Source organism: Cupressus sempervirens, chromosome 6, assembly GCF_028749045.1.
Source record: "Cupressus sempervirens isolate cs-2001-9-10 chromosome 6, ASM2874904v1, whole genome shotgun sequence".
Lineage (NCBI taxonomy): Eukaryota > Viridiplantae > Streptophyta > Pinopsida > Cupressales > Cupressaceae > Cupressus > Cupressus sempervirens.
The window spans coordinates 607,804,536-607,876,624 of NC_143123.1; the positions used below are offsets into that span (position 1 = coordinate 607,804,536).

At 34.5% G+C, this 72,089-nt stretch overlaps 1 protein-coding gene across 1 annotated transcript; it reads left to right on the forward strand.

Moving 5' to 3' along the window:
* The first annotated feature begins 19,263 nt into the window (after nucleotides 1–19,263).
* LOC149553708 (threonine--tRNA ligase, chloroplastic/mitochondrial 2-like) lies at nucleotides 19,264–48,417 on the forward strand. Its single transcript, XM_089790370.1, has 6 exons — nucleotides 19,264–19,352; nucleotides 19,454–19,523; nucleotides 45,425–45,714; nucleotides 45,902–46,037; nucleotides 46,120–46,332; nucleotides 48,343–48,417. Exons 1-6 carry the CDS (start codon nucleotides 19,264–19,266, stop codon nucleotides 48,415–48,417), a joined length of 873 nt encoding a protein of 290 aa, XP_089646496.1.
* Nucleotides 48,418–72,089: the final 23,672 nt, after the last annotated feature.

Genomic DNA, 72,089 nt, shown 5'->3' on the forward strand with positions numbered 1-72,089 from the left:
ATTGAATTGATATTCAATTATTTGATGGTATTTCCAAAGATTTTCACCTCAGTGACATCTAAGTATATGTGCATGGAGATCACAAGTAAAGCTTCCAAATTCGTCAATTTATCCTATTTCAAAATACTCTTTACTTCATGAATATTGACCCTTTGCTAGATGTTTTTTTGTTGTATACTTCTCATTAATTCTCCACATACATGTTCTACTATACATTTATAGTTTAGAGTGAAACTTTCCCTTGTGTGTACCATATAAACTCTTCAGGTTTCAAATTTTTATAGGATGCTTTCCTTTCAATAGTCAAGTTTCTCCTACACAGGCTCAAATTGCATGCTCATGTCTACTATTTTCTCTCATGGGCATGATAATTTGTATTATCTTAAAACTCATGGTGAGCATTTTTTCAAACACTTAGTGGTTACTCTCTATACTAGTTCTTTAGTGCATTCATCATGTTAAAGATGTATCCTCTCAAGCCCAAGCATAAAACAAGGCATGAACTCCATATTGTTATGCTTCACCCATCTCACCATTTAGATCTTCAATTGACATTTGGTCAAACACTTCCACACAATCTTGATACCATTGGTTATGGTGAATCACCAAGGAGGATGATGATTTTAGGTTCAAGTTCTTAATAATATGGTGCTTCAAGAAAACTCCATTTCAAAAATCTTTGCAAAATATATACCATAACAAGTTCAAATGGTAGAAAGTGATTTAGAACCACTTTCTACTCTTTAAAGGCTATTATAAAAGTAACAAGATGACTTGAACTTTGTAACATGTGTCCTTTGGTTTGTTGTTATGACAATTAATCTAAACTTTTCCTTCATAAAACAACACTACACAAAGTACTTTTTAATATTGACTAGAGGAGAATCAAAGAAAACCAAGAAAAGGCCATTAGGACGATTAGATTTTCAAGTTCAATTTTGGTGTTCAAAAGACCAAGTAATAGTGTTTAATAGGATAGATTCCTCACCAACTAGATCATATTTTATGGTCAAACATTGTAACCTTAACTAGTTAACTTTATTACTTTAGTAGTGAAGATTTGTGGCTATCATCCCCACCATAGTTTTTCCTCCACCTTGGAGGGTTTTTGGGTAAGAAATATTGTGTTATGCATTATTACTTTCATGCATGTGGTTGACTTGATTTACATATTAAAAGCAAGTTTATATTTATATTTTTGGATACATAAGTTACTGATAGATGTGGATGAATTTGTGAAAAGTGTAAAAGTGTTATAGATTCGGATTTAGTCCCCCTCTCAGTATCTAGTTTAATCCTCTATAAATAAACATAGTTCTTCATTTCTACTTTAAGATATGATCAATTTCTTCATTAGAAATGTAACAAGATCTTTTACCTTTATCTTTTTAGTCCTTGTTTCTTTTGTTTTCTCTATCATTTGCTCTCCCTTTGTACCTATTTTCCCTCTTATTATTCTTGTCTTCTGTATTGGGACATCTTGCAACAATATTACCATTTTTGTTTCATGAAAAAAAAATTATAGGGAGTTGGGAGAAATAGTGAAGGTGATGGCGTGGGAGTAGTGTAGGAGTAAGAGGCAAGAAAATTGGTTTCAAAATTTGGGGGGGCGGCGGGGGGGGGGGGGTTTGGAATGGATCAAATTCAATTGGATCAAAAGTGCGATTTGAGTTAGAAGGGGACAAAACTGCAAAGGTGAAAGATCCCAATAATGGTGGAACTATGGAGGACCCTGGGGGGGATCCCAGGCAGAATTTTCCACAAAAGAAATGGGCCAGTTTGTTTGGTATCAAACTAGCTGGTGAATCTTTTTTACCACTAGTCAAGAATATTTTAGATAAATATAAAGGTATATTTACACTTGAAATCCAAGATCAAATCATTGAAAAAAATATCTCTAGGATGGATTCAATCTTGGTAGGAAAGTTTTTAGGGGCTAGATCCAACATTGAGGTGGTTAGGTCCTTTGTTAGGAGGAAGTGGCCTCTTAAAGGCCAAGTGGATAATGTAGTGATGTATAAAGGATGCCTTTCATTTAGTTTCACCTATGATGAAGATACACATGAGATCCTATGCAACGGTCCTAGGGTTGTGGGTAAACATACTCTGATCTTACAGAAATAGGCTCCAAATTTATATTCTATGGATGAATCTAGAATCAAAGCACCTTTCTAGATTCATTTGACATGGTTACCACTAGAGTTTTGGGTGGAAGATGTGTTTCAAGGTATTGCTGGTACCTTTCGTTAACTCCTCTCTATGGATCTATTCACTATTTCAATGAGAAGGATGACCTATGCTAGAATTTATGTGGGTGTCTCTCAAGGTTCAGATATGCTAGAATCTATCTCACTTAAATCTAAAATTTGCATATGGAAGCAACATATTGAGTATGAAACCGTACCCTTTTCTTGTTTCCACTGCAAAAAATTTGGACATTGCGCTAAAAAATGTCCTTCTTTGAACAAAGGTACCCCAAAAGTTCAAAAAAATATGGGCTAGAAAGAAGATTAGAATGATGGTGAGATTTGTAGTAGTGAGGTTTGGCACTCCCTGGGGGTCAGTGGTTTGGATAAGGTAACTTTGATGGCTATTGAGGATGCTTCTCAAACAAAGAGAAATACTAAAGCAAATGATTAGGATATCCCATTAGATCTCAATAGTGATGTTTAGATTGGTGGTGAGATCTATAGTGTGGAGATTAGGAACTCCCTAGTGGTTACTGGTTTGGCTAAGGAACCACTGATGGCTATTGATGATGCTTCTCAACCAAAGAGGAATACTAAATGAAATGATTAGGATATCTCATTGGATCTCAGTAGTGTGGACTCTAGTATGGATGAGGAAGGAAGTGAGATAAGTTCCATTCATAGGGAGGGAGATGATGGTGGAGAGATTAAGCAAGATTACACTCATGAAGTTTTTGAGGCAGTTGAGGATTTTTCTTCTCTCCCCATAAGTAAGGTTGACCATGGTTTGACTAAACCTTTGGTAGTTTCTATAGTTGTAGAAAGGGGGGAAGCTGAGGAAATTTGTAATGTACTTTAGGGGGCAGATGTGAACTCGGGTGTAGAATGGGTTATGCTAGGGTTATTAGAACCTCTAAATCTAGAAAGAAAAATGAGGGAGTATACTCCAAACAGAATAAAGAGAATGTTGTGATTAAAACCAGGAGCAATAAGAAAGATGATATCCCTAGCACACCTTTGGGAAAAGACAATAAAAAAAAGGAAATGATGAATAAGAAGGCTAGTGAATACTATCAACATGCTACACCTTTGGGTAAAGGTTTTAAGGTTGGAGATGTTGGTGTATCTCCCTCTTCAGTTGGTAGACCATCTAACATGTAGAGAAGAATGGTTGAGACTAACAAAAGTATTGCAGATGCTAGTTAGAGGACTATATTAGAAACAAAAAGTTTCCATAAGAAATGAAGTTCATCTCATGGAATCTAAGAGGATTAAATAATCCTCATAAACAAGATATTATTAAAAACATGATTAGGGATAATAAGCTAGATATTGTTCTAATTCAAGAAACTAAAATGTTGAAGGATAAAGTTAAAGGCCTATTGGTTTTTAGGGGAGAAAAAATTATTGTGAATGATCTAGATGGGGCCTTAGGTGGTATCATGATTTATTGGAATGATAAATATATTGTTGGGGAACTTATTTCTCAAAATAGAAATATGATGAACATAAGATTTATCGATTCTAAGGATGCTTGACTTGGGTGCTTACTAATGTCTATGCTCCTGATTCTAAATGGGGTAGGAAATTTCTTTGAGAAAATATTAGTAATCAAAGAAAAAATTTTGTGGAAAAGAATTGGATTATTGTGGGGGATTTAAATACCCCATTGAAAAAATCTAAAAAGATGGGAGGAAGTCAAACTAACTTGGACAATAGATTGGATTTAATGGACTTTATTGATCATCATCTTCTACATGATATGGATCTACATGGGATTGATTATACTTGGACCAACAACAGAACTAGTAACAATCTCATTCAGGTCAGATTGGACAGAGCTCTAACTAGTAGTGACTAGATGTTAAAATATAAAGGTTCTCTTACTACTCAAGTTTGCATTAGTTTAGATCACTATCCCATTTTTCTTGGTGTGGATCTTTTAACCTTTCACAAGAATTATCCATTTAGATTTGAAAAAATGTGGACTCTCCATCTAGGTTTGGAAAATCTTATCAAGGAATGGTGGAACATTCATGTGGAGGGCACTACTATGTTCAAAGTTGTTGCTAAGCTGAATTTTTTTTTTTAAAATATCAAAATTTGGAATAAGGTTACTTCCGGGAATATTTTTGAGAATAAAAAGAAGATCCTAGAGGAACTTAAAGATATTCAAGATAATATTCAAGCTAATGGTTACAAGAATGTTTATAGGGAGGAAGAAAGTGAGAAATTGACTGAGATTCATGACATTATTACTAAGGAGGAGATATTCTGAAGGTAGAGATCTAGAAAATATTTTTGAAGGAAGGAGACCAAAATACTAAGTACTTTGACATGACCACTTTGAAGCGTAGGATGGTTACTAGAATTTTTAGACTCAATACTATTGGTGGGCCTACAGAAGATCAGGAGATTATCAAAAGGGAAGCCATGAATTTTTTCAGCAATCTACTTCAAGGTGATCCCAACTTGGACAAGGATAAGCAAAATGTGTTTCTGGACTATATTCCAAACTGTATCTCAGAGGAGCAGAATAAATTCCTAACTTCTATTCCATATTATGAATAAATATCAAATACTATTTTCTCCTTTCATGGAGATAAGCCTCCAAGGCTAGATAGGTTTTCTTTCCTATTTTTCATAAGCACTAGAGTATCATTAGTGATGATGTTTGTAATGGGGTTAAGGAGTTCTTTGGCTCTAGGAAAATGCTCAAAGAGTTGAATGGCACTTTCCTTGCACTTATTCACAAGAAGTCAGGTGTTGATAATTTGGATTAGTTTCAACCAATCAGTCTTTGCAATTTTTTCTATAAATTATTTTCTAAAATGCTTACTCTCAAAATTTTGTCCCTTCTCCCTAGTTTGATAGGTAGTATAATAGTTTTGTTCTGAGAAGGTAGATTTTCGATTCAATTATTTTGGTGCATGAAAATATTCACTCTCTCTATGCTTTCAAGAAAGAGGGGTTTCTTCTTAAGTTATATCTATACAAAGTTTATGATAGAGTGGATTGGGCTTTTCTTCTAAGAGATCTCAAAGATTTTGGGTTTAATAAGATATTTAGGGATCTAGTCTTTATTTTGGTCTCTTTGGCTACTTTCTCAATTCTTGTGAATGGTTCACCTACCCCTTTTTTTGGGCTTCACCTGGTTTAAGGTAGGGGGATCCTCTTTCACCTATCCTCTTTATTTTGATGGTTGAATGTTTGGGTAGATTTATGGAGAAATTGGTGAGTGTGGGGGATTTTGTTGGTCTTAAACCCTCTTCCAAAGAGTTTATTTGTTCACATCAACAATTTTTGTATGATATAGGAGAAGCCTCAGTTAGAAATGCTAGAAATTTAAAGAGGGCATTGGAAGATTATTGGCAAGCTTCGGGTCAAATTATTAATTGGAGTACAAGTGTGATTTATTCTTTCAATGTGAATGAGAAGAGATAGAATAAAATTAAAAGGATTATTGGATGCTGGGTTCTTATCTAGGGTTACCTCTTTGTTTGGACCCACCTAAGACCTTTTGGAGTTCGTTGATTGATAAAATTCACTCAAAGTTAGCAGGTTGGAAAGGCTCCCTCCTTAGTGAAGGTGGTAAGATTATTATTCTCAAATCCATTCTATAGAATGTTTCACTATATGCTCTAAGTATTTTTAAGATCGCTAGAAAGTTTACATTGGCTGTTGAAAAAATTCAAAAGCTTTTTTTTATGGACTTGTATGGAAAAAAAGAAAATACTTCCTCTGATTCCTTGGGAGAAAGTTTGCATGCCTTATAATAATAGTGGCCTTGGTCTAAGAAGAGTTACTACTATGAGTGATGCTTTTCTTGCCAAATTTTTATGGAGGAAGCACAAAGAAGGAGAATGGTGTAAAATCCGAAATGATAAGTATAATAGGGAGAACTAATATCTTAATCACTTTCTTAATAATGAGTCAGTGCAAGGAGGTTCTAGGATTTGGAAAAATGCATAAAAACATAAACATATTATTATGAAAGGGGTTAGATGGAAGGTCGGAAATGGGAGGAATGTTCTTTTTTGGGATGATATATGGATTCTTGATCATCCTCTTAGTACTGATCAAAGGTGGAATGCTTATATGGAGCAATGTAAGCATCTCTTTGGGACTTTTGTTAAGGATTACTAGGAGGGGAATAAGTGGTTGGACCTCTAAAGGGTGGACGAAAATTTGAATGAACTCAATAAGATTCTAAATGTAGTCTTCTTAAGCTATGAGGAGGATGCACCAATCTATAAATTCAATCCTAATGGTCTCTTCTTTGTGTCTTCGATGTATGCTAATGATTTTTAACAACATCCAAAGCCTTGTTGGGCTAAAGCATGGTTTAAAGGTATGACTCCCAAAGTTAACATATTTTTTTGGATACTCTCGCAAGAAATTATTTTGACTTTGGATAAATTATTGAAGAAAGGGTTCAATATTGTAAGTAGATGTTACCTCTATAAAAATGATGTTGAGTCAGTAAACCATATGACCTTGCATGGATCCTATACTAAAATTGTGTGGGATAGGGTCTATGGTCTGCTGAATATTGCTTGGGTTTTCCCTAACACCATTCAACACTTTTTCAATGGATAGAATCCACCTTCTAATAATGCCTTAATTTTGTGATTGTGGGATTATATTCTCTTATTCCTTTGCTGGGGTATTTCAAAGGAACAAAATGATAGGGTGTTTAGGGGAATTGAATCAAATCCTAATCAAGTTTTCTATAAGATTAAGAATTTGGCGATTGAGAATGTCAGATCTAGTGGAAAAGGTCAACAATATCATAATGAATGGGAAGATTTGGTGATTCAAAATTGGAATCTTAAGGATATCATCTTGACACAAATTGGTCCTAACCTTAGGGATCTAGCTAGATGGGATTGTCCCCCGATGGATTGGTATGCCATCCCTATTGGTATTCAAACTAATCATGTGGTTGAGGCTAATGTGGCCCTTTATGGTCTCATCTATGCAAAGAGTTTGGATTTGAATAATATATGGCTTGAGGGGGATTCCCTTAATATTATCAATTGCCTTAATGGATTCTTCTTGGACAATTAATAATGTTATTTGTCAAGCTAGAGATCTTATCAACTCCTTTGAAAATTGTATTGTTACACATAATTTTAGAGAAACCAATCAAGTTGCTGAATGGGCTGCTAATGTGGCTTGTAAGAGTGAGGAAAAGATAATATGGAACAATAATGATACAATACCCATAGAGTGGTGCTTACTATTTGAACATGACAAAGTTTGAAGTAAGAAAAAGTGGTCCATTAATGATTACCATGTCAAAAAAAATTAATTATGTTTTTGATGGATTTGGGATGAGGTGGGATTTTATGAGAAGGACATAGTTAGATTTCATTTAATTCCACACAAATTGTGGGTCTTATTTGCCACCATGTGTTTTTCCTATGATGTTGATTTATGCATTCAGTTGTAAAGGGTCTTTTGTAAAAGAAAATATTTTCATCTCCAAGATAGGAAGATAGGAGGGAAACACAAAAGAATTGAACCAACTAGCTGTAAAGAATGGAGGAATAAGAATGATAATTGGGAAATTCTTGAGCAAGGAAACTTTACATGTTATATGGAGAAGTTAAAAGCAAATAACCCTACAATAACTCAATAGATCATTAAGACTTCAAGAGATGGGATAGTTTTAGTGGCGAATCAAAGAATGGAGGTGACTAAAGAAATCATAGTGGAAGGTATGAGTCTAGAGATGGAGGGCATCAATTTTTATTAGGATAGAAAGCTGTTTGATAGGGTGGTCAATGAGTTTACAGATTCTGCCAAAGAATACAATAGACTAGTTAAAATAGGTAATTCCTACTTTAACCTAGCTTCCATTTTGCACCCATGGTGATTTGTGGTGGTTTTTTATTATTGAATATCTCAATCTATATGGTTGGTTCAAAAAAATTATGGCCATCATTTCATGTTAGTCAATCATTTTAGGCGTGTGATTAGGATAAATCTACCTTTTTTATCTTAGACAATCTTTGGGTAATTCCATTATGGCTTTCCAAAATAACCTAGATGGTGATAATTTCTACCATGAGGGGTTAATGGTTCTCATTATGAACCTTCTAAATTCCAAAAAGGTGGATAGGCCCAAGCAAAGTAAGAAAGTGATTGATTATGATATGGAGGGAAGTGATTTAGAGGCGGACTTGGATAAGGACACTGAGGATGAAGGAGATGATCTCGATGTTAAGTAGAGTATGAAAGGGGATTTTGGTAGTAATTCCAAGAAAAAAAAGAAAGGAAAGTGGGGTGAGTCAAATTAGGTCAATGACTATGAGGAGGAATTGAGAAAGGGTTCTTAGAAGAAAGGAATTATATGGAAGAGCTCAGGTGATAAGGGTTTGAATGTGGATACGGTCTCGATTCCCTTTGATGATGAATCATTAATTCAAAGGATGGAAAGAAAAAGAAAATGGGTGTCGACTTAGCATGAGGGTGAGGACAATGTCCTAAAAGAGGTAGATTTAGGCATCAATAGACTAGGGGAGCAGGAACACTATAATAGGGAGGAGGTTGATAAGGGATTCCTAAAGGGAATCATTGGTAATCCATTGTTAATTTTGAAGGAGATTGGTGTCCTTATACAAAAAATGGAAGTGATCTCAAAGGATTTTGAGTAGCTCAATAAGATGACAAGGGGGGAGTGCATGCTGGGCTAGCATAGTAATAGGCTTTCAAAAGTCATTGGTAATGTAGAGGAGGTTAAAAACTTAATGAAAAGGGTGCCTCCCATTGAAACCAAAAATAGGAATTTGGAATAGTTTAATAAAGATATCCAAAAAAGGATGGAGAGACTGGAAGCCAAAGTGAGCAATATGGAGAAATCAATCAAGAATTTAGGTGATAAAAATTGTAACATGCTAAAAACTATGGCTGATAATTTCAATAGGATTTGACTCCTCTATTGTAAATGAGGATCAGGGGCCAGACAAGTGCACCAAGGCCAACTCCAAGAAGAATGCAGGTGGGGGAGAAAAAAAGCTGGAGGAAATGTAAGCCACTACAGAAAATATGAACTTTTTGGTAGATCAATCAATAGACCTATTGAAAACTCTGTAGCTATTTGGGTGCTGTCCTTTTTCTTTCCTTTTTCTATCTTTTTATGCATAGTTTTATTTGGCCTCATGTTTCTATATTACATTTTCTATTTATTGAGGCCTTTTATTTTCTAAACTCTTTAGCTAGTTACTCTTTGATACTTTGTTAAAGGTTTCTTGTCCTTTAAAACCTATTTTTATGTAATAAAAAAAAATTATAGGAAGTTTACCTTTATATTTCCCTTTTCCTCTTGGAGGTCTTCTAGCCATCAATCCTTTAAGTTCATCATCAAAAACACCACTATCACTTTTCACATATTTTCCTTTACCTTTCTTATTAAGAACCAATTATGATTTTAGAAAAGATTCAATAGAGATAGGAGTGAAATTATCAAAGTTTGACATCTCAAAAGAAGTAAGCCTACCCATTACACCTTCTAGTGTTAGGTCATCACATAAAGTACATCTCATTTCTTGTATTGCAAAAACCCTAATAGAATAGTTAGGAAGTAAAGTTCTAAATAGCTCACTATTTATTGTGTCATCATCAATCTTTCCAATAGATCCTCTAATAGAATTTACAACCTCTTTGATTCTTCCAAAATACTAGACTATATTCTCCCTTCTTTCATTCTCATTGCATCAAACTTACCTCTCAAGCTCTTTGATTTTTCTCTCAAGAAATTTTTGTCTCCTCAACAGATGGTTTGCTATGTATCCTACATTTCTTTAACATTTGCATAGGTTTTAATATCATCAATATTGACATAGATTAGGGCCAATGAAATCTCCTACATAGCTTGGTTATGTTCTTGCTTCTCTTTTAGATGTTGAGTTGTTATAGGAAGAATTGTTATTTCTATATATACATTGTCCACAAAATGTATTGCACCATCTCCAATTCCTGCTAGGTGTAACCTCATCAAACTTTCACTAGTAGAATATTAGTAAATAAATGACTACATGACTAAAACATTTAGTCCCATGACTAAAAATCTTAGTCACATGAAAAAAATTGATCAAATTCTAGCCATGTTTTACATTTTTTATAAGTATAACTAACTAAATAAATGACAAATTTGATCATTGGGTAAAATCACAAAGTTAGACAAAGATAAGTGACCAAATAATTGATCAAATAAATGACTAAACAATTGGTCACTAATAATTAGTTACCCAAACAAATGATTAAATTAATTATTGATGTAATTTTTATCATATTAAAACATTATTTAACATTTTAATTACTTTTATCACTCACTCATCATTATTAGTTAAATACATCATTATCAGCTAAATTTCTTGAATTTACTCTAAATTGATATTGAACTATAAATGAACTTAAAATCACCCCAATCTCCACTCAAACTCCTCAAAATATATCTATGACACTTTTCAAGCCTTATTAAAGAACACTGGATCCACATTATGACTACCTAGACCTATTCCCATCCACACTCACTCATCTTTGATCAAATAATTAAAATACTAATTGGATGTTCATTATAGGACTCACTATTTGTAATACTCATCAATAATTCTTTCCCTTCAACATTTTAGCCATTTATATTCATAATACCCAATTGTTTTGTTCTCATTCACCCAACTCCTAATACTCACGAACTCTAACTATACCAATTTACAAACATCTCTGATGAATCTCATTTTTTTATGATCATCTAATACATTATTATAAGTAGCTCTCAAATTAGATTTTTCCTTGGTCTCACATCCTATTCTTAAAGTTTAATAACTTTCTCACATCCCATCCAATACTCTAGTTTTGATCACAACTAGATCATGTTATAATTTTTTATTTTCTAATTTTTCATCCCCTCATCAATCCCAACTAATTAAACCTTCAGTTAGATATATATTTCTCTTTTAGACTTTCTCAATCTCCTCACTGCAAGGGAGCCACACACACCTTTCCTTTCATGTGCAACCCACTCAACATTAACTCCAAGGGAGTTATATGGATAAAACCAAGCATTTAAATAACAATAAGGAAATCTATGGAAATTTATTTTGTACTAATACCTATAAGATCAATGATGATATAATTAGTGCTAATAGTAGAATTTACATGTAATTTGAGTCCAAATATGTTAATGTTAGGAAACAAGGCTCATGTAAGGGTTATGAGGTTAATTAGTCGATATAGTTTATGTTTCATTTTGTAAAGGTCTTTTGATGACAATTTGATTATAATGGGTAATGTCTAATATAAAATAGAACCAATAATTAGAGGGTATTTCTTTTATCTCTTATAACTAGTTGGCCCATTTATACCAAAACCAAATTAATCAAGAGAAAAATTATATATTTTTCAAGGGATAACCTTCTTTCTACATATCTTGGCATTCCCTTTTTTCATGAGTCCCAGCAAAGTCACAAACTAGAAATTGATTATTGATAGAATCTAGCATAGTAACCCTTGATTGGGAATTATATTGGTTTTCACTCTTTTCAATAAAACTACTTATTGATTTTGTCATGTCTACCATCTTGAATTACTACTTCTCCATTTTCAAAGATTCAGCTGGCATTATTTCTCAAATTGAGAAAATTGTTTGGGATTTCTTATGGTCTAGTACCATGAAAGGAGAACACAAAATACATCTTATCTCCATACAAGAGATGGGAGTTACTAAAAATAAAGACATGATCATCATTGAAGGCCTTTCTACAATAAATATGGTGTTTAGGGGGAAGTTAGTTTTGTAGGTATGTGAACACCCTCACAAAAAATGGTACTAGATTATCCAGTAGAAATACCATGATTGATAGGACCCCATGAGAATCATTACTACCCTAGATTGTCCAAAGGCTTAAAAATTTGCAACCTCATTTTTGTATCAAGAGGGATAACTTAAAAATAAATCATATGGAAAATCAACAATGAGGAAAAAAATATGTTTTTGAATATCTCTTGGAATGGTTGCTCTCCAATCTCTTGATCTTCTCTTCTAGAAGTGAAGTACATCAAGAACTTTCAATATCACTACTAAATATTTTTAGAAGATTACATTGATCATGTAAATATTTTCATAGGAAAGGTAGCTTGGAGAGATTTGTGTCTTCTTCCACTATCTAAAGACTATAAAACTTCTTTCCAATACATAGTCAAAGATGAGATTGGTTTCTTATCAAATCAGAAAGATTATGTTATTTGGACTCTAGAAAAATATGGAACATACTTAATCAAGATGGGTTGCAAGGCTACCTTGAAATGGAAAGAGAATGGACCCCAATGCAGCACATTCAATTTTTTTTGGAGTGCCCCTTGTTGGAATTCAAGACTATGCTAGGTTACTGAGAGGGGAAGGGTGAATTAGTAACCATAAAACTTTATCCTATTTAGATCTTAATTGCAATAATCTAGTAATCATTTAATTCATTAAGTTAGATCCAACTGTATGCATGAGAAACTGGAAAGATAAACATTCATGGAACATGAACACAATAATTTGGTGGCCTAGAAACCTTTCAAATAGAAAGTAAAACTAGGTTGGGGATGATACCCATAAAACTTCAATACTGCAACATAAAGTTGGCTTGTTAAGGCTTAAAATGATCACTTCTGATAATCTTCCCTATTAGGAGAAATTAGGACTACTAGGTCCACCTTGTTAGAGGATTTGCAAACATACAATGATGTATGTACTTGATAAAGAGATTTGACAAAAGACTATTAAGTCTTCCTTGTTAGAGGATATTGCATTGGTTCACTTGTTAGAATGAAACAATGGATCTCTAACTTACAACTAATTTTATGATAGAGATTCTTTTGAAGTACTGATCACTTTTATGTGATAGATATAACTCTACTACTCCTTGCTGATATGGTCTTACAATACACTAGATATTGATTCACATTTGCATGCTTCCTATATTCTTCACTCTCACTTGTCATTCATGCATGCACACATATATCTATATGGATATGATACAATACATTACACACACACACACACACACACACACACACACACACACACACACACACACACACACACACACACACACACAAACACACAAACACACACACACACACACACACACACACACACACACACACACACACACACACACACACACACACACACACACACACACACACACACACACACACACACACACAGATATATCAATCCAATTTACAAAATCACAAAGTTGGCCAATATGAAGATGCTCAAGTTCTGAAGACTGATTTGGTGAAGTTCTGATACATGGAATCCATTTTCATTACTCAACATCATTATGCATTTAGTATAAGTAGAAGCTCAATCTATACTAATCATCTCAGAGTAGTCTTGAACTTGGTCTACACTAGCAACTCGGTAGATACTATGTAACCTAGTAGAAACTAAATTCCACATTTACCATGGTTGAACTTGATAAACACTAATCATCTCATCACTCAGTTAACACTAACTTCTCTTTACAAGAACTAATGATTTGGTAGAAACTATGAAGCTTGGTAACCACTGATCTGTTCAGTAAGAACTGTAGGACTTCACACTACTTAAGTTCACATGGTAACCATTGGAATGCTTAGTAGGAACTGTGAAGCTTGGTAACCACTAAATTACATGGAAAACATTGTAGACTATTTAATGAGCTTCATAACCAAAAATAATTTTAATAAGTGTTGTCACTAATAAAAAACTTGAATTAATGTCAACAATCTCCCCCTTTGGCATTAGTGACAAAAACACTTATCAACCAAAACTTATATACAGTGTGATACAGGCTTGGTACTGGTATAATATTTTGAGATTTAAAAAAAATTGTCTTTGTAAGTATATACAATATGCTTTCCTTTGCTTTTCATAATTCTCCCCCCATACAATATACATGATAAGTGTTTCTCCCCATATATACATACATATTGACTCACACACACACACACACACACACACACACACACACACACACACATATTCACATTCTATTTCTCAAATATATTCTGTTTCTCCTCCTTTTTGACAATAATGCCAAAGATTTATTCAAAATTTATTTACATAGAGACACCAATATAAGAAAGAAACTCATGATGAACCTTAAGTATGAGTGCTAAATTCGTATCCCAATTTTCTTGCAAAACTTTGCACATATGTAGAGCAATTTGGACTTCTGTAGAGATTTCTATCATGTGATCTACAATTGAGAATTTGTTGTCATGGATCAATGTTTTTGAGTAAACAATGTGCTTCTACATTATGTCCATGACGGGAAGGATCATATTCTAAATATTTATTAGTGAAGATCGGATCCTTTCTTTTTCTCTCAATAATTCTGCCTACATATCTAATAGGAATCTAATTTTAGTCTGATGTGCAGAGCTTGAACTAGGGTCAAGTTGCAACTATTGTGCACTAGCCATCAAATCTTCATCAATCTTATTCAATTTTCTGTTTATTTCCTTTGTGAACTCAGTAACATTACATAATTTTCTAAAATGTGATGTTACATTTGTGCAAGGGTTTTCAAGATTAGTCAAAATTGATGAAAGCTCCACTTGTTGAATAGCAATTTGTTGAGCAATGTGCTCAAGCACTTTTTTATCAAATTTCTTCTCTTCTTTCTCTATCAATTTTTCTTGACCACTAGAGTCGTCATTAAACTTCTACACTACTTCTTCCAATTGAAAAAAAATGTGTTGAGAAGTATCAACTTCAACACCTATTACCTTAGTCAAAATATTCTTAGCACTTTCTATGATTTTATATTCTCTGTCTCTTTCCTCTCTCAATTTCTTTTGTTTCACTTTCTTATCGAGGATTTGACTAGCTATTTGCATTTGATTTGCAGTGGCATTATCAAAATCCCACTTTGGAATCTCAATCTCCTAATCTATATTAATATCCTCCTCTATCTCCCTTCCACTCAAAAGCCTTGTACTTGGTTGAGACTTAGGTTCAACTACCTTTGTACATACTACCTTAGAATTTGAAATGGAAACAATAGCAAATATAGTAGGACTAGCAGTAAAAATTGATATAGTACCAACAAATGGAATATTGACTAGAATGCTTACTAAATCCAAAATTGATATACTTACAAAAGTATCCAAAGCTGTAGAAAACAAAACTATAGAATCCTAAATTGTAGAACTCAAAACTATATTTATTGCTGAAGAATAGAAAATTATAGAACATGTTGTACTCACTGCTGAAGAAAGTGACTCAAGAAGCTTGGTAGATGAAGTGGTAGACACTTCCATTGGTGTTGTGCTGAGCTATGAAGGAGCAAAGAGTTATTGGACATTTAATGTATCTACTGTGGTCACAATCAAACTTGCTAAAGCTGACTCCAAACTTGATGTAGCTGCCAATTTACTTGGAGAATTAGGAAGTAAGGAAATCACTACTACTACTATCTTCATAGGATCAGTCTCCTCATCATCTTCTTTGACTTCCTCAGTAGCTTCTTCCTCTTTATCTTCTTCAATGTCTTCATTGTCAAATTGTATTGTCTCAAAGTTTGTTTCTTCTTCCTTGTCATCACTGTCATCATCCTTGACTTCTACTGGAAAGTTTGTGAGAATTTGGCTTAGGCCAGAATTCACCCAAGAACTAAAGAACTCAACAAAAACACATAGTAGACCAAAATAGATAGAGTATGATCAGAATGATGCTATTCATTCAATAACTAGTTGAGAGTACACTAGGAGTGCCTGAATATAAAGGCCTTAGGAGAGCTTCTAGAATGCATAGAAGTCAGCATCATGATATGTCATACAACCAAACACATGTCCACCAGATATGGGTTATCCTCAATTAAGAATGAGATTAAGTGTGATGATGTTAGGATAAGCCTACAATGGTGTAGCACACAAATTAGTGGTGTAGACAACATGTGCTAAATGAGGAGTGCGGATAATTGAGTTGTCATCATGACAACTCAGTGAATGATGCATACTCCTATGTTGTAGACACCATGTGCATAATTAGAGTTGTGTAACTCAATGAGACTAAATAGACTCCTAAGTGTCTCACCTAAAATAATAATTAAATAATGAAAAATAATTAAATAATGCATTAACCTAAGTAAACTTAAGTAAGTGTAATAAATAAATACTTATTTACACCAACACCCCCCCCTTAAGTGAAACTTAGGGGAATGCCCTTAAGCTTACAAAATCTAGGATGAAATGCAATATGGGTCCCGGCTACTAGGCCATGTTAGGTACCCATGTACATAATGATATGCAATTTCTCATAAAGCAGAGAAAGAGGGAAAACCACATGGGAAAAACCATCCCCCAAAAAGAGAGATAAATAAGGATGCATGGATGGATGGAGTAATCAAGAGCCCCCCATTATGACATACATCCGGTATATACATAAGAGAATGATGAGAAGAGGAAGAGAGATAGGATGGGCTCCCCCTCCCAAAGAAGAATGCTGAACAATGACTGCTCTGATGAAGAAGCTAATCCAAGACTATAGAATGTTGTTCCTCCCCTTAGGAAGAAATAAGACCAAGGGTACAAATGAGATGCTTCTGCTGTGCATGGAAAGAATCCCATGGATAAGTGATGTCTCTAAAACTTTCTCAACTAGTTGAAGAACCTATCACAAAGAACTGTTTCTCTCTATAACTTCCCCTCTGGATGGATATCCATTGAATCTATTGAACATTCACCCTTAGAAAAGTTGATGTGAGGTAGACCTTTCACCATGTGGTATGTGCAAAGTTGCTGAAGATAGTAGTAGTCAAGATAACCATACTGCTCATGCCATAATTGCATATTGGAATTTGATTGAGATAACAAGGCCTTTGAAGGAGACTTGGGTACACAATGAGAGAAAGAGTACAACCTTTTGTTATCATCCACTTTCCCCACTGCAACAAAGGAATCATCTCTAAGACTATGCACTTTTACTGAGTCAGGAAGGAACTCAACTCTATGTCCATCTCCAAGGTGAGTGATTTGGTAGATTGATAGGAGATTTGAACTTAGGTTTGGAACATAGAGAACCTCTTTAAACTCTCCATTTTCCATTTCCACATTACCTTTTCCTTCAACTTCCATTTTGCTATCATTTCCCATGAAGATGTGTGGTACCTTTGAGTGATTCAATAAAGAAAAATCCTTTCTTGAAGAACCCATAGGATATGAGGCACCTGGGTCAAATATCCATTCCTTTGAAGAGTTTGCATTTACCATGGATGCTTTCCCTTTTCCCTTTGAATCTAAAGATGATCCTTTATCCTTGTAAGCATTAGGCAATGGAACATTATGTTTCTTCATGGTGTTGGTTAACTCATCAATCTTTTTGAGATAACACTCATGCTCTTCATGACCCAATTTCTTGCAATAAGCACACTTCTTCTTCTCCTTATTATTGTCCCCTTTCTTGTTTGAATTTGAGGACTTTCCTTGTTGATTGGATTGTGGTGTTTTCTTTTCTGCATCCTCAGATTTGTCCTTCTTCCACTTCTTTTTACCCTTTCCTTTATTTGAAGATTGTGTAGCTAAATTTTGAGAACCCTCATTGTTGGCCACCAATGCTTTGGACTGAGGTGATGTGAGAATCCCCATTGATTTCAACTTCTTTTCTTCATCATCCAATAGTTTAGCATATTCATCAAAATGACTTTCTTGTAGACAGAGCCTAAGGTAGTTTTTGAGGTGTTAAAAGAATATACAAATGTGGAATACTCTGATGGCATCTTGTTATGAATGAGATAGATTAGTTTGTCATCTGTTACAGAACTCCCACAATCAGTAAGCTTTGTTCTTAATTCATTCACCTTAATGATGAATTCCTTTATTGAGTCATATGACTTAGGATCTAAGGAAACAAGCTCATCTTCAAACACATTACCATAAAGGCTTTCGAGGGTATCCCAAGCTTCCTTAGATGTAGTACATTTCTTGATTTGATAAATGATCTTATCATCTACCCCCAAACATATATCACCTAAGGCTTTTCTATCCATTGCTATCCAATTTGAAATATCACTTCCAAAAACATTATCACCTACTACTTTAAGAAGAGTACCATCTACATATTGTGAAACTCCATTATGCATTAAGTGATACAACATTTTGATTGACCATGAAGCATAGTTATGAGGAGTTAATTTAGGAAAATTAAAGTTTCCCATAATGCAAAAAATGAAGGAAAAGTGTAGAAAAGAGAGAACACAAAACCAAGAACACCCCCCTTTTCACTAAATCAAGAAACCCCCCCAAAATAGATGCTTTGGGCATTTTATCAGTGGTGTGATTAAAATGGGCCACTTGCCAATTTTGGCTTTCGTAGACTTCTAATTTTGCTTGTTACAACTTCTTAATGGAGTTCAAAACTAAAACTTTACAAAGTGCTACAATTCTGAAGCATTATAAAGCAAAGAAAGGGCCTAGTTCTAAAAGTGAAAATTCTATCCACACAACACTATAATCTAATGCCATATCTAGAAATTAGACAAAAAAAAGAACTTAAAAAAAAAAATGGAACCTATTTTTGACTCAAGATGTGCCCATACGAAGCATTTGAAGTTGCAAAATGCAGGATTATCTAGGTATAGTCCCCAAAAAATGAAAATTATGAACAATTCATGCATCAAAACAAGAAAATAGCTACACCACTAAAAAATATAGAAAACTCAACCTAATTTCAAAAAAAATTTCACCTAATTTGGAGTCCAAATGTGCGAGTTATGGCACCCTGAAGTCAGACTGCAAAAACCAAAATGAATTAGGAGAGGGGTTGCATTAGGGAAATTTGAGGTTAAATTATGGCCATCGTAGTAGTTATAATTTTCCCTATTTTGACTTCTAGATGGGCGTCAATTTTAAGATCAGGAACTGATGATGTCAGCATCTTCCAGCCCTCGTATGGAATTAGAAAGATGTCAGGATGATGTCACATGTGTAGACCATACAAAAATATCCATGTGGCCGATGACATGTGCTAACTTGGTCTGGGTGATTAATGGTCTGAAAAATCTACCTTGTGGCCTATGTGACAGTAGACATGGCTGCAGTAGTGATTCAGCAAGTGTCACATGTCTTTATGGATAGTGGAGGAGCTACGTCGAAAGCTTTGGAAACTGCCAGATCTCTGTGAAGCGCTGCTGGAGGTGTATTTAGCGATGCCAAATTTTGATCTAGGGAGCCATCAGGATTATGTTCACATTGCTAGAATATACTCCACATGATTCTAGATGTTGGGGAATTGGTCCCACATTGGGTGGTGTCAAGCAAAAAGTTCTTTTTAAATGTAAACTTCTGCAGGTGATTTAACAAAAGAGGAAGCCCATCAGATTATGGGTTGGTCACCGATGGATTAGAATTCTGTGGACTAGGTGGAATTTAGCCCATGGCCACTAGATTTTGCAAAGAAACAACCAAATTTTAATTGCACAAGCCAAAAATTATAGTGTCGTTAGATGTTGTACGACACTATAATATATGTTGCACGTAGTGATAAGGAATAATGTCCCTACGCAAAAATAAAATAATCTATAAGATGGGGTGTGATGACCTAGTACTGCCAAAATTTTTCTCTGATCAGGCAATAATAATTTTGAAATATTTTTGAAAAATACCAGATAATGATAGAGATGAAAAATAACTTCAGATCTAAAAATTCAATGACATAGATCCGAAAATGACCATACCCAGATTGCAGATCGGGGCCTCTGAGTTTCGATTTGCAAAAACAATTTTTCCTCATGATCAACTTTCACCAAATTTAGGAAAATTTATAGTCGATCTTCACTAAATTGATGTTCTAGATTCAATGGTGAGGTCAGATCTGGCTCTAAATGATCCCAATTTCTACGAATCCTCTGGATTTGTGTTGAGCTGCTGAAGCATAAACTGTCTCAAAATGGCTATATGTAGAGAATATCCCTCAGCTCTGATACCATGTTCGAATTTTTCTTAGGCTAGAATTCACCCAAGAACTAAAGAACTCAACACAAGCACACAGTAGACCAAAATAGACAGAGTATGATTAGAATAATTATATTCATTCAATAACTAGCTGAGAGTACACTAGGAGTGCCTAAATATAAAGGACTTAGGAGAGCTTCTAGAATGCATAGAAGTCAGCATCATGATATGTCATACAACTAGGCACATGTCCACCAAATATGGGTTATCCTTCATTAAGCACAAGATTAAGTGCAATGATGTGAGGATAAGCCTGCAATGGTGTAGCATGCAAATCAGTGATGTAGACAACATGTGCTAAATTGTCATCATGATAACTCAATGAATGATGGATACTCCTATGTTGTAGACACCATGTGCACAATTAGAGTTGCATAACTCAATGAGAGTACACAGACTCCTAAGTGTCTCACCTAAATTAATAATAAAATAGTGCAAAATAATTAAATAATTCATTAACATAAGTAAACTTAAGTAAGCATAATAAGTAAATACTTATTTACACCAACAAAGTCACTTGGTTTATGTAGGTGATAAATATTCTTCCACATGTCTGTAGCATTTCGACTACATGCTCTATATCTTTTCAAAAAATTAATCAAGTATGAAATCTAAGAGTCATCTTGTCTTCATTTTTCTTCATAGACTCTTTTACCTCACCATTGGTGATGCTTGGTAACAATTGCCTCAAGCATTGTTCATAGATATATCTTTATGTCTTCATGGATGAGTCCCATCTTGGCTTCAATCTCTCTAATAGATCATTAGAAATCTGAGAGGCTATCTGATCAGGGGAATACTTCATTTACCCATCTTGGCTAGCACCAATTCTTCAATCTATTTCTTCTTAGCCTCTATCCTAGTCTCATACTTTAATGATTTGAAGTTTGTTATGCCTAAACCTTCTTCTATTTGTTTTAGTCTTTCCTAGAAGGTTAGAGGAGGCTTACTAAACACAACTTCACAACCTTTCTTCATGGGTCTTCTAGTAAACACTTTAATGGATGGCTTGGGTGGCTTGGTGATGATCACCTTTCCTTTCTTCTTCACTAGATCTTCTTCCTTTTTTAACTCATATTCATCCTTTGCTTCTTTAGCATCATCTTCTCCTTTACCCTCGGTCAACAAAAGAGGTGTGCTAGTTTTGAGTTTTTCTATTCTCCTCTTGCTTTTGTTAACTACCTTTGGAAGCTTGATTTTAAGCTCTATTCTTACCTTGGCCTCATCAAATGTTCCAAAGTGTGGTGCCTTTGGATTAACAGGTTCGTTTATCAAGCCTCAATTATGTCTTTTGCTTCATCAATGTTTACCTCACAGGGAAGAGGTTTTACCCATAAAACTCTTGGAATTACTACCTGAATGTAGACTTTGTCATTGTCTATGATGAAACAAACATCATCTTTGTAGTCTTTAACCAATATATTTGAAATCCCAAATTATTTTTCATTTTCTCCTTGAAGGCATACAGTTGTTATCCATTATGCTAACAAAATTCTAACCCATTTCTGCAATATACTCGTTGATCTGATACAAAACTAGCACGTTCTTTCTCCATACGACTGTACCTTTGGAAGGGAAAAACTTTTGAATATAGAAAAATAAACATGTCAACAATGAACTAAATTTACAAGGATTGTTATTGGATGTCCTTATACTTTCTATGTTTTGTTGAACTATTTCAACAAGTCTGCAAGATCATATGACAGATTGTTCTTCACGACTTTGAATGCCAAGTCTACTACTTCACAAAACACACTATTTAGATGACTAGAACTATAGATCTTGTGTGCTATCACATCTATGCCAAATTTCAGTTCTACATCTATTACACTACTAATTTTCATACCTCTACCATCCCACTTGGCTAGGGTGTTCTTCTGTAACTTTGGTAGGCCTAGGGTTTTAGTGGATTTGTCTTTGGTGAGCATGGGGAGACCAGTGATGTGATGATTCATCTTCTTAGTGATCAAAACTACTTTCTGAAGACATAACTTACCATTGTGAACTTGGCTTAGGATGTATCTGATCCATTTGATTTGGAAACTTCATGGTAGGTAGGGAATGTGGGTTAAACCTTTATCTTCCAAGTGCTTATTTTTGGGTTTAAGAACACCATTCACACACAATTCACCTAGGGCATCATCCATCTCTAGGGTCCTAATTTCTTTAATTGCACACTTAAAATGAGTTCAGATACCATTAATGAGTAGTACCTTAGGAGGGATCTATGATTATGCTCCATTTGGATCAAGGGTTTATTGTACTTGACCCTTTCTTTGCCTTGATGCTACTGCTTGATGTTGCAATGGCTACTCAGCAGGTTATGGAAAACTTCAAAAAATTTCCTACAAATTATGCTCAAAATTGATTGATTGCTTTGCAATTCGCTTGATCACAAAAACACTTTGAGATTTTGGTGAAAAATGAATTCAATTTCTTGCCTTTCGATAATGTTTTGCCATTAATGCTTGGGAAAAAAGTAGTTGTGATGACATCATTATGCATAACATGCTATCATCCACTATCTATTCGGATCACCCAGTAAATACTTCATAACTCAGTAGCCAAACATGTGTGACTAGTTACTCCTAACCTTACTCATTAGATTCCATGACCCAACCTTACTTGGTGATAAATGATGCTAATGTTCTGTGATCCCCTTGTATCTTGAATACTGATTTGGATCTTTGCTTCCTTTCAATTTTGTAACTATTTAGATGTGATCATGATAATGTAGTTTGAGTTCTTACCTAAGAACTTAGATTGAAATTGTGGAGTCACCCACTTCTTGAGTGACATTACCAACATTGCCTAGAATAGCTTCCTTGGTGGATTTAGGAATCCATTATTATCTCATTTGCTTTCTGATGTTATCTACTTTTTCTTTATTTTCATCTTCAATTCTACCTATATTCATGCAATTCTTGGCTAGATGACCAAGTTCTATACAAGTGAAACATCTTATGGAGGTATCTCTCTTCCTTGTGTGATGTTTAACATAGTTCATGCCAATGTGTCCATACTCTCCATAGTAATGACATCTACACCAGGTGTTATAGTCCCAACCAAATATTGCTTTCACAATTTGCTCTGCTAGATTGAATGACTTGGTTCTACAATTTGATGCCTTGTGACCTTGTTTCTTGCATTTGTGACATTTTCTTTCAAATTTTGGTTTCTCTTTACATTCATTAGCCTTGTGACCGTGCTGATTACTATTGTAACATTTACCATTGAATTTTGATTTTCCATTTTTCAAACATTTTTTTGATTTATGACCGATCTTACCATAGTGATTGCAAGTAGGTCTTTGATTCCTTTGAGCACCTTATTTGGAGGATTCACCTTCTTTGTATCCAATTCCTTCTTTACCTTTTTGTCTATAGAGATTCTACTCATTTAGTTGATTTCATCATTCTCTCATTTACTTGATTTTTAGCGTTTAGGTCATTTTTCAATCTTTCACTATTTTCTTTTTAGATCTCAACTCACTTCTTATTCTTTCATTGATTTGTCTTTCTAAATTTAGAACATTCCCTAATCTTTAATTGATCTATCTTTGACTCATACTTTCTTCATTTCCATTGGAGATTTGATCTATAAGATATTCATACTGAAGGTATTGGTTTTGGATTTCATTGTTTCTTCCATCCATTTCTTCATTCATCTTGTTCCTTTGCTCGAAGACTTCACATAGCCTTACTAACTGGATTTCTTGCTCTCTTTTCAGCTTTCTTGTATCTTCTTGCAAGGAACCATTATTCTCTAAGAGTTCTTTGATTGCATCATTTTCTTCATCTGAACTACTTGAAGGAAAAATATCTTCAATATTTTCTTAAATGTACTAGTGATCATTCATCTAATTTGTAATTTCCTTCCTTCTTTTTAGGGCTTAGGAAAGTTTCTCTCTAGCTTTCTTGAGTTGTGTACTGGCCATTTCTAACAAATGATAGATTATTCTTCACAATCTTAAATATTTCCAATAAGGGGCACTCCAAAAAAATTGATGAGTGAGTAATAAAAGTAATAAAAAAGTTAATTTTTTTTTTAATATGATAAAAATTTCATCAATAATTAATGTACTCATTTTTTTGGGTCACTAATTGTTAGTGACAGATTTTTCTTGAATATTTCCAACAAGATCATATAATAGATTATTCTACACACCTTTGAATGCCAAGTCTACTACTTCACATGATACACTATTCAGACAACTAGAACTGTATATCTTGTGTGCTATCACATGTATGTCAAATTTCAGTTTTGCATCTATTACACTACTAACTTTCATGCCTCTACCATCCCACTCAGCTAGGTTTTTCTTCTCTAACTCTGCCTGACCTAGGGTTTTAGTAGCTTTGGCTTTGGAGAGAAAAATTTTAAAAATACTTCAAAAGGCTTCCCTAGCTTGAGATGTGTACAATATACAAATTATGCTACCAATGTAGTATTTTTAAGTTAATAATAGTCTCAATCATCTTCAAGCTTGGTCTTCACTTGATAAATTATCTTCTCAGTGATCAAAAATAGTTGCTCAAGCCATAACTAACCACTATGAAATTGACTTAGGATGTATCTTATGCATTTGATTTGGAAACTTTGGGGCAAGTGAGGAATGTGGGTTAAACCCTTATCTTCCAAGTTCTTATGCTTGGGTTTAAGAATACCATTCACACACAATTCACCTAGGGCATCATCCATTTCTAGGGTTTCCATTTCTTGAATTGTACACTAAAAATGAGTCCAGATATCATTAATGAGTAGTACCTTAGGAGGGATCTACGATTGTGCTCCATTTGGATTGAGGGTTTCTGCAATTGCTGGTATAAGTTTGAAATCTTGTGGTATCCATTTGACTCCTTGAGCCAACATTTTTTACTCTTTCTTTTCCTTGTTACTACTGCTTGATGCTATAATGACTACTCAATAGGCTATGGAAAATGTCAGAATTTTATTGCAATTTTTTCTCGAAATTGCTTGATCACTCTACAATTCGCTTAATCACAACAACACTTTAAAATTTTGGTGAAAAATGAATTAAAATTTTTGCTTTTGATAACATTTTTCCATTAATGCTTGGTATGAAAGTAGCTATGATGACATCATTATGGTTGACATGTTGTCATCCACTCTCTGTTCAGATCGCTCAGTGAATACTTCATAATTCGATAACCAAACATGTATGACTAGTTACTCTCGACCTTACTTGGTAGAGTCCATGACCCAACCTTTCTTGGTGATAACTGATACTAATTTTTTGTGATCCTTGTATATCTTGAATACTTATTTGGATCTTTTCTTCCTTTCAATTTTGAAACTATTTAGATGTGATCACGATAACATAGTTCTAGTTCTTACTTAATAACTTAGTTGGAAATGGTCGAGTTAACCACTTCTTGAGTGACATGACCATCATTGCTTGGACTAGCTTCCTCAGTGTATTTAGGAATCCATTGCTACCTCATTTTCTTTTTGATGTTATCTACTTTTTCTTTCTTTTCATCTTCAATTCTGCCTGTATTCATGCAATTCTTGGCTAGATGACCAAGTTCTATACAAGTGAAACATCTTATGGTGGTGTCTCCTTTCCTTGTGTGATGTTGAACACAATTCATGCCAATATGTCCTTACTCTCCATAATAATGACATTTGCACCAAGTGTTATAGTCCTAAGCAAATATTGGTTTCACCATTTTATTTGTTGGATTGAATTACTTGGTTCTAATTGATGCCTTGTGACCTTGTTTCTTGTGTTTGTGACATTTGCCTTCAAATTTTGGTTTCTCTTTACATTCATTAGCCTTGTGACCATGCTGATTGCAATTGTAACATTTACCATTGAATTTTTATTTTCCATTCCTCCAACATTTGTTTGATGTATGACTTTTCTTACCAAAGTGATTGCAGGTAGGTCTTTGATTCCTTTGAGCACCTTGTTTGGAGGATTCACCTTCTTCTTTGTATCCAATTCCTACTTTAACTTTTCGTCTATAGAGATTCTACTCATTTAGTTAATTCATGTCTGATTGGAATTTCACCATTCTCTCATTGACTTGTTTTTCAATGTTTAGGTCATTTTTCAATCTTTCACTAATTTTCTTTTTAGATCTCAGCTTACTTCTTATTCTTTCATTGATTTGTCTTTCTAAATTTAGATCATTCCTTAATCTTTCATTGATCTATCTTTGAGTCATAATTTCTTCATTTGTATTGGAGATTTGATCTATAAGATTTTCATGCTGAAGGGATTGGTTTTGGATCTCATTGTTTCTTCCATCCAAATATTCTTTCACCTTGTTCCTTTGATCCAAGATTTCACATAGTCTTACTGACTGAATTTCTTGTTCTCTTTTGAGTTTTCTTATTTCTTCTTGTAGGGAACCATTCTTCTCTAAGAGTTCTTTGATTACATCATTTTCTTCATCTAAATTGTTTGAAGGGAAAAGATCTTCAATCTTTTCTTCAATGTATTGTTGATCATTCATTTGATTTGCGAGTTCTTTCCTTATTTTCAGAGATTGGGAGAGTTTCTCCTTAGCTTTCTTGAGTTGTGCAATGACAATTTCTAGATCTAGCTTTTCATTGTCAATTGCTTTATCAAGTCTAAAAATCTCCATTGTACTTGATCTTTGCTAAAGCTATCAAGCTTTATCCTAAGAATCGCAATGCTTTGATACCAATTGTTGGAAATATTCAAGACTATGCTAGGTTACTAAGAGGTGAGGGGTGAATCAGTAACCATAAATTTAGATCTTAATTGCAATAATCTAGTGATCATTTAATTCATTAAGTTAGATCTAATTGTATGCAAGAGAAACTAGAAACATAAAAATTGACGGCACATGAACACAATAATTTGGTGACCCAGAAACCTTCCAAATAGAAAGTAAAACTAGCGTGGGGATGATACCCAAAAAACTTCAATACTGTAGCATAAAGTTGGCCTGTTAAGGCTTATAATTATCACTTCTGATGATCCACCCTATTAGGAGCTATTAGGACTACTAGGTCGACCTTGTTAGAGGATTTACAACATTACAATGAAGTATGCACTCGGTAAAGAGATTTCACAAAAGATTGTTAAGTCTACATTGTTAGAGGATTTTGGACTAGTTCACCTATTAGAATGAAATAGTGGATCTCTGACTTACAACTAATTTGCTGATAGAGATTATTTTGATGTACTAATCACCTTTCTGTGACAGATATATCTCTACTGCTCCTTTTTTATATGGCCTTACAATACACTAGCTACTCATTCACATTCACATGCTTCCTATATTATACATTCTCACTTTTCATTCATGCATGCACACATATGTCGATATGGATATGATACAATAAAATACATACATACATACATATATACATATACATATATATATATATATATATATATATATATATATATATATATATCCAATTTACAAAATTACAAAGTTAGCCAATATGAAGAGACTCAAGTTCTCAAGACTAACTTGGTGAAGTTCTGATACACAACATCCACTATCATTACTCAAAATCATCATGCATTTGATAGAAGTAGAAGCTCGGTCCATACTAATCATCTACGAGTAGTCTCAAACTCTGTCTACACTGGCAACTCAGTAGATATTGTGCAACTTGGTAGAAACTGAATTCCATGTTTACCATGCCTAAACTCATTAAACATGAATCATATCATCACTTGGTTAACACTAAATTTGCTTCACAACAATTGATGACTCAGTAGAAACTACAAAGCTTGGTAACTATTGAGCTGCTTGGTAAGAACTATAAGACTTCACACTACCTAAATTTACTTGGTAACCACTGGAATGCTCGGTAGGAACTGTGAAGCTTGGTAACCACTAAATTACATGGAAAACACTATAAAATTTTAATGAGCTTGATAAGAAACCAAAATTTGAATAAGTGTTGTCACTAATAACAAACTTGACTTAATGTCAACACCCCTATCATTCCCAAAGCTAGTTTCTTTGCATAGTTAGCCCTAAAGTGAAGAATTTTAAGAAATGATAAAATCTCCAAATTGAACATTGCACAACCTTTCCAATGTGTTCTTTGCGATTGAACATTAGAATGGTTCAAATCATGTTTTCTAGTAGTGTTATTTTATGCAAGAATGTTGGTCTCATATTCTCTAGAAACTCAATATCTATATTCCTCTTCCTTCTACACTATGGGATGTGTTTCAAAGCTAACTAACTATATACCCTCATTCTTTCTATTTGTGCATTTGGATCTACACCCCTATTACAATTTTATGGGTTATATGATAGAAAATAAACACATGTATTTTTAGGAAAGTCTCTTCACCCCTACATGTGGTCCTAAAAAATATTGAATCTTTTGTTGCTGAGGTTGTTGCATCACATGCTAGAAACACATAAAAACACCTTATTATCTCTGCCTGGGAAATTAATTTAGCCAATAGGTGGGAGGGTCTCCATCCCTTCAAAACTTCTCAATATACCTATCTTCTATATAGTAAAGCATAGAACATGTTTGAAATGGTCTCTGTGGGTTGAAAATGCCATTCAACTAAACTTTTATGGATTCTCTACATGGTAACACTCGCACATCAGACATCATGATGTATTAAGAGATCATAAGGGGAAGTAATTATTATTTTTGCACAACCATCCCTAATAGAACAAACAACATGTCTGAAGCTCAGACTATGTTCCATGGTTTATTGATGGTGAAGAAATTGAAGATTGAGAATCTACAAATTGAAGGTAGTTTAGTAGTTATTTTGAATGTAGTTCAATGGTTATTTTGGATACATGTATAAATAGCTCAAAAAGTAGCTAGATGAATGCCTACATTGTTCATTTTCCTTGGGTTGTGATGGAATCATTCGTTTTAATGTCACTTTCTTAGACACACCAAAAAGTTAATAAAAAATGTGAAATGATCCTTTTGCTACATCAAAATTCCACACTTTCAACATTTACAATACAAATGAAGATCAATTACTGCATCATCACCAACAACTCACACTAAACTGTGGTGTCGAGTTACACATGGCATCTACGTCATTGCCAACAACTCCTATTATATGATGGTGCCGAGTCACACATGGCATCATGGAAATCATCTTCCACATGAAGATTGAATTACTCTAACTAGTCACACTAATACATTAGACCTCAATTTGCGATGGCAAGAAAAGGCAATGTGTTTTTGGCTTTTTTTTTTCAATTTTAGCCCGATTCTGTCGCAATTGCGATGATAGGCATCGCAATTGCAACGCTAGCGAGATATAAGAGAAAAAAAGAAGCAAAAAACCCTCATTTGCATGAAATCGTGTGACACAGGGTTCTTGTGAAAGGAAAGGCACACGCGCGAGAGATCACTTCGATAGCATTGAAAGGGTCAGGGCATTGAAAATTCATGCATATACATGGAAAATGTAAGTAGCATTGAAAATGGAAACCTCACAAGTATACTGCAGTTGCACAGAGTATTCTCATTTGTAGAGAATCTAATTGCACAGTGATTAATAGCTTCTTCTTGCCATGAGAAAATAGGTTTAAACTAATTCATTATGCACTGGAATGGCTCACATTTACTACAAAATTTTGGGTATAGAGGATTTTGTTTTTAAGATTTGGCAACATCTATAAATTATAGACAAATAAGGTTATTTTTGGGAAAAATAAGGATGTATGTAGTAATAAATGTGCCCTCCCTAACAATATATTCGGCCGGCCGCAGATTATTGGTTGGGCCATCCTTCACCTCCAGGCAAGTGAGTGAAGTCCCCAACTTCCCCCTACCCCCGCCCCCCTATATTGAAAGGGGCCAGGGTAAGGGCCCCAGGCAAGACAGTTTGTTCCTAGATCAGTCTTTTCGGAATGAACTCCCTCCCCAACTGCCAGACTGGGCGGCCTAGTAGAAATGTTTTCCGAAGTAATTTGGCTACAATTATAAATGTATCAAATAATTTTTTAGTTTTTTCCTACAGTCATGTTTACAATATACGGTGAATCTTGGATTATTGCTTCTACAATTTCATGTAAGCATGACACGAAGCAGAATTAATATACAACTATTGGAGACAACATAATCTTCCACTCATGCAATTTTGTAGCTAACAATATTGCTAAGAAATGAACTCAATAGATTACAAGATCAATTAGGTCACAAAGAGAAAAGATCTGAAGCATGCTGCACTTTCCTCTTATATTTCAACAAATATAAACACATAAAACTTATATGTCCTTGGAAAAATCTCATGTGTTCCTTTAAGTCAAAAGGCCAAAGTGTTGTATCTAAACCTATTGTCCATAGCTACTAATTATGAAAGTAATGAAAATAGGAATATGTTAAGTCACAATTAACTACTTATCCAATCCTATTGGGAGAGTTTGGGAGCCTCAAAAAGAAGACAAGAAAAAAGGCTTGGTTACAAAGACTGTTGGTTTTAATGTCCCAAAATATTCGAAACCCATGAAATCTATATCAAGGGGAGATATAAGTGTATCTCATGTTGAGATTACAAATGTTGATAATAGAAAGTTCAAACATCTAACCAACCCAAAAGCAACATGTACTAAATCTAATAATATTCAAATTTGCTCCTGCTGTGTACATCAAAGTCATCTTCAAGCTCTATAAGGCATATGAAGTTTGGTTGGATAAACCATTCGTAGTGGATATCCAAGGTTGATTTACCACCCAGATCTTGTGAGAGTTCAATCTACTTTGGATGGTGAAAAATGTGCCTACTACAATGGTGATGATGTTACTCAATATTCTTCTAATGTCGGTAGATCTCATTTAGCCTACATTAACTAGAGTTAATATTGATACTTATAACATGTCACTGACAACATTTGATACACATTCAATTGTTACAATATGATGATGTTGGTTCTTGTTAATTTACTCCAATTATTTAAGGCTATTTAGATAACTTGTGTGGCAAATTTAACTGGAGACATGTCCCTCCATAACATACTGATTGTACCCAATTTGTGATTTTTGATATTTTCTTCACTGATAATACATATTTACTCTAGAATCATGCTGGCTACTCATACTGGATAATGATGTTTGGTCATTTTTTCAAATTGCAGCAATGGGCAAAACTAGTCCTTGATTGAGATTTATCAAAATAACAAGCTCATTATGAAAAGTTGAGATCTGTCGGAACCAATCTCATATCAAGTTTGAGACTTTTCAATGTCATGAGCTTATTATCAAAATTTGGATCAAGTTTGAGACTTTTTAATGTCACGAGCTTATTATCAAAATTTTCAACATGCGAAAACAATAAGATCAATATCTAAGTTTGAACCCTATCAAGACAACTGAATTAGTCCATGCAAGTTTAAGTTGCCATACTAATAGACCTATTAGCCTTCAAATCAGCAAGCAAATGTTTCCACCAAATACCAGGCCAAGAGAAGTTTAAGTAATTCAAAAATATTTCTTAATGTCATTATAGCTGATGTTAATGTGTCAATAACCAAGGTTAGCTCATATACAAGCCTTGTAAACAATTTTTCAGTTATTAATGAATATAGTAGTTAAACCATCCTGTTGCCTAAAAATGTAATCACTTTTTCTATTAGGAATAATTTTGACATTTGATCAAATCTATTTTTACTATTCCTGGCCTATTGGTCCTAGCATAAAGTGTGATATAGCTTCACTGATGGTATTTCTTATATGAAATGAGGATCATGTCTGGAAAAATAGAAGTCCTTACAAAAAAAGAAAGAGAAAATTTAATGACATACGAAAAGCTAAAACTCACTCCTCGTATCTTTTCTTGAAATGAGTAATTGACATCGTTTCCAGGTATGTATCAGCCACCAAACCTGATCGCATGGATCGAAAGCCTATGTAAGGCATAGGAAGAAATATTCCAGAGATCTCCACAAGATCACTTGGCCCAACCTGGTCAAAATAAAATCTAGTTATGACAAAATTATATATATGTTATCAACTTGACTTTTCTATTAAAGGCTCTCATGTTGAATTGAAAGCCAGGTAAAGAATAAGATATTATACACTATTTTGTTGGTACCCTGTGTAGCACAACAAACTTGTCCTTACTATAAGAAATTTTTCTTTTCTTTTGTTTCATAGTAGATCTTCTGCTTGCATGGAGGTCTCTCCCCATCATTGGACACACTTGATAACATTCGAGATTTGGATCAAATACAGGAAGTGCATCTGTACACATAAGTATAAAATTCTTCTTTTCCCGCAACACATATAACAAAAATTTTAAGTGCTTGCAAGGTATATACTTATGAATAAATATTACATCCTGATTTAAATGTATGAAAACAATTTTCATTCCTTTTAAGCTTCATTCATCTTGAGGTGCAATTCACAAACTCAAGAATAGTGGCTTTTTTTCTTCAGGATACCTTTAGGGGAAGAGTATGTAAATACCCCCTCATGTTTGGAGTCCAGTTTAGAGGAGATGGCTATTTACACTGCTAAGGTTTGTTGAATCTAATTTTGAATAACATTGCTTGCTATTGTTGAATCTAATCTAATGTATATTTTAACTAGACTTGTATCTTATATGTTTTGAAATTTTTGTTAGGCCTTGTAGTTTGTATAATTTGATTGCTGGAGAGCTTCTACAGCTAAGCAAGAAGGCTGTTGCACGAGTTATAGCCGTGCGCTCGGGTATGAAAATTGTTTTTTTTTAATTCTAATGTATATTCTAACTAGACTTTTAGCTTATATGTTTCAAAATTTCTTTTAGTGGCTTAATGTTGTAAGGTCTCTTGAAATAAGACCCTCAGGCGGTTGGTCAAAGTTTTACAAATAATCTTAGGAATAAAGTCAAAGAAAGTATTTTTAAAATATTAAAGTATTTAGCTAGGTCTAAGAAGATTTGTGTACTTTTGACAATTTTTCTTAGTTTTTGAAAGTTTCAGTAGACCGAAGTTTTCATAGCCCGATTTTTGCTTCCTGCAAAGAATGATCATGTAAGATAATATAAGTGAAGAAAAAAATAGGGAGATAATCGCTAGATTGTGGTCTAACTTGAAAAGAAAAGGTGATGGAAAATGTTATTGTCCTTGCAATATTTGTAAGGGCTTAAACCGTAGAAGACTGCTAATCAAAACAGTTAAGAGACATTGTAGGGAGAATGGTCACATTGAAGGGGGGCATGACTATCATCCACTGGTAAGTCGTTCATTATATCATTTTAACAATTTATATACATATGAAATCACTTGATGATGAGTTGATGATCATGGTTTATTTATGTTAATCAATTTTATATAGGTTGATCTTCCCAGGGAAGTACATGATATGAACCACAACAATCCGAAGAATATGGTTTTCAAAGTGGAGGAACATGGAGGTGCAAATATCCAACGTGAAGATAATGATCCCATGGAAGATGACGATCATGCGCCAGAAAACATAATTAAAGAGGATGGTATAAATACATTGATCCATGACACATCTAGTCCAAGCGTATCTGATCATGATGATGATGATACCCTCGATGTACCTCTACTTCAGAAGGCATACGAGCCCCTATACAAAGAATCCCAAACAACTCTTCTCTCTGCTATATTGTTGTTGTTGAACTTGAAGGTTATGCATGGTTTATCCAACATAACAATGTCACGTATGTTAAGGTATGTCATATATGTCTTTATAGTTAAGAAAGGGTGAATAATGTACCACTAATATTGTTTATATTAACAACTTATATTTTTTTGTTGTAGATTGATAGGCGAGTTTTTGTTACCATCATCAAATATTCTACCTCACTCATATCGAGAATTAACTATTGTTATGAAAGATATTGGAATGGAGTATGAAGCAATACATGCTTGTCCCAATGATCATATTATATATTATAAAGAACATGAATTTGCAACACAATGCCCTGTATGCCATACGAGTAGATATCGAACAAATCGACTAACAAAAAAGGTGCCTCAAAAGGTTCTTTGTTACATCCCCATTATTCCATGGATGCGACAATTATTCAAGTGTAGTAGCTTGGCTCAATTTATGGATTATCATGCACGCAATATAAGTTGAGATGACATTATTCGAATCCCTACAGATGGTTCGGCATTTATGAACATAGAGGAAAAATGGCAACACTTCAAAGAAGAACCTCGTAATCTCAGGCTTTCATTGGCAGCAGACGGTGTCAATCCATTTGGAGAGATGAGATCTGTTTACTCGGTGTGGCCTATTTTTGTTATCAACAATAACATTCCTCCGTGGATGTCAATAAAGAGGGAGCACATTATTTTGGCAATGATTGTTCCAGGTATCTTATCATTTGATAGTTATTAATTTACACATACTTACAAATCTTGCAGTAAAATGGTCACAATAACTATGTAATGTTACTGTTCATTCAAGTAGGTAAATATCAAGTAAAAGATATGAATGTATATATTGAGCCTCTTATTGACGAGTTGGTGGAGTTATGGAATGGTGTCACTATGTATGACGTGTCTAGACCAATACGACAAAGAAAATTTCAATTCCATGCAATACTTGCATGGACAATACATGATGCCCTAGGGCTAACACATTTTTGTGGTATGTTATAGTGAATTCAAGTTGCGCACAATAATTCTAATTATAAAAATCAACATATTTAATAATCCAATTACATCATTATCTTGTAGTTCTTCAAACAAAGGGAAAATTTGCATGTCTAGTTTGTGGTCCAAAGATGAAATCTCATCATTCAAAATTTTTAGGAAAGTAGGTGTTTGATGAGTGTAGACACTTCCTCCACAGGAATCATAAGTATCGAAGTATGAAAAAACATATTTTCAATGGGAAAGAAGAGACTACATCAAAGCCACGAAGAATGACACTTCACCTATGGAAGTTGGAATATTATAGAATTAATCATCGAGGTAATGCCGTTCCACCGAATGGTTTATGTTTGTAATTTATATATTTCTATTGTGATTTTTGTTGACTAATTGTGTAATTGATGATCGTGAAGGTCGTCAAGGCAATACTGACAACCTTCCAAAGGGACTAAAAAGCTATCCCAGACAATTTAGTAGGTTGCCCTACTACGAGCACTTACAAATTGTGCATTTGTTTGATACTATGCATATTGGAAAGAATATAATACAGACATTGTGGAAAATATTGGATGGAAGGCGTGACAAAGAAAAAATTGTCAAAATTTGTAATGACATACATGAATCCAATCATGCATTGAAAAATTTCATTCACTCAAATAGCAATAGAGATTAGATTAATATAAGTGCCCTTCCATGGTTATTAACGAAGCAACAAAGTGATGCCATAAAAGAAGTCATACGAAAAATGTGATTTCCCACAGGATTTGCTGCAAACATAAACAATCTCATATAAAAAAAAAGTGAATTTGGGCCAGGGGTCAAAACGCATGATTGGCATACTTTCATCAAGGTAAGTTATGTTCTTCTGTATTTACAATATATTCATAAACTATGTAAATTGTTCGTTATGTTATGTTAGAAAACAATGAAATGATTGGTTTATAATTACTGCAGTACGTGCTTCCTCTATCTCTCCCAGAGCACTTCAACAATAACATCAAACAAGTGATATACAATCTTAGAAAATATATGAGGTAAGCAGTAATATCTGTTCAATTTGTTGTATATATTTATTATATTCATGATTTCTTTTTCTTGCTATGTAATCTATTGTATATTATTTTGTAAAGTCTCATATCTATATATTTTTTGTGACTTGAATCTCTTAATGTAGGTGGTTGTCATATAAAGAAATCCATAAAGAAGATATAAACTATTGGAAGAGAAGAATTCCTCATTTACTATGTGAAATGCAAAAGTGTCTACCTCCAACTTTTTTCAATGCACAGGAACACTACCTCATACACCTAGTTGAGGAGATTGAATTGTGTGGACCTGTACACACTAGGTCAATGTGGATGGTTGAGAGGCATTTGAAATATTTGAAGGCTTTGGTTCGACAAAGAGCACATCCTGAGGGTTCTATGGTAGAGGGATATATGGTATACCAGACTATGGTGTACATTACTGAATATCTTCCTAAGTTTGCATCAAATATCCATGTAGATCACATTTGGGATCTCGAGCCTTTTAAAAAATTAGAAGGGGAGTACTTGATGGGGAAAGGTACATTGAGGAAAGTGAGAGGTTATAAATTATAAGATGTTATTGTAATAAATTATTTCTTAATCTTCAAAATAAATCGGTTGTAAGTTGTATATATTTTTTTTTGTACAGGTGCTCGAGAGGGAGATGCACTACATTTGTATATTGCAAACAATCTTGATTGGATGATGGTATGGATTGAACGATGTCAACATTCTGGTCGCACATTAACATGGGAAGGTGTATCTTTATTGGTTAAAGAAGCTCATCGTAATGGAGATTCCAATGTTATGCAAAGGGAAATAGATTTAGCACATGGTTCAAGAGATTTCCAGGTACATAAAAATTTATTAATCACCCGTATGTTTATCAACTCACGATACAATAATTTTGATATGTTTCACATATTATTGCAGGTTAAACACCACAAGGCTATGTTCTGTAATGGTTAGAAATTTTGCGTCAAAGTGTTGGATGACACGAAGAAAACTTGTGATTCAGGAATAACTGCAGTCTTTCAAGTGAGTAATATTTCATCTAGAAATGACTTACATCCTCAAGAGTCTGAAAATCAATACTATGGCATTTTGGATGAGATAATTGAGTGTGACTTTAGTTCCTTCAAATTAGTACTCTTCATTTTCAAATGGTACGGGCTACGACTTAATCCAAATGATCCTAATAGAACTGTTATTGAACATGATAATGGATTTACAATGCTTAATACAAGGTCGTTTGAGCCAGTTGGGGATGAGCCTTATGTTCTTCCAAGCCAATGTGAGCAGGTATTTTACTCAGAGGTTCCACATAAACTGGGTTGGTCATTTGTTGTTAGACATGAACCGAGAGGAAGGCCAATAAAGTATAATGCGATGGAAGAAGAAGATACTGAAGAAGTAGAAGATGATGTAGATGGTGATCACGATCGACAGTTATTGGATGATGTCCCTGACACAAATTTTTGTGAAGAAGAAGAAGAAGATGATGACGATGATGCTGCTACTGATGATGATGATGAAGATGATGTTGATGTTGATGATGATGTTGATGATGACGATGACGAAAACAATGACGACGACGACGATGGCGAGGAGGATGATGACGACGACGATGACAATGACAACAACGATGATGGTGAGGAGGATGATGATGACGACGACGATGATGATGACAAGGATGATGATGATGATGATGATGATGATGATGATGATGATGACGATGAGGATGATGATGATGGAATTTAGAGGTATGCTATCAATCCTTAATCTATTTAATATTCATTTCTTGATAGAAATATATTTGTCTTATATATATGGTTACATAGTTTATTCATTATCTATTTAAAAGCTACAAGTTTCAACTACAAATAGAATACTACTAATCTAAATTAACTATTAATCTAAATTAATTAAATAAAACTATTTAAAACACATATTGATGCATGAATGTATTGAGTCTTATTTTCTTTTAGGTCAAAAGCATTTGTAAGTGTTTAGTTTAGAAAAAGGAATTCATTAAATATCTATAAAAGGGAGTTGTACCTAGAATAAAATTCATAGGGGAAACATAATATAAGTGCTTACCCAATTTGCTGGTTAATAATTCAAGTATCTCTAACATTTCATTTTAGAATAGGAATAATATTGTATCAGTATGTTGATTTACAGACTAAAAATAGAAAACTTATTTCAGTACATGTATTTGGATCTATGGGATTTACACGGTAAGTAAAAAGAAACCAGTAATCCATTTTAAAATTATTATAATGGGTTTTGGAAGAAATTGCAGTTATCTTAATTAATATAAAATATCTAAATGAATTTCAAAATGTTATGCAAGTGGCTTTATTCTAGGTGTTTCCTCCACCTCCACACACATCAAAAAACTTCAAATAGCATGTCCCCAAGATGACTAAGCCCTCAACTCATCAGCTGATACAAAAACCCAGTTTTAGCCCTTCACTAGGCCTACTTCCCTAGTGGGCTTATAATGTGAGCCTGATTTAAGTGTTTTATTCTGTACCTTTTAATGTTTTTAATTTTTATGTGATGCTAATGATGGATGTGATTATGATTATGATGTGATTATGCTCACGATAATTGAATTACATTTGCAAGAAATTGAACCGCTTTCAGGAGCATCCCGCACAGTCTCATGGATCGATAGGTATAAGTCAATACTCCTTATAGACAGTCTATTTAATACACTTATCAATAGTAAGATTGATGTCTTCTAAGATCTCTCCCATTTTCAAGTACCAGTGAATAGGTATTTGTTAGAAGTGTCTTCCTTGAGTGAGGGAAATATAGGAATAGAAGAGGAAAGTGAGACATGTAGTTTATCTAGAATAGGGAGATTAACTAGAGGTCAAAGGACTAAAAGGAAATTGAATAAATGTATGAAATTTTTCCTTGCTCAAGGGGGGTCATGTTCTTATGATGATGAGATGGAAGGCAACATCGAGGTGCCCTTGAGGTACCAACATCTACAAAAACATTGGGTACCCAAGGAACTTCCTCCAATAAACACTGATTTTTGTGTTAACGAGAGGATATATCGCATAGCACCATCATCACTACATGGTTTGGGCCTATTTTCTATGGACGGCATAAAGGTGTCTTACAAAAAAGTTTTTGAATTGATGGAGTATGTTGGACCATGTTACGATTACAAAAGTTGGATGCATATTGTTAAATATAAAAAAAGTATGTGTAGGTATGCCCTCTCCGCAAATTATATACAATAGCAAGACAATAATCAAAGTAAAAGTGTGGCTATATACATTGATGGAAGGCCAAAAGCAACAGGGAATATTGCAGGTTTTATAAATAGTACATGACCTGGGCCAACTATAAAGCAACCCAATTGCATATTTGAGGCGCACGAGGGAAATCGTGTATTCATTTGTACGATAAAATCAATACGTGCAGGGGAAGAGCTTCTTATTGATTACAATTTGAACTGCATAGATACAAATGAGGCTACTATCATGGGGGTGGTACATACTATTAAACCAACTTCTAATCAATGACTCCAACATACCATTTAGTCAATAAATTTTTGGCTAACATTTTTATACTTCATCTTTGACACAAGGGCACAATATGGAGCAACCGCCCAGAGGGGATGCTGACGATGCTCCCAGATCATCTACACATGAGCAGGTAAAACTCATTTGTAATTGTGAAAACTAGATAGAAGCAAAATGTTATTTTTTTAATGTTGTTTTCTTTATTATTTTGGAGTAATTTTAATAATAGTAATACTATTGTTGTCACAGAGGGCTAGTGGTTGGAGGGAGGGAAAGGAACCTGTAGTCCCTCAGTAGGCCCCCCCTGAGGAGGACCCTTTCTATATCGATTTAGCAGAGACCGATGACCCGATCGGTTCAATTAAAATTAATTTAAAGAAAATTAGCAAAGAAATTCTACGTTTGGCAACCATAAAGCCTATGACTCAACAAATAAAAGATAGGGCATCTGAATTGTTGCACACCTCTGAGTCCTTAAAAGTAAGTATTAATGAAATTTTTAATTATAACAAGAGTTCAATAATGGTTTTTATGTTATGCTCTTTTATGGCATTAATTAAAATATGGATGCATTGTCTTTACAGAGTTTTTTGCTTGGTTTCGAGCCCCGTACCCATGATAAGGGTGCTGCACGTGGTTTAGGTGATAAGGGTGCTGCACGTGGTTTAGGTAGGTCGCATGTTCCATTCCCCACTTCTTTTTTCCACTGAATATATATAGGAATGATCATAATCATTGACAATACATGCTCGAACAATCCTTTTTTTTAATGCTCTAACAATCTTGTCCATGCTAGTCCACGCGTTCTATATTTATGCATGCTCTAACAATTTTATTCTTCAGCTTCACATCAATTGAATCCTATGATGATGCCACCTCCATTCAAAACAACCACAAATCTCTTTTTGACTGGTGAGTCAACAACATGCAGCTTACATGCATCGACTGTTGCACCATCTGCTGGTACACAAATCCCTCTTTTTCTCTCTTATGACAGCAACAAATAGTTTCTTTTTTACAACTTTATAACATCAATTATCATTTATTCTTTTATACTTCGATCATGAAAAAGACTTATGAAACTTTTTTCAATAGGACCTGCAACATCATTTCCTAGATGTTCCTATGTTCCTAGTACAGGAACGATGAAGGATGTCACATTGATCATCAGCGACGATGAAGGCATTCCATTAAAAGTAGCCAAAGTTCTAGGTACTTTAAAGTTATTATTATTCTATAGTGATATAATAGTAATTTAGTTTTTGATCACTCTTCATTGACTAATGATCCCATGATTGTTTTGTAGGGAATGATCTTTTTTGGAGAAAACTTGGTGATGAGTGTTTGCGAATATTTGGGCCCACCATGCATACCTAGTGGAACATCATATCCTAACTAAAACCCCAAACCACTATTTTGATTTCATATCATTGCTATAATAGTTTTCCTTTTCGTCCATTTCTTGAACTATATTAAAGGTAGCTTCACTTCATTTATGAGTCTAACATGTTTTTTTTTACTTAAAAGGTGGAATCAGCAACGCAAATCGTTGAAGGATGATCTTATAGAGAGCATGACCCAACTCTTTGGACCACGTGCATTTGAGAGAAACAAGCTCCTTGAAAAAGCTGGTTTATGTTTGAAGTATATTAGGGACCAGTACAGAAAAAATTTATGGGATAACCCCAGGTACGAGCGTCTGCCCTATGTTCCTGAGGCTGAGTGGCAGGCTCTAATTTTGGATGGAAAGTATAAAGCTGACAAGAAAAATAATATTACACTAGTGGAGAGTACAACAAGGTATGTGATAATGTTGAGAATCTAATTATGTACTAATTAACCTCCATATTTATACTATCTAACATATTTCAAACTTTTCATAGATTGCCTGACACATCAAAGGCAACAAAGGCAAGAATAGAAAAGCACGGGACACACAAGCTCAGCTCTGGTGGTTTTTTGAAACTTCAAGCAAGAGTTGTAAGTATTAGTAAATGAAAAACTGTATCAAATTTTTTATATAATGTGAAGGGAAATGCTAGGACTCCCTTATTTAGCTCATCAATTATAAATAGGTCAATAGAATATAATAACAATAGTGGATTTTCATATTCAATATAAACAATTCAACAATTGAAGTCAAGACTCTGCAATCTAGATTAGTGAAGAAAACTTGTGATTCACTAATATGAAATTATTTACAATCTTACCCTTGACTGAATTTTCCTCCAATAGTTGAGAATAAAGGTAGTGATTGAAAGAATGAGGGAATGCAGTAGCACTTGCAGCCATTTTTATTTCCAAAGAGATGAACTAACTCTTACCCAACTTAAGAATTTGGAGAAAATATGTTGGTACAAGCAAAGCATAAAAACACGCAACATTTATATAGTAGATTGCTCCATCAAAACTGCTCGATTTTTCTCCTATTATATTGTGATGGATATAGATGATTTGTTGTTGATATTTTAACTACCCTCCATTGGTTGGTGAAACAATGCAAGTAAAATTCGCCATACCATGCAAAAATGCAGGGCTCAGAGTTCAAGAGATGCCTCACAGAAGATGATAAGAGAATTGGCTTCCAACAAGGCTATAGAGCTGTGGCTGAACGGCTACGAGCTGAAATTAGTGTGGAAGGTTCTAATACTGATGCATCTCAGCCATAGGTAAATAAGCTATATGAAATTTATTTCAAATTGAATACTTTACCAATTAGTCTATTTGATGTTAAGTTCCAATATAAAGTGAGTATATCTTTTTTAAGAAAGCAATGATAACAATGCATAGGATGTTGGAATGCAGCCTAACAATCCTTCTACACAATCTGTGGATGTCGAAGGTTCGCATGATGTGCATCCCAGTGGTGGAGGTATACATTTGCTATTAAATTTTTTATATGTAATTGCAATTGGTGTTTGGATTAACGTAACATTTTGTATAGCAGCTGTAGAGGATCAAGGGGTCGATGTTCATGACGTGTTGACATTGAGTCCAGACAAAATGATGTGATCAGATCAGGTAAAGAGACACAGTTATGTTATTTAAAATAATTAAATACTTGTAACAATTATAATAAATTATTTTTAATTTAACTCTTTTATTTGCTATTGCAGAGGACCCCCCTTTGCAACAGTATAGGAATTTGAGATCATCAAGAATAGAGAACAGAACAACTGACGAGGGGGGAATTGATGATGACACTGATGCTCCTCTTAGAGCTTACATAGAAAAAAGAAATAGAAAGAAAAAAAATAAATGATTGTCACTACATACCTTAATTGATAATGACTGTATTTTATGTCTCAATGAATTTTATCATGTGCTAATGAATGTTCATGAATTATGTGTTAATGTAGAATATTGATGAATGTTGCATATTAACGAATCTAATGTGTTAATGAATGTTATCATGTGATATTGATTGAATGTTATCATGTGATATTGATTGAATGTTACATTTTATTAATGGTTGAAAGAATGAATGAATTTTAGATGTTAACGGGGAATGTAGAGTGATGTTAGGGGGAGGGGGGTGGGGCCAAATGAGCTTCCACCTTCATGTGGTTGGCCCTGTTTAGTAGAGAAAATTAAACTATTCTCAAAACAAAGTGAAGCTCAATAAGATACTTGTTATTACCTTTTTAAAAAAAAATTGTGTGCTTTAGCCTTGATTTTTGAGCATGACATTAACCTTTAAAAAAATCCCTGGTTAAGAACATTTGGGTTTGAGTGGTGCTTGGGTGGGTAACATCTCGAGAAAGCCCAACACTTCACCTCTGTGAGCAAACCTAGATGCAATGAGTATTTAGTGTTCTATTCATTCTAATGAGAAAGAAGTTATTGTGAAACACTACTCATAAACATAGACCAATGAGTTTGACCGAAAACTACACAATTGAATCCTGATAGCAACATCACAACATTAAAAAAACTTATAACTTGTTAATGCACAAGAAAATTTTGTGTCAATAACAATAGTTTTTGGCTAGTTGAAAGTAATACTTATCAAAGTTGTTTGTACTTCCTCATGTAAGACATTTGATATTTACTGTATTGATACTAGAAGAAAATATAATGAACTCCTCCTTAGACCGTTGAAGATAATAATGCAACAAAACCAAATCTATAAAAATTAAGAAGAGTGTTCTATCCATGATTTTGATGTATTAGATTTTAAAGGTTTGCATGGATAATGATCAGTTCTAGTTAGGGGTTGAGGTGCAGGTTTTTCCCTTTTTGCATGAAACACCTGTTAGTGCTCTAGTATTATGCATTTTATCAAGCTCCAGGGCATTAAGGACAAATTTCATAGGTCCGTTGTGTAATGACATAGGGTAGAGCCATTAGTAAATCTTACAGCTAAGGACTAATACAAATTTTAATGTTGCCAACCTTGGGGATGCATCGTAGTGAAAGGCTTATGATGTTCATAATTGTTCTTTTAACAATGTGATTTGGCAAATATGGTAGGTGATAGTTTTAGTTTCCCTGATGTCTTCTTTTAATTCTTAGGCAATGTTTCTCTGAGCTTCTAGGACTGAGGGATGCAGGGAAATAGTTTTGAGGATGGCAATTTTTTTCCAAAAGGTTATGGCTACTAAAGTAACTTCAAGAAACTAGGAGAAGCTGAAATTTTGAAAAGTAAATACAATGTACTGAATTTGCAATGACCATCTTCCCACCTCAACCTTCTAGAGGCTTTAAATTTTAAAATTTTTTCTTTAACAAATTAGCTTTTTTTAGAACATTATGCAGAAAATGATGTAGGCTGTCTAGTTCTGAGAAAGATGGCATCCTTTCTGAGTCTCTGAGTCTTGAGGATGTCTGGAACATCAGGAACATCTTCCACTCCCTAGGTAATGCAATATGCATTCCCATGGAACACTGCATTAAGGCTGTCTTTTGGATGATAACTCTTTCTTCTGTGGGGTACTTGATGTCATGGTTATATGGTGGGAAGATTGTTTCATTGGTAGAATTTTGTTGTTCTTGATGCACTTCCAGAGATTCATAAATATACAAAAAGGCATTGACATACAAGAAACTTCATGATAGATGAGAAATCAATACAAGATTGTATGTAAGGATTTCATGTCATACCCACCCCATGATTAATCTGTTTCAAATAATGTATCAATATGGGGCAAAGGTGCCGTGGTCACAAGTATATAATACTTAAACTGGCAAATGGATATTAAGTAAAGCTCTTGAAGAATTGACTATTTCAGAAACAAAATATCATTGACACTGATTATACAGAATTGATAAAGAATCTCCTATTGAGTTTTAGATTCAAATCACATGTTTTAGAAAATAACAAATATTTCACTGTCAGTAAATTGAATGCTTTTTTGATGTCTGGCAACTCGTTCAAAAATTATTATTTTTGATGGGCATGATGAATTGTCTCTTTTGCAAAGCTTCGTATATGAATTCATTTTTCATACAATAGATTTAATTTTAATCAAATAACCCATATTTAATAAAGAGCCAAAGAAGAGTATTAGTAATAGAATAAAAAAGCCCATGTCACACAGATCTGTCATGGCAGTTATACGTTATATGCAGAAATCTACAGTTTTTATGACCATTTTAAAAATAATTGTCTATAATACTATATTGAGGAACACATGCTTGATAACTTATTCTGCCCCATTTTCAAGGCATGAAGTATTTAACATTCAAAGACGTTGAAAAAGAGTTGGTACTGCTCCCTAAATTAATCTTTAACAAGCAAGATAAACCATGTTTACTATAGATTTTAAGCTAATCATTTAGAAATATCTTAAGAGGCATTCGAAGCATTTTTCATAGGTGAGAATAGAGAATATTAGACACTAAATCATTATTTTGAATTTGACCCCACTTTATTTTGGCCTTTGTTCATTTTCTCTTTTAGTATCAGTTTTAATCATTTCTACAAGGAGATGAGACTTGTTCTGTTATACATCTATGTGAACATCAATTTAAAACTAATAAAATGAATCTATCTTCAATCTAGTAGGTGTCAGGGGCTACAGTTTCAAGATTTGTTTGAAATTTACAAGTCAATCTATCTCTTTTATATTGCTTAAGAGTTTCATTGTTTGTCACAGGATGATGCACATATCTTCTGTTTGCCTAGTCAAATCAAGGAAGAAATAAGATCTATTCTAGATCTTACAAAAGTAATATTGTCTCAATTTGGTTTTAAGAGCTATGAAGTCAACTTATCAACACAGCCTGAGAAAGCAGTGGGTAGTGATGATATTTGGGAGAAAGCGACTTCTGCTTTGAAAGATGCTCTTCAAGACAAGGGTTGGGATTATTCTGATGATGAAGGAGGAGGTGCATTTTATTGTCCAAAGATTGATCTTAAGATTGAAGATGCCCTTGGAAGAAAGTGGCAATGCTCAAAAATTTAGGTAAACATATTTGGCCTATACTCATGAATTTTAATTAGTATAATCTTGGGGAGTTGACTTTGATTTTTCTAATCGAAATAATAATGTGGACATCTGTATGCAGGTGGATTTTAATTTGCCTGAGCAATTTGATTTATTATATGTTGATTCAAACTCTGAGAAACACAGGCCAATAATGATTCACAGAGCTATCCTAGGATCTCTTGAACGCTTCTTTGGCATATTAATAGAGAATTACACTGGTGATTTTCCCTTGTGGTTGTCTCCAGTACAAGCCTATCTTTTACCTGTAACAAACACCCAGGTCTGTAGATTGATTGCATGTTCATATTTTGTTTTTCCTACAAAGGGTTTCAGGTTGACTGATTAATATTGGAATTCAACAGGTACCGTACTATCAAAAAGTGGTGGAAATGATGAGGAAAAAAAATATTAGAGCAAAAATATCATATGGTGAGCATCTTAGCAAACTAATTCGGAATTCATTAACACAAAAGATACCATTAATGGCTATTGTGGGGCCAAAGGAGGTGGAGAGTGAAACTTTAACTATTCATTCAAGGCATGGTGGAGAACTGGGAATGATGACTGTCAATGAGGTTATAGAAAAAATTGAACAAGTAGTAGCTACCAGAAGTTTTTTGTAGTGGATGGTTGGAAATGGCTGTCATGACAGTTTTTACAAGACAATAGCCATTTCTTGTTTTCATTATCTTTTTTGATAGCTGAGGAAATTAGTAATGAAAGCCAAGAAGCCTTTTTCCATCTAGAAAATATTTTTTTAGGAAACATATTTCAGTTCACACATCCGTATTCTCAACTGTTGTTGGTATCAATTTCCTATGCTATTTCATGTTGTATTTAAACCTCCACTATGGGAAGATGTGTCAATATTTATTTATCGTAGGCACAGATCAATCTATCCAGATAATTCCTGTGAATATTCATCATTCAACATGGTGAATATTCATCATACAAATGCTAGATATTAAAAGCTGATAAGATTTGTATGGCCTTAGAAACAAATGTAATAAATTTAATTAAATAACCATTCTGACATGTGTCTAGGCTTCTTGTTGGTGTGAGCTTTATGACAGACAACACAAAATAAAATACCAAGGGATACTTTATCCTCTCTTGATCAAAATCTTTATGATCTAAACAGATGAACTGTGTGATCACAAAGACAACTCCAAGGTTCCAAATGTGTTTGTTTTTAATGTCCAGGGTAGACTATCATGGTAGGATGATTTGTTGAAAACCTCCAAGGATACTTACATGGTTATTCAAGATTTGATCATTCAACTTTTGAATTTCCCTTTTCTTTTTTCTTTTTTTGAAATTTTGTGGGTTTAACACTTACAAAGATTTTTGTAACGAAGTGTAAAAGAGTAGGGTTTATGAAGATAATTTTAACCTTAAACTAATTCTATACTAATCCAATGAACTTAGGGCCCGTTTGGTCGTGGGAATAGGAATTGAGAATAGCCATGTAATCTTGGGAATAGGAATGGCATAGGAATTGAGAATAGGCATGATCTGACGCTTTGTGGCTCAACAGCCGAGCAAGTGGGCAGTGAATTGCAACAAAGCAACAAAGAAACCAGCAATGCTTGAATATTGTCTTTGTCTTCACCAAAATAAAATTCTCCATCAACATAGACAAATTGCAATTATGATCTATAATTGTAGAGTGCTCTAAGAGGCCCTATGCAGATCATTTCCATTGCATACTCCCACCGCATACTTTAGATCTTAATCTTTTCATTGCCTTTGCAGGTGACATGGTAAGTAGTTTTGGTAACAATACTTGCTTTGCATAGAAGAAAGCTACTCACTGAAACTACTATGGCATCTTCCTTCATCCTCATAGTTGTATAATACATTATGTATATCATGATTCACTACATACACAATGTTCTTCATTCCTTTCTATTGATACATATCAAGTTCTAACCTAGTAATCTTCCATTGTTGGTTCCTATTACAAAGTTGATGCCGCACAAGGTGAGTCAAAGATATAGTTATTCCAGTGGTTCAGAAGTTCTCCATCATTATTTCAGGCATGTGATTCTATTATTCCTGGGAAATGATCTGTTGTGATACTAGATCTCTAATTTGCTCTCTTGATCAAGATATTTTCCCAAAAAAAGGTTGATCAGGATTTTCCCAATTTTTTCCTGAATTTTGGCCCACATTTTGTCAATAATTTTTTTCCCCTTAGCATTAGCTAGTAAGGAGGAAAATCAAACTTGTTGACTTCTTGCCTCCAAATCTGACAAGAACTCCACAAGCTCTTCATCTAAAAACACAGTGATTCTTTTCAAACACAAATACATCGCTAGAAATTCATTTTGTTTGGCCCGTCACAATAAGCACAACATTTCTCCTTTCCATGTCACTGTTTGTGATTACTATTACATCATCATTGCCTATATAAGCTGAGTAGAAATGGATCAATCGAGAGCACTTTATTATGAATTTAGCTTTCAAATTGCACAACACTGGTTCTTCTGAATCGTAAAATATGGTAAAAAAAACTTTTGAAGCCTAATATGCCACATCTAAATTTATTTCATAGCATCCAATCACCATACAATTGGAATCAGGGAGCTTGTGGCGGGGCCACTATGGCGGCGATGGCAGTTGGCATCGCTGCCATAGCAGCCTTGCCATATTGCTAACCATGGACATTACAATTATGATTTATGCACGCGCATTGCAACGAAATAAGCGTCGTGTGCATAGCGATGCCGTTGCAATTGATGATTTTGCATCGCAATTGTGACACATTCGCAAACATTGTGATAGCCAGCGGCGTCGACAACACCATCGCAAGTTTCCACGGACGTCGCAATTGCAATGCCCACAGATGAACTGTAAAGGCTCCCACCTCAGTGAACCCATGGGTAGATGTCGACGCCACCCCGTCACAATGCGTGGTGAAGATGTCAAAATTGCGATGGGAACCACATCCATTGCGATGGGAGCAATGATGGGATATAATGTTGAGCTTGCGATGGATAGGCATCAAAATTGTGATGTCCAAGAATAGACATCATAATTTGTGACTAAAAAACAACAACGTCTGCTGCCGTCGCAATGGCGACACTTGGCCATCACAATTCTGACACTTGGCTGTCGTAAATCGATGCCAAATGTATTAGTCTCATCATTGGATGACCAATTATCCAAAGTAATAGGGTTGCCAAATTTATAGTTTCTCTAAGAAGACATAGAATCATAATAAATCTCTATTTTCTTCTACTTCTTCTTCTCTTTGCAATCCTTTTGGATATGACCAGTTTGCCTACAATTCCAACACTTACTTGTTAGACTTCTATCCAGAATATTAAGGATTCATGTCCTCCTTGATTTTTTTCTCTTGAATGTTGACAGCCTCTTTAGCCATCTTAGAAGATTTCCTCAACATCTTCTCTATCAGAAGTGTAGCAACTATTTCATCCATTTTGAACTGGGTGATAGTACATCCAGTGACCATCATAAGATGATCACATGAATCAGGAAACAAGCACAACAGTAACATGCAACACTATTCTTCACTAACATATACACAAACAAATTTCAGATGAGAAATCACCATATTGAACACATTTAAATGATTTTTCATAACTATTCCACCATCCATCTTCAAAGAGTAGAAATTCTTTCTCAGGAAAAGCTCGTTTACAAAGGATTTTCCCTAGTACACATCGCACAACTTCTTCCACAAAGAATATCCAATTTTCTCCTCATGAATGTTCAACATAATAGAATTTATAGGATACGACCTTATCAATCATCTTCCCTTATCAATCATCTTCTTGATCCCAATCTTCTTGCTTCATGCTTGAAGGCTTATTACCAGACACAAAAACCCATAAATTACGATCAACCAATATATCTTCAACTCTAAGTGTCTACAACTCACAGTTTGTGTGATTAAAATTTTCAATGTCTACTCTCCATGTACTTTCCATCTCAATTACTAGATAAACACTTTTAAAACTCCCACTAGAACCAAATTGACACAAAAAAAACCCTAAACAACAAAGATAACCCAGGCTCTGATACCACTTGTTAGGAAAGCTATGTGTGGAAAACACCTTCCTCGTGCAATTTACAATGGAAATATGAATGATTTCAAATCCATTTCATCAACATTGAGATATTGTATAATAAAAAAAAGAACATTGAAAATACAATGGACACAAGATAAACATAGGAGACTAGTTTTAATGTGGGAAACTCTTTTAGGAAAAAACCACCAACCAAAAACTCTTGATCTTCCCTTCTAGAAGTAGAGTACATCAAGACCTTTTAGTCTCACTACTGAATATTTTTAGAATATCACATTGATCATGTAAATATTTTCATAGGAAAGGTAGCTTGGAGAGATTAATGTTTTCTTCCACTATCTAAAGATTGTAAAACTTCTTTCAAATGCATAGTCAAAGATGAGATTGTTTTCTTATCAAATCAGCATGATTATGTTATTTGGACTCTAGAAACATATGTACAATACTCAATCAAGATGGGTTGCAAGGCTGTCTTGAAATGGAAAGAGAATGGAACCCAATGCAGAGCATTCAATTTTATTTTTTGGAGTGCCCTTCTCATTCCCAAAGCTAGTTTCTTTGCATAGTTAGCCCTGAAGTGAAGAATTTCAATGACTGATAAACTCTCCAAATTGAACATTGCATGACCCTTTCAATGTGTTCTTTTTGATTCAACATTAGAATTATTCTGATCAACTTTTTCAGAAGTGCGAAGTTTTTTTGCAATGTTGGTCTCATATTCTCTAGAAACTCAATATCTGTATTCCTCTTCCTTCTAAACTATGGGATGTGTTTTGAAACTAAACAGCTATATTACCTCATTCTTTCTATTTATCCATTTGGATTTTCACTACTACTACAATTGTATGGGTTATATGATAGAAAATAAACACATGTATTTTTAGGAAAGTCTCTTCAACACTACATGTGGTCCTAAAAAATTTTGAATCTTTTGTTGCTAAGTTTGTTGCATCACATGCTAGAAACACATCAAAACACCTTATTATCTCTACTTGGGAAATTAATTTAGCCAATAGGTGGGAGGGTCTCCACCCCTTTAAAACTTCTCAATAGACCTATCTTTTATATAGTAAAGCATGGAAAGGGTGTGAAATAGTCTTTGTGGGTTGAAAATGCCATTAAACTAAACTTTTATGTATTCTCTATATGGTAACACTCACACATCAAGTATCATGACATATTTAATAGTTCATAAGGGGAAGTAGTTATTATTTTGGCACAACCATCCCTCCTAGGAAACATTTCTGAAGCTCAGACTATGCTCCATGGATTATCGATGGTGAAGAAACTGAAGATTAAGAATCTATAAATTGAAGGTAGTTCAATAGCTATTTTGGATGTGGTTCAATGGTTCTTTTGAATGCAGGTATAAATAGCTCAAAAAGTAGCTAGAAGAATGCCTACAATCTTCATTGTTCTTGGAATGTGATGGAATCATTCATTTTAATGTCATTTTCTTATACACACCACAAAGCTAATACTATGGTAGATTTTGTGGTTTCACAATGCACACCCCATTTTGCTTAGAATTGGAGACCCCCTAGTTTATTTTTTGGGTATTTGGAACCTTAGTCTGTGGTCTGAGTCTTTTTTCAAATATTTTTTGTCAAAACTAGGTCCTGATTAGAAAACTAAGAGTTCGAATTTCATTGTCAAAAGGAGATAAATCTTTTGCAAAATAAAAATGCATACCAACATAGCTCAACAGGTGCACTAGTGTGCCAAATTATTGAAAGTGAGATATTCCCCCCTTTTGGTGATTCACAAATACACAATAACACAACTGCATAGCTGTGTAGCTATGCAGAACCAAAGGTGCTTGGGGTCCCTAGGTCTATAAAACTTGAGGCCTTTTTTGCCTTCTCATCTTCATTCCTCTTATCTCCAAGTTGTTGCACCGCAACTGCACACTAGTTGAGGTGTGCCCCATCTTCATTCCTCGTACACAAAAATTTAGAAAAACATTAGAACTCCAATTAAGGTGCGTAGTAACACAACTAATTAGGTGTGCTACTACATGCCCTTTTCATTGCAAAAACCATAAAAAAAATTCAGAAAAAACCTTAAAAGAAAAAACATAACATCAAACTAAGGTGTGTAGTAGAGTTCCTAATTTGGTGCTTTGCTACACATCTTAAAGCACCTTTTTAAAACTTTGTTATGCCAAGTTTATATATGCACATCAGTGCACCCCATGAGGTGCACCGCACTATGCACCCTAGGTGTTAGATGTTTGAACAAGGTAAATGAGCACCAGGTGCACATTAGAGGTGTGCGAGGTGTGCACTATTTTTGCAGTCTAGGGTCATAAAATCAAGCTTTTTAGTTCCTTTTTTCTATTATGTTTTTAAGTTTTTGTTTGTGTCAGTTTTAGTGTTTGATTTAATTATCTTTTCTTAGACCTAGGGCTAATGAATGTGGTTTTTGTGTAGATTCAATGGCTTCATCATCCTCCCTTGTAGCAAAGATGGCACCAAAACTTGTAGTATTCAAGTTTCAAGGTGTTCTGACCAAATCAGAATTTTAGGATGATCATTCAGAGATTTGAGATATTGAACTAGGTTACACTCATTTGGGTGCATTCTTGACACTGTGTAATAAACCAACATAAAGGTCTCCAATGATTTTTGCATTGATCTAATTAGGACATACAATGAAACATCACATCTAGTGTTAGTGCAATCTTTAGAGTTAATCATGACATTAGCAAAGAATTATGTTCCTAAAGAAAGTGTCATGAAGAGCACAACTAGAGAGATTGTCCAAGATCTTCAACCCAAGAACATTGAGAAGGTTTTTAATCTCCTGACGGTAAATCAATTCATTAGATTAACCTATCAACAAGTGGAGATATGGTATAGGGAACATATTGATGAAGCTTCTAAGATCATCTAGTCTTCATACCTCATTGAGAAGACTCATCTAGGGTGAAAAGTAGGAAAAGTGGATACAAAATGAGGATATATGAAGAAAGATACTGGATATTTGATCATACTCTTGAGTAGAGTTATGGGTTTTTCGGTAGCTAGACACCTGAAAATTTTTACAGTGCATTTTATTGAAACAATCAAAATATCAGAGATGCCAATTGATTGGTCCTCTATTCTTAGGGAGAGCTTGGGTGACCAGCTAGTGGTGGTGAAGAATAATAGAAATTTTTACATGACATCATACCAGGTGTACTTATTAGCCACAAGGGCGATGGATTATCTAAGGCTCTATAAGAATGGTAGCATGAAGGATGCAAATGGATGGCCCTACATTGTATATCCTTAGCTAGTAAAGAAGAGGCTTTTAGAGAAAAGAAAGTAATATATGATTGTAAGTGATGCTTTCATATTCACAATAATCTAGTTCATCAAAGGAGATTATGTGAAGAGGAGGTCAGAAGAGGCAACAAGAAAAATTTTAGAGGTTGGAGCCTATTACATCCAATACCGAACATTCACATATTTGACAGTGGAAAGTACAACTATCAATCCTAAGAAGCTCCCAAGATATCCTAGTGATAGGCTTATACTCTTAGAGATTGCTCAAAAACTCTTATCTGCATATGATAGAGTAAGAAGACAACACAAAGTAACATGGGCATGGCTGATTGCAATAGTATTGTTCAGTGTGGATTGGAGACAAGACATTCTATCTTTTGATTGTGAATGGTATCAATGTCCCCTAGAAGAATATAATTCTCCATGACCCTATTTTGATAATGTTGGAAGGGTGCAACAACTAGCTAGTAAGACATTTTTGCATGAGGATGTGATTGAGGATCACTGGATGAACCTAGTGGATAACTACAATATCTACATAAAGGATTATTGTAGGATGACTCTATATCTAGTATAAAGTTCTTTAAAGATGAAGATCCCATTGGAGATTGTGTAACAAGATACAGAAGATTTTCTAGATCCATTGTTCAAGAAGGACAAGATTGGTGATAGACCTATTACGAATGTTGAGATTGACAAAGAAGAAAACTCAAACATTAATCATAGAGTGAGGCACATCATCAAATTGAGAAAGGATTGGATCAAGAGACCTTTCAAACTTGATCCAATTCCTCAAATAGTATTCTTTCATGCTCAAGCGCATCCAACTAAAGGTCAAAGAGCTAAGGTCATAGTGCCTACATTTACAGCCCAGTCATTAGTGAGACCCAATATAGTACACCCGCTTGATAGACCAGTTGGGTACAATAGGGCTTAGAAAGGTAAAGGTAAAGAAAAGAAGAAGAGGACTTCTCCATAAAAAAATGAGCCACTAGAAGAAGAACTGACTCAGGAACCTCCATAATAGGGAGAAGAAAATGCACAAGGGTCAGAGAATGTGGAAGCTACACAAGCTTAAGACAATCCTCAAGTACCTCTAGCTGAACAAGGCCAAGGAGAAGTTGAGATTGAAATATAAGAAGTGCCTTCACAAGAAGTACAAGCCTCCCCCTTTGCGCCTAAGAAGATAAAAATTAAGACTCCAATAAAGAGGAGACAAAGTGTCATTAGAAAAAAGTAATTACTTTCCCATCAGTCCCCAAGCTTATTCTCACAAGAGCTATGAAGTCAAAAAGAAGAAGAAGCTCCACCATCACACATCCATATATTCCTAAGAAACCTATTCAAACTACAACATCAGAAGATGAGATGCAACAATAGATAGATGAGTGGGATGTGGAAGGCACTGATGTCTTTCAGATGTGAGATTTTTATTTCATGCCCATGGGTACTGAATTGGTCAAGGATAAGATAAGAGACACTCCAAATAGTCAACCTCAATAGGAGGATTGGAGCTAGATGCCACCCAAACCACAAGGACTTGAGGTGGTTCATTCATCCTCAGTACTTGTCACATTCTATGTTGACAAGGGATCAGATGCCCATTTGCCTCCAAACAATGAAGAAGAAAAAGTTCAGATAGGGCAAGGGGAAGAGCCACAACAAGCATGTACTGAGGAAGTGTCTAAAGAAGGGTAGATAAGTGAATAGCCTCAAAAAACTTCTCAAGACACCAAGGTAAGGACTATGGACTCTATAGACATAGTGGCTCCTAGTATAGATCTCGTACAAAAGGAGAGGATTCCAAAAAGAGGAGATAAGGGAAAGGGCATAGAAGAGTAGATTACTTCATTCTCAAAAGGAAAATCTCCATTGGAGCATATCTCAAGGTGGCTAAGGAAAGAAGTAATAAGAAATAAGAAGTGACAATTCACCACAGTGGAGTATATGATGGAATTGATTGAAGTCCTAAGAAAGCCCAAATCACCTCCAAAGGATGCATAGGTATTAGCTTTTTTCATGAGTGATTAGAACCAAGACCTATTTTCTCATGTAGCTATCCCTCCTCTACATTTAAACATTGAAAAATTGACTCCATGGGATTATCAAATCAAGGAGGTTATGCTTGGGAAACCTACCTTGGATACTACTAAGATGATGGTTACAATTGGAATAAAAGAAGTATTTAGGAGCTTAGAACAGGATGGGATGGAGATGATAACACTTTGATGACAAAATGAATTCCTAAAAGTATATGTAAGTGAAGTTGTTTGTCCCCTAGATCCCAAACCTCAAGGAAACCTTGAATGCAACACTCGAGAGAAGAGATAGGGATATGAGCCAATTGGATCCATTTTTTAGCGCTTCTTAGTAGTGGAGAGAAATTTGAGGAAAAGGGTGTACAGATCATTTAGGGAAATCTAAAGCTACTACATATCATGTAGAATAATGTGGATAGGCTAGTAGACATTTTGAATCAAGATTTTGGTCTGATGGATGAGATACATACCTGAGGGAAGGATTTGCAGGCATTATAGGAAATTAAAGGCCAAAGGTATCAAATGTTGATGGAGGTATATATAATTGAGGAGTTAGACAAGATTGATGATCAGATTGAAAAGATTGTGGATTTTAATAAATAAATGGAGATATTACATGCAGAGATTCAAAGGCTCAAGGATCAAATCAAAGAGAAAATTTTGGAAGCTAAGGAGCATTATAGTGATGTGTGTTTAGACATTTTTGAGGATGATGCATGGGAAAAGTTAGTACTAGTAGAGGTAGTAGTTGATAAATTTTGTAAAAAAATTGAGGAAGCTACCAATGATGATGACATTAGGCAAGAATTTAGAATAGAGGAGGCATTATTAGATCTAGATGTGAAATTAGGAAAATTTGTGGAGACTTGTACCGAGGTTGGCAACTATAGGTAGAAGGTTAAAGAAAAATATGAACCCTTAGATTTGCTAGATATGGTTCAAGTCATTGATATCATCAGGAAATTCAAGGGAAAATACCTAGACATAGCTCTAGTATAAAGGAGAACAAAACCTAGAAGTCAGAATTTCAATTTTGGCACTTAGTGAAATTTTGCAATTTTTGAAACCTTCTTCTGTGGTGAGCTGCTACACTAGTGCACCGGATGCACTTTTTTTGTAGTGTTTTGGAAGATTTTGAGGAATTTAGAGGTGTGCTAATAGTTAACTTCTAGTTTTAAATTAGAGTTTTCTATGCATTGAAAATACATTTTGACAGTAGTTTAACTTTGACAGACACCTAGTGAAGATGGAGCTTCTATTATTGGCACTTCCAGACACTCCTATATAAACTAATGTCTCTATCTCTTTTTTTCATATTTTTTTTTGTTTTAAGAAATGTAAAGGCTCATGCATCTATTTAATGATATAAATATGGATGGAGTCCTACTAAGCACTAGTTAGAGAGTTAGTTTGTACATAATTAGATTTGTTTTATTAGTTTAGAAGCATATGATTGCATAAAGATATCTCTCACTCTCAACACAAATTGAGGAGAAGATTTCTTATAAATTTAGGAATGTAATATTTATTCCAAGCCACCTTTATTTGGATGCAATAATATATGTTTTTGGTGCTCACATTTGGAGTGTAGTGATTCTTGCCTAATTGTGTTACATTTTTGTGAATGTATGTTCATAGGATGTAATTGAGCTAATAGTTTTATTGCATTATTTTGGTTGTGTGATCTTTTAATTCTAGTGTTTACTATGGGTCTACAAATTTCATTGACATACTTAGTTTGAGAAGAGGTCATCATATTGTTCTTGCATGACTACACTTTCCATGGCCTTTCGATTTGATGACAAGTGAAACATCTTATGGTTACTAAATTTCCATCAACAATTGAATCAGTGGAATTAAGGAAGCACTATGGCTAATTTCATTGGTTAACCATTGATCTTTTCAGTAGCTTAATTCATAGATGTGTTTTTTCCATAACTTATGTCCATTAGGATTTACTTTTCATGTTATTTGCTTAAATTTATTGTTTCCCTATCTTTGTTAGTTTCTTTACTAACCCATTGGTTAAATTAGGAATTCATATAGTTACATTATTAGATTACATTCATCTTAAAAAATACAAAAAAATATGTTCCTTTTTGTGTGGTCATTCTTTTGACATAGCAAGAAGATTCAAATCTTATCCAAATTGTTTAGAACTAGCAAAGGCCTCCTCATGAACATTCACATTTATCATCAACTGAGTAGATTCTAGTAGGTCACAAGATCACTCAAAACCTTGGAGTTGATCTTTAGATTAGCTTTTGTTAGATTATGGTGACATATTATGGCTAGCATATGGGTGACATGTTGTAACCCTAAAATGAATAAAATCCTTGTATAAAAGGGTTTAGGGTTAGGTATTTTTCATTATGTTGTGATGCAAAATTGGTTCTTGCAGCGGTATTGAGCTATAAGGGATTACGGATTGTAATCAGGTTGTAATCACTGGATTGTAATAAGATCAGACTTGTTGTTTGGTGAATGTAGCCTAGGGATTAGGTGAACCACGTTAAATCTTGGTGCCTTTTGTTCATTTCTATGTGATCTATTATTTTTCTGTAATTGATTATATTTGCTTATAGTTTTATTTCTATCTGTGGTTTATCCTAACAAGTGGTATCAGAGCAAGGTTGTCTTTCAGTTATCCTCTATAGGAAAGTCTCACGGTTGAGTGGGAGTCTCACGGTTGAGTGGGAGCAATGGTAGATGAGGGTAAGCTGAGGGTTGACAGGTTTAATGGATAGAACTTCCAGTTATGGAAGATGCAAATGGAAGACTATCTATATCAGAAGGATTTATGGAAGCCATTGGAAGGCAAAGCCAAGAATCAGGGAACTGTGTTAGAGGCTAAATGGGATCTTTTGGATAGAAAGGCACTGGAAAGAATTCGGTTATTCTTGGCACCATCAATGGCATTTAATATTACAAAAGCAAAGACAACAGAATATTTGATGAAAACCCTAGCGACACTGTATGAAAAGCCCTCTGCTTCAAACAAGGTATTTCTCATGAAGGGTTTATTTAATATGAAAATGGCAGAAGGTGGATCTATTGTAGATCATTTAAATGAGTTTAATACTATTACTAGCTAGTTATCTTCTGTGGGTATCAATTTCAATGAAGAAATTAGGGCTCTCTTGATTTTGTGTTCTTTTCCTTAAAGCTGGAATGGCTTGGTAATGGCTGTGAGTAATTATATTCTTGGATCTAGTACCCTAAAATATGATGATGTGATTGGTGTTATTTTAAGTGAGGAAACTCGTAGAAAATCCTCAGGTGGATCTACATCAGAAAGTGCTTTGAATGCACAAAGTAGGGCTAGAACAACTGAGAGAGGAAATAACTCTAGAAATCATGGGAAATCAAGAGGAAAGTCAAAGGAGAAGAGGTCTCAATCGAGAGGACCGAACAACTATTGGTACTGTGGAAAACTAGGTCATAAAAAGAAAGATTGCTGGAATCGCAAGAAAAATGAAGGAGATAAATCAGATGGAGACAAGGAGGTAAGAACAGATTTAAGGCCAGGTTAGTTGTAAAAGGATTTGCATAGAAAAAGGGAATTGATTTTGATGAGATATTTTATCTTGTTGTTAAAATGACTTCTATTCGTACTGTCTTAAGTCTTGTGGCTACTGAAGATTTGCATTTAGAACAGTTGGATGTTAAAACAACCTTTCTTCATGGTGATTTGGATGAAGAAATATATATGGCTCAGCCATAGGGTTTTGAGGTCAAAGGTAAGGAGAACTTAGTGTGCAAATTGAAGAAAAGTTTATATGGCTTGAAGCAAGCACCTCGGCAATGGTATCTGAAATTTGACAGTTTTATGTATGAGCATGGATATAATAGGTGTCATTCAGATTATTGTGTTTATTTTAAGAGGTTGGATGATGATAGCTACATTATTTTATGTTTATATGTTGATGATATGCTTGTAGCTGGATCTAACATGGATCATATTAAGGGGCTAAAATACCAGTTAGCACATGCATTCACTATGAAGGATTTGGGGGCAGCAAAACAAATCCTCGGTATGAAAATTTATAGAGACAGGAAGAACAGAATCTTGACGCTATCTCAGGCTGATTATGTTGAGAAGGTGTTGCAATGTTTCTCTATGGAGAATGCTAAAGCTGGTAGCACACCTTTACTTGGTCATTTGAAATTGACTAAGGAGATGTGTCCCAAGAAACAAGAAGAGGAGGATAAGATGTCCAAGGTACCCTATGCTTCAGCTGTAGGAAGTTTGATGTGTGCTATGGTATGCACTAGGCTAGATATTGTACATGCAGTGGGAGTCGTTAGCAGGGATATGAGTCATCCAAGATTTGAGCATTGGAATGCTGTCAAATGGATTCTCAAATATTTGAGAGGGACATCCAATAAGTGTTTACACTTTAGGGGCTCTACTACTAATTTACAAGGCTATGTTGAATCAGATTTGGTAGGGGATATTGATACCAGGCAGAGTACTACAGGTTATGTCTTTATTGTTGGTGGGGCAGTCGTGAGCTTGGTTTCTAGGTTACAGAAGATTAATGCTTTATCCACTACAGATGCAGAGTATGTTGTTGCTACCGAGGCAGCCAAGGAGATGATATGGCTTTAGTTCTTCTTGGAAGAATTGGGACATCCTCAGAAGGATAATTATTTGTTCACAGATAGTCAGAGTGCCATTCATCTTGCAAGGAATTCAGCTTTGCATTCTAAGACCAAACACATATAGTTGCGGTGCCATTTCATTCGGTTGGTCTTTTAGAAAAACCATGAATAAAAGAACAACAGAGTCCCAGGTGGTTTGATCCAATGGGAGCCCCATGTGGTAGTGGTATTGGTACAGGATCGGTCTCCAAGAGGGAGATTGTTTTTTAGTGTGGAGCCTGATCAGTCCCCAAGTGGGAGATTGTTAGATTATGGTGACTGATCAGGAAAGTATTGTACATACTTCATAGATTGTTAGATTATGGTAGCCAACATATTATAGCCGACATATTGCTGACATGTTGTAACACTAAAATGAATAAAATCCTTGTATAAAAGGCTTTAGGGTCAAGTATTTTTCATTATGTTGTGATGCAAAATTGGTTCTTGCGGCGGTATTGGGCTATAAGGGATTACAGATTGTAATTAGGTTGTAATCACTAGATTGTAATAAGATCGAACTTGCTGTTTGGTGGACGTAGCCCATGGATTGGGTGAACCACATTAAATCTTGGTGCCTTGTGTTCATTTCTGTGTGATCTATTATTTTTTGTTATTGATTATATTTGCATATAGTTTTATTTCTGTCTGTGGTTTATCCTAATAGCTTTTCAATAGAGGAGTTTGAAAGGATTCCTTTCATTAAGCATTGTGCAAAATGACAACTCAATAGTAGACATTGTTGCAAATTTCAAGTACAAAAACATCCCACTAGATTAAAAAATTTCAGATGTTATCAATGATAACTACTATCAACTCCAAGTTTCTATTAACTTGCATAGAATGGGTCTCACTTGATCATGTATTGGTCTTCTCTCATTGTGATTCTATAATCATTTATCTCCATTCCTATAAAGGATAAATATCTTTTTTGACTTGTGACCGGTGGTGCCTCAAGTAACATCTAGTTTCCTAGTTGCCTTCATTTATTTGTTTCTATAGTATTCCCTCTTACCTTCATTCTTAACATACCTAGGAAGTGGTTGCCTATGAACTTTCAACTGATTATGATCTCAATGATGGATCGTGGGTTATTGATTGATTTTTTATTTGTACCTTGGATCATTGGGGATGGAGTTCTTGCTCCATCTAAAAAGAAGTTCATCTTTCCAACTCAACTAGCATCAATCTGTTTATCTCACATCACAGACTTCATTCAATGTCATGAGAATCTCAAGTTCATTAAAAACTAAACAATATGCCCTCAAATTAGGACCTCCTTTGTGATATTGGATCTTATTAAACAATATTATCTTTGGTGTGGATGTGAATTGGTTGTTGGCATTTTTCTATGGGAACCTATGAAAGCTAGTTCTAGTTTTTTAAGCTTCTCATAGAGAGTTTGAAACCATCTAATTCAAATATTCCACATTCATTGACTTGGGAATATGTTTCAAAATGTGGTCTAGGTTCTTTCCTATGAATTAGATCTCAAGTAATCTTTTGTAAGCTACACAAGCTATTCCTCATCCTTGGTCATGCATTCCATATCCAACCATTCAATAGGTTGAGTGTTTCTTCATGTGTATCTTGTGCTATTGACATTGGCTCCTCTCATCTTCATTGTGAGAAATATATTACCAACCCTAAAAATCAATTTCACAACGCTAAATAATTCTTGACAAAAACTATTGCTGAGTGAGAGTTTTGCTCGGCACCTTAAGGAGCCGAGTGATAGGAGAGTACCGAGTGAGCTCGGAAAATGAAGAACAACTCAACACCAATGGATGCCCAGTGAGCTTGGTAGTGTGGATACCAAGTGAACTTGGTAGCCACTGGAGGGTGGAGCTCAGTAGAGGAAGGTACTTCGTGAACTCGGTAGCCACTGCAGAGATAAAAACTTCAACAAGACTTGATTGAGTAAAGGTTTATAACATGAATATTTTCATCATTAAAAATCAGAGAGCCAAAATATGAAACTTCTAAATAAAATTTTCAAATGCAATGAATAAAGAGAAATGGATTCATGTATGCCTGCTTGCTTGGTATTCCAATTTGATTGAAACTATTAAAAAATTTGGGAGCATTCGGCTACAACCAAAAAACCATAAAATAACCCTAAAACTTCAAACAACTTCAAAAACTTAAGAAACTTTAAACTTGCAGCTCCAATGGCTACATACAATGGTGCCTGGAGCAATCACTACTTCATAGGAAAAATCCAACAAATAAAAAACTTACAAACTTACAGAATGAATAGAGGAAACACGTGCAACTGGAGACACAACACAAACTTCCTTCTGTCTTCAGCACAACTAGATCTGTTGATTGCTTACTTTCTTCTACTTCCTTCTCTACAACTTCTGATCTCGCAGAATGATAGAATCAAACATTCCTTTTTATCTTTGGAAACATATTTTTCCTCTTTTAGAATTTCAAAAACTCACCTACTACATTCATGTTTTTTTTCTATTCTGCAATCTATCAAGGGTGGTAGGTGGGCATTTGGCTCTAGGGGGAAACATCAACTGCAATTAATATTGCAACACTTCCCCTTTGTCTCGAGCCAAACAAACACGAATCATTGCTGATCCAAATCAACTACACCAAGACACTTTGTTAGGTGTACAAAAGTTCCTATGCCTAATGGCTTTATGAAAATGTTTGCTAGCTACTACTCAAACTTACAAAATTCTATTTTGATATCTCCATTCTCCACCAAGTCTCTGATGAAGTGATATCTAATCTCAATATGCTTGCTTCTCCCATGAAAGACTAGATTCTTGGATAGTGCAATTGGAGAGATATTGTCACAATAAATTGTGGTTCCATCCTCCTGCCTTTCATTCAAATATATCAAGATCCTCCTTAACCAAATAGCTTGACATGCTACTGCATTTTCTGCTATGTGTTGAGCCTCTACTATAGATTGAGCAACAATAGGTTGCCTCTTGGATGCCCATGAAATTGCACCCAATCCCATATGGAACATGTATCCAGAAGTGCTCTTCCTATCATCTAAACTTCCAACCCAATCGCTATCAGTATAACCCACCAACTTAAAATTATTTGCTATAATATACAAAATTTCAAAACCCTTGGTACCTTTCACACACTTTAGGATCCTCTTTCCTTCTTGCCAATGGGAATCCTTTGGTGTTTCCATAAATTTGAAAATCAAACTTACTGCATGCATAAAGTCTAGCCAAGTTGAAGTCAAATACATCAAACTTCCAACCATACTCTTGTATAGTGTTGTATCCATTCTCTTGGTAGATTCTTCCTTGCTAAACTTTAGACCTATAGCTATTGGTGTGGGGGCTGGCTTACTATTCTGCATTTTGAATCTATCCAAGATCTGCCCTGCATATTTTTCTTGAGAGATAAAGATGCCATCATGAATCTATTTTACTTCTATGCCTAGAAAGTACTTCAAAAGACCAAGGTCTATCATCTCAAATTCATTTTTCATGGCTTCTTTGAACTCACCAATTAGAGCTTTGTCATTACTAGCAAAAATTAAATAATCTACATACAAGACAACAATCAATACATTTTTATTTTTTGCCTTGATGTATAGTGTGGGCTCACTGTTGCTTTTGCTAAAGCCATTGCTCATCAAATATGAGCCAATCCTACTATACCATGCCCTTGGAGCTTGCTTGAGCCCATAAAAAGCTCTCTTCAATCTATATACATTGTGTTCTTCACCTACTACTTCATAACTAGGTGGCTGCTCCACATATACTTCTTCCTTTAATACACCATTTAGGAAGGTAGACTTCACATCCATTTGGTATACCTTCCATTTGTGTTGAGCTACAATTCCTATGACAACATGCATGATTTCCATTCTTGCAACCGGGGCATATGTCTCATCATAATCTCTACCATACTTTTTTTTTTAGCCCTTGACTACCAGCCTTTCCTTATGCCTATCAATATTTCCTTTAGCATCACATTTGGTCTTGTAGACCCATTTCACTCCAATCACTTGCTTCTTGGGAGTAAAATCAGTTAGCTCCCATGTCTCATTCCTTTCTATAGCATCTATCTCCTTGTCCATGGCCTTACACCATTTCTTCTCCTTAATAGCTTCTTCAAAATATATTGGATCACTATGAGAAAATAATTCAAAATCAACACTCTCATCATAATCTTCATACTTTCATCTTGGTATATCTCCCTAAGACTCTTGGTCTTTCTTGGTAACAGAGAGGAGAGTGTGGGATCAGAATCTTCACTACTACTACTTTGTCGACTAGCTTAATCTTCACTATTACTTGGCACTAACACTCGATCATGCCTAGAGGAGCTTGACAATGACTGAGGCTTCTTGTCTTTTCTTCTATCTGCTCCTTCTTCTTGTTGTTCATCAACTTCCTCTTCACTCATAATTGGCACTTTACTTGAGGTGCTCGGTGATTCATTAGTCGGTCCATACCATGACTGATTTTTGAGAAATTCCACATCTCGAGAGAATCATCTTGTTGTTCAATGGGTCATACAATTTGTATGCCTTTGATTTTGAGTTGTACCCTGTGAAGATGCACTTCACACCTTTTTCATCCAATTTCTACCTTTTCTCTTTAGGTACATGTGCATATGCAACACATCCAAACAGCCTTAGGTGTTCAACTATCCATCTTCCTCGTGACCATGCTTCCATTAGAATTCTATCACAAACTACCTTTGTAGGACACCTATTAATTAGTTAAACTACTATTGCAATAGCCTCTCCCCAAAATTTAGTTGGAAGACCTTTCTCTTTCATCATGCTCCTTGCCATTTCAATAATGGTCCCGTTCTTTCTTTCAACCATTCCATTCTACTGTGGTGTATAGTTGGTTGTAAGCTCTTTCTTTATGCCATGTTTCTTGAAAAAATTTACAAAAGAATTGGAGGTATACTCCCCTCCTCTATCTGATCTCAGGACCTTGATATAGTGTCCACATTCTCTTTCAACCTAGGCTTTGAACTGAAGAAACTTATCAAATGCTTCAAATTTAGATTTCAAAAAATAAACCCATGTCCTATGACTAAAATCATCAATAAATTTCATAAAATAAGTACTCCCCCCAATAGAAGTAACTTGCATATGACCGACTAGGTCAGTATGCACTAACTCTAATGGATATCCAGCCCTCCTAGAATTTCTAGAATTAAAGGGAAGCCTATGTTGGTTACCCAAAATAAAAGCCTCACACTTGCCACATAAATTTCCTATATGTGGAAAACTTTCTACCATTCTTTTATTTGACAACAAATTTAAACCAGCATAGCCAAGATGACCATACATGAGGTGCCATAACCATGAAGGGTCTTTAATCACACTCTTTAGAGCTAATTGTGTGGGAGGTGCAACAACAACTTGAGATGAGAAACATGTCTCTATCCTCAAGGGAAACACTCTTTTCTTTGTCATTTGAACTACTGCAAGTAAGTTCTGCTCCCATCCTTTTCATGAATGACATGCCTATCATTCTCCATTAGCACTTTGTATCCATTTTGAATGAGTTGACCAATGCTCATCAAATTGTGCTTCATACTAGGGGAAAAATAGACATTTTTTTTTTCCTTCTTCTCACCTTGCTTGGTATAGACCATAATATATCATTTTCTCACTACTAGTAGGGTTCCATTGTTACCCATTTTAATCTCAAATTTGAAACTCTTGTCAATAAATGAAAACAAGGTTTCATTACCACTGATGTGGTTGCTACATCCACTATCAAGGTAGAAAACTTTAGGGCTTCCTTCTTCACCAACATTACACATGATGAAGGCAGTGGCATTATTTCCACTTCCCATGTTCACATCAGCCACATTTTCTTCTTCCAGCTTTCACTTGCATAATGCCCATATTTATGATACTAGTAGCATTCTACATTACTCCTATTTGAGTTGTAGTTTTTTTTACTTCCTCTTGAAGTATTTTGTGAGCTACTTGCTCCATCTACTCTTCCTAAACTTATTGCTAGAACATTTCTTTGTCCTCCATTACCTCGGCCTCTACCTCTAGAGTTTTTTTCTTGAGCCATTTCTTCCTCTTCCCCTTCCTCTTGGATTTGACTAAGCTTTGAATGCTTTCTCTTGGGAAGAAGAAGATATAGATTAGTTGATCCTATGCTCATGAGTTTGAAGAGTGCCTATCAACTCATCCATTGCCAAAATAGTGAGGTTTTTTGCCTCTTCTATGGTCATGACTGAATTGTCATATTTATGAGGTAAACTCCTCAATATCTTTTCCACTATCCTTTTCTCCTGATAGTCTTCTCCATTTGACTTTAGTTGGTTAATGACATTACAAGTTCTTGAACTAAAGTCTGCAATTGATTCATTTTCCTTCATTCGAAGGTTCTAAAACTCCCTCCTTATATTTTGTAACTTTACTGTACAGACTTATTAGTCCCCTTGAAGTTTGTCTCAAGGATATCCCAATGCTTCTTTTGCATAATTTGCTGCTACAATTTTGGGAAAAACTGTCATTGTCATTGTTGCTTCAATCAAACTTAATGCCTTAGCATCCTTTCTCCTTGACTCTTTCAATTGAGTCTTCTATGCATTTGTGAGAGAAACATACTTACTTGGATCTATCACATCATTGAACCCATTAATCACAAACTCTCATAAATCATTTACAACCATTATGGTTTTCATCTTCTTTGCCATGTATCATAATTTTGTCCATTGAAGGGTGGTGGCTACTGCCATATCTTTCCTGCATCTCCTGCAATGATAAATATCCCAAAAAAAATTTCCCTAACTTACTTTGGATGTGGGGCCTCAAAGCTCTGATACCATGTGAGAAATATATTTCCAACCCTAAAAATCAATTTCACAACCCTAAATAATGCTCAGCAAAAACTATTTCCGAGTGCTAGTTTTGTTTGGCACCTTAAGGAGCTGAGTGACAGGAGAGTGCCGAGTGAGCTCAAAAAATGAAGAACAACTTGGCACCAATGGATGCCAAGTGAGCTTGGTAGTGTGGATGTCAAGTGAATTCAGTAGCCACTAGAGGGTGGAGCTCGGTAGAGGAAGGTATTGAGTGAACTCAGTAGCCACTACAAAGATAAAAGCTTCAACACTTGACTTGACCAAGTGAAAATTTATAATGTGAATATTTTCACCATTAAAAATCAGAGAGCCAAAATATGAAGCTTCTAAATAAACTTTTCAAATGCAATGAATAAAGAGAAATGGATTCACGTATGCTTTCTTGTATGGTATTCAACTTTGATTGAAACTATTACAAAATTTGGGAGCATTCGGCTATAACGAGAAAACCTTAAAATAACCCTAAAACTTCAAACAACTTCAAAAGCTCAAGAAAATTTAAATTTGAAGCTCTAATGGCTACATACAATAGTGCTTGGAGCAATCACTACTTCACAGGACAAATCCAACAAATAACAAAGTTACAAACTTACAGAATGAATAGAGGAAACACGTGCAACTGGAGACATGACACGAACTTCCTTCTGTCTTTTGCACAACTGGATCTACTGATCGCTTACTTTCTTCTTCTTCTTCCTTCTTTGTAACTTCTGATCTCTTCTCTCTTTGATCTCAAAAAATGAAGGAATCAAACATTCCCTTTTGTCTTTGCCAAAATATTTTCCCCCTCTTTTCAGAATTTCAAAAACTAACCTACTGCATTCATGTTTTCTGTCTATTTTGCAATTCGTCAAGGGTGGTAGGTGGGTGTTTGGCTTCAAGGGCAAATGTCAACTGCAATTAATATTCCAACATTAATGTGATTGTGGAATCTTGTTTGGCTACCGTCAAGGTTGGTGGTTGTGTTGGTAGACTACCTCTTACTAATATGACATTTCTAGTTTAATGACAATATTTTCCAATCTAAAATTGGTTGAGGATGGGGGTGGGTTCCATGTGGTCACAATGGATGAATAGTCCTGCATTTGTGGAATTTTGTTTGTTATAGTCACCTCCTTGCACTCACTTGGTTGATTTTTCTTCAAGATGCTAGTGTAGGAGCACTATCTTATTTAATCAAAGGGTGTCATCTATTTTTGTTTACTGCCACCAAGTTTCAATAATTTTTGTAGCCTTTGTCTCATAATGGCAACACAATACCTATTTTTCCTGCTAACAGATGCTTAGATGTGTCTTCTTGAATTTTGGGTTGCCTGTGTTAGGGATAAAGTGTTACAAATGATGTCATCCCATTAGAGTTTTAGCTATAACACACTAGTATTTTTTCCTTGTGATGGCTTCTAGTGGTACCGTTCTTTTTCTTTTTCTAACCTGTCTGGATCTTGCTCACACTCCCCGATGTGAATTACTATACTGACTTGTACAAATTTGGGTTTATCAAATGCAAGTTTTGTGCCAGTTTCATGACCGATGCTTCTTCATGGATTCATCACTCTTGTGATCATGCCTCAATGATGATGATTCCCTGTATTGGTTTCATTCTATCCTATCTATGCATAGTCCCTTGACATTTTCATTTTAGGTCAGAAGTTGTTTTTTGACTGCTGACTGGATTGTATGAAAGAAAGTAGATATATCTATTATATCCCACATGATATGAGTAGTCTAGCTTTGATTATGTCTTCCTTCTCTTGCTTTCCACTATATCAAGTTCAGCTAGGAACTAAAAACTATGGATTATTTTTTATTTGGTAAGGATAAAGGGTTTTCTTCCTGGTTCTTTCCCTCATGAATCTTGAACCAACATTATTTATTTATTAATATATTTTTGTGGCTTGTCACTTTTGTCAAAAAAAAATTCTTTATTTTTTAAATGAAAAAGAACCAAACTAGCACGTGTCACATGTTCCTCTAATTCAATTAATTTGACCAACAGGATCATTTATTTTGTCACATAAAATAGATGAGATGAGCTCACCATGTCTGCTAAGAGGAGTATTTTTATAACCAAAAGATTCTTCTATAAAGTTTTGATCAACCTAAGAGCGTAGATCAAATTCAATATGATAGCAACACCGAGATGTTTTAGACACTTTATTTCTCATAACATAATATGGCTTCAGCATATCAAATAATGTCTACCCAATCTTTATATCAAGATTTGAACTAGTAATATCTCATTTAAAAATAAAAACATAATATTTCTATACAAGTAATCAGATTAAAGAGAATCATATCAAAATGAATAAAAATTAAAATAGAAAGTGAAGGGTACATATTTATCAAAGAACTAAAACATTAAGTAAATTAGGCAAATGATGGTTGTTTATGAAAAAAAAAATTCACAATTAAACAACGTATGTATACTAATTTCAACTATTTACATTGTTTATTTTGTTAAGCATTACAGTCATAGCTAATGATAGTAACTTTTCAATATATATCTATTATTGAGTTGCAAGAGAAATATTAGATCAATAGAGTGCTCATTTCCACACTTAGATTTCAGATTTATTTAGTTTAAATTTTAAAATTTGTTCACCTTAATGTGTACTAGTTCCTCTTAAATAAGGTCATATTGATATGCACCCTTTAGGGAACTTCCAAGATAAAGAATATTTATACTTCATAATAGACTACATGAATCTTCCCTTTGTTTTGAAATGTATTAAAATTTATCTATAATCAATCACACAAGTTTAAGCTTTTTGTATTTTTGCAAGATTAAGGATAGTGGTATCAAAATGAGATGCAGTTATCCTCCCTACAAATTGTAAAGTTGAACAATTTCCAGCATTTGATCTTCATGATTTGTGTAGTTTTAGTGGAAAACAGCAAAAAAAATTAGAAAAAAATCACTATGTATTCATGATTCTGGAAAAAAAAAAAAGTTCGACTTTATTTTACGTTTAGTACATTTTTTCTATTGATTAACCTGTCCCACCAAAATAATGCAAACTAAAACAGAATGCAGAGAACCTAAAATACTAAGAATATTAGCAACAACACTGCGGTTGATAACTCTCAATCTCTCTTGCAAGTTACTTGTGAACGTCGAATCGTTTCTTATGCACTAAGGAGGTAATAATAATATAAATTATCGGGTTGTAAGATGTGTTCGCCAAATGATTGGGCTTCTTCCCTCCCTCTCTCTGCAAACTAAAAGAAAATCCAAATGGACGAGAACAGTAATGGAGGAATCATTCCCGAAATCAAAACAAATGCATTGATGGAAGCACCAGCAGGATTCACTCTAATTACGAGCCGACCTCATTATAACTTGTTCCTCAAATTCTACGTTCCTGAAAACCACAAATTCGAGAGGAGGTTAATAGATAGACTTGCTCAATTGATGGTTCAGCACCATCCTCGAACTATCCAAGTATTTATTTTATTGGGAGAGCTTCAACATTTACAGCAGAAAAGTGTAATAGCATTCCTTTCTAGGTGCAACCCTAGAATTTGGGAAATTATTTGTATTAGACATGAGAGGGAGGTGGATGAGGAATCCCTGATACCCATGAGGGAGACTACAAGAAAATTCTTCTTGTTTTCTCTAAGTTTATACTTGGATGAAAGATCGCCTACATACATTAGACAAGATGCTTTAAGAAGACGGCTCTGGCATGTAAACTGTTTTACATATATAAGGTATCCAACAATGCTCAAATAAGAATGGTTGCTAAAACTTATGTTTTTTTTCCTTCTAATAAATAAGTTGTGGTAGTGTATTTCAAACTTATTTGTTTGAATATTTATATTAAATATTTGGTGAATAGAAAGGAAGGGAAGAAAAAAAGTGGAGACAGGAAGTTTCTGGATTCAGCAAGAGGACCCAGAGTGATCTTCGCTGAAAAGCTTAAAACTCCCCTTTGGAATTCAAGGACCTGAAAAGGACTGAGATGGACATAATAAGACTAGAAGTAGAGGTATCCGAGATTCTTGAAAAAATAAAGTCAATCTGTTCCTGTTATTTTTGGCTTTTTAGTTTACTTCCTGCTTTCTCTTTGGTGTCTTTCGGTTACCTTTTTCTCTGTATGTCTTCGTGGTAAGATCTTTTGTATACTGTCTTCTCTAATGGTGCAGATTTCAGTATCCATGGTTCTATTTTTTTAAAGGATTTCAGATCCTTCGAAGTCCATTTTTACCATAATAGAAAATGCGGAGGAGAGGAAGGTGAATCACGTAATGATGAACTTGTCTTTGAAGTTGGGAATAACCCATCTACAGCCATTTCTCTCAATGATGAATGACCCTTAACCTAGTTCATTTGCATCCTTTGCTACAAATTTTGTTATGTTTGTTTCTTGTGGTTGTGACTCTTGAGTTTGAACACATAATTTTTTTTTTTTGTCAGTTGAAAATGTGGGAATAAGATCTCCACCTAGGTGCATAAACATGATATCTTGATTATAAAGTGTTTGTTAGCTTTGCTAACATGGCTGGCTTCTTCCATTTATCAACTTTTGTTGGTTATCAACTGGACAACTTAAACATTACACACTAACTTTCATTCAAACTCTAAAACTGATAAATAGTAAAAGTTGACTTATTTTTTTCAAGCTTAATTTTCTCGTTATAGTGGGATGTTTAAGGGTGGCCAGTATTGACTATTTGTAATGTAAGCTATTTTAATCCACTACAAAGAATTTTATAGTATAAACAATTTGGAAACTTATATTTCTAGTTGTTGGCCATAAAATTGGTAGATTCTTTATTTCCATTGGGTGAAAACTGAATGGTCAAGATTTCTTTTAAAGACTCCTATTCTGATTATGATTATTCTAAAATGACATTGAATTTGATAAGAGAATGTAAATAGAGCTCCTGATAGGAGAATTATTAATATTTAATTGGTTAACTAAAAAGAAATTACAGTCTATCTTTTTCCTTTAAAAAAAAAAGGTTATAGTGACACTAAATTTTTAATACTAAAATAACTTAGTACATTTTACAAGTAGAAGGGTTGAAGAAAAGAACAACCCAATATTTTTCCTGTTTGGGTGAAATTAAGAAGCCCTCTATAAAAATAGACCCAAGGAAAACTTCCATTACACATAAAAAAAACCCATAACTCAATAAATCATGAAATATGAAATTGATTGAAATTATTTACAACATAACAGAAAAGACCACAAGAAAGTAGCTTAACCAAGAAAACTTCAAAACAATATACAAAAATTGCCCATAAGGAACAAAATTGGTTGGAGTTACAAACTATTGTAGTGGACCAAAAAGAGAATAAGAGAAATCTACGACATTGATAACCTTTAGAGCATATAAACTAGCATAGCTATAGGAAAAAGAACAATAGTATAATCACATATACTCAAAAATCCTATTAACCCCATCGAGGGGAAAAACATCATCTTGTACAAAGTAGCCAAAAAAGTTCATGGAGACCAATAAACTTACTCAAGCTAACCAA

What these genes read in the sequence shown, in the direction of transcription:
- LOC149553708 (XM_089790370.1), top strand. Translation starts at nt 19,264, where the DNA reads ATGGCTGCAGTAGTGATTCAGCAAGTGTCACATGTCTTTATGGATAGT. An exon ending in TTGGAAACTGCCAGATCTCT is followed by an intron (nt 19,353 to 19,453) that starts GTGAAGCGCTGC and finishes ACATGATTCTAG; the next exon opens with ATGTTGGGGAATTGGTCCCA. An exon ending in GAATGATGACTGTCAATGAG is followed by an intron (nt 46,333 to 48,342) that starts GTTATAGAAAAA and finishes AATTGGAATCAG; the next exon opens with GGAGCTTGTGGCGGGGCCAC.